The following is a 72,089-nucleotide window of genomic DNA, read 5'->3' as shown; positions in this document are numbered from 1 at the left end:
GTTCAATCCGAGCCTTGTTGAAGCCATTCGACTCGAATCAGTTCTCGATGCCCTTCTACGATGTCCATTGCCAGAGCAAGCACAAGAATTTTTCAGCCAAATGGGGAAAAATGGCCCGGGGGTGGGGGGTGGTGGGTGGGGGTGGTGTGGGTGGGGGGAGAGAAAGTGAGAAGAAAATGATGGCACTTCGGTCCATTTCGGTGCTTTTGGAACAATTGGGCTGAGGAAATAGACACAGCCTGACAGGATCTCTCAAGATCAAATGTCAAAACTGCAACTTAAAAAGGAATAATACCTTCTCTTTTGCCTTTGGGCCAAAGCTCATAAGCTTCTTAGGGTGCGTTTGGTTCAATTTTGAAAATATTACTCAGGAAAATACAAATACCTTTATATTAAAGTCACTTTGGGAAATGCAAATGGCGTTTGGTAAAAAATTCTTTCTAAAGCTACTTTGGCCTAAATAGTGTTTGATAAATTTTTTTGCAAAAGGGCTTTGGAAATAAAACAAAACCTAACTTACCTTTCCCCTGAGTCGGCGGCAGCCTACAGCCGCCAGCGAGCTAGATCTGGCGCTGACAGCCGTCGCCCGAGGCCGGGCGACCCTCAGCGAGGGTCGCGGGACCCAAGTGGCCTGGGCAACGGCCACTGGCCTCTCGCTGGCCCGATCCGGCGCCGGCCGCCCTCGCCAGCCTCCCTCGCCGGCCACCTCGCGAAGAAAATGAACAGTAACAAGAGGAGCAAAATCGGAATAAGTCAAAATAAGTTATGGTAGTTTAAGGACAAAAAATTTGAGTTTAGCATTCCAAATGCTAGCATTTGGGAAATGTTGACTCAAATACCGAACCAAACGGAGCTTTAATTCTTTTTCCCAGCACTTTTTACCCTTTTTATGCCATTGGTTTGGCATTGGTCCAATTCAAGTTGGGAAAGCAACGGTAAGGGTCCCAAAACTTGTGCAAGTTACTGCACTTTAGTCCTGAAACTCTTTTTCAGTGTGGTCCAATCCTAAAAACTTGTTCCGGTTGGCACTTTAGTCCTTCCGTTAGATCCCATTCGTTTTCTGTGGATGAAAAATCTACGCGGCCATTTTCTTATTAAGTTGCGATTAAAAAACACACTTTCCTAACAAATTTGATATTTCCGTCCAAATGCTGTCAGAAAATGCCCGATCATACACCTAAAAAATATGAAGGTGGCGCTGATGTGACAAATCAAGGAAAAACTAAGATAATGGTCCCCATACCATTGCCGATATCTAATCTTACTCCACGTACATTTATTGTGACAGATTTCGTCGGTAACCTGATTTTCGATCTCGATTTCATATATTTCTGTCTGAATGCAAGTAGGAATTGCTGAGTAAGTGCCGAAGATCAACATATCGCGCAGATGTAGAACAAACAATGGAAAATTGATGAAAACCATCTTTCTCTCATAAAGCCAAGGACCTCCCAAGACAAAATACAAGTAGTGAGAAGTGGAAATTTTCAATGGAAATTGGCTGGATCCAGGCTGGGATAATGGCGCCCATTACTAGCTAGTTCCGAAAAGATTTCGCTCATGCTGAAGGGAGCATCATCACTTAGTTGTAGGTTTGCCTAGTTCATGCAAACACGGAGAAATTATCACGGACCAGTCACACGTAGGGAAACTTGCACATACAATTCTAGTCAGTTTTTCTTTAGTTATCTAGTAACTTTGTTTCTACTCTATTGTTTAGTGCACCTATCGTTACTATTGACCGTGTATTATGGAATATATATTTTAGGAGGGACAATTTGGCCTGGAGTTGTATGCAAAATTCTCTGAAAGGACACTCAAGTGGTGACCATTTAGGGAGAATCGCGACTGAATCGACGCTCAATGGGTAAAGTACAAGAAGAGGGCGAGAATGACCAAATACAACATGAAAGATAAAAAACCAATGTCGATCCAACTAACTATTATGTGTGATTATAAAATCACATAACTTAATTGTAAATTGGTATATTTCATGATAAATTTTAATAGAGGCAGCAACGAAATTGTCACTTAAGAATGTAAGAAAGTTTATGTGCACTATGTAAAGGAAGATTGTTTGCTCCCAAAGTAAAGCTTGGAAAGCCATTAATTTCTCGCAGCGTTTTGTAAATGATGTTGACCATTCGAGCATCTTGGAGCAGACCCAAAAATATAAAAATTTCCTTGAGCTCACGCTCACACATGCACAGAGATCAATTTTATTTTTCTCATTTTTCATCCTGATCATGAAAGAAACAAGCACGAGCTCGAGTGAAAATACACAACACATCAAGAGAGTTCTAATAAGATTGACCTGTCCATGGGATTATTCTCTCTCTCTCTCTCTCTCTTTATTCATGCTCTTTCGCTAGAACTACCTCCTGATCAATCCTTCTTCCTCCGGAATGATGTCGCGGTCACAAACTTGCATGGAACTTCGACATTTGATTGAAGGGAGAGAGAGAGAGAGAGGGAGAGTTTTACGAGATTCACAAGAACACTCGCACGTTCTTCTTTTTCCATTAGACTCCATAGGAGGAGGAGAGAGTGGTGAGGAGGCTGACTTTGAGCTCCAAAAGGAGGATGTAAGTGGAGATTGTGCGGAACAAGTTCTGGGGGCGAGTTTGATGGCAGCCTGGGACTATGGAGAGCAGCTGGTGAAGCTTCCTTCTGGTGGACACCATGCCCTTCACTCTTATCTTCCTCCCTCTCACTTGTCTCCATGAAGAAGAAGAAGAAGATGCAGAAGAAGACTTCGATCTCATTATTGAGAGAGAGAGAGAGAGAGAGAGAGTTTCTTAATCTTTGTTGAGGGTAATAAGAGAGGCTTGAGCTTCCCTTTTTATAGGAAGATGGAATAGCTTTTGTGTTATTTTATGGATTTTTTGTTTTGTTTCGAGGAGAATAGCTTCCACCAGCAGTACTAGATGCAATATACTACTTTTCTCTTCACAAATAATGCCCAGTACCAGGAAATTTCAGACCAAAAAAATAGTACCAGGAAAAAAACAATCCCCACATTTTTTCTACCCTAAACTTCAAAATTTCCAAAACAATGCGCCTACACCATGGGCTAATTTTAGTCCTTACTTTTAGTGTCCTGAAAAGATCAAAGCAATGGGTGTGGTTTTTTTTTGGTCGAACAACGGGTGTGGTTGAGGTTAACAAAACGACGCCATTCTATGGGTTGGATCATTGATGAGCTACTAAAATATTTGACTCACTGAATATTTGCTTCTGACTAATGCTACTGACAAGTATAATTATAAGAACTTCGTTTTGTTCATTGTCGGTTCTCTGTCGACTGACAAATAAATAATTTAATGACATTTATGGACAATCCAGAAAAACACATGACAAAATTGTCTTACGAGCATACGTATGTGCCTTGTTGCGGGATCTTTAAAGTTCAAGCCAAAATTATTTGCATTCTTTATTCTTATTCGGTCTTCGGCCCTCTTTATGGTATCTACTTATCACCTAAAAAAAGTCATTAGGGTCGAACAAGAATAGCCAATCAAAGCAATTATTACATAAGAGAATATGGTCCACGTGCTACGGACTAAAAGAGAAATTGGAGCCGCACTATCGCTATAAACTAAGGTTGAATCTCGCACATGCAGCCGTGGGATGGAAAACATTTTTATAACCAGTATTTAAATTATTCTTTTGACTATGGTTATTAAAGCAATAACGGAAAATACGAATGAAATTTCTCAGTAAGGTTAATAAATTCATGAATCTATCGATCCACCATGAATTCAACATCGTGAGGAACAAAAAGAAAGAAGAGATGGCCATCGATCATAGGATAAGTGGGGTTAAGTTAAATTAATTTCGAATGAATTCAAATTACAAAACGTTGACAATTTGATACGTGGGACGGCTAAACAATGGAGATAAAATGTGCACCAGAAATATTTTTTTATTAAAGAAATAAGTATGGGAAAATAAATATTCAAAGAAAGAAAATGATTGAAAGGATTGATGCTTAGGGAATCAGCCCCACGTGGAAGTGCCTCTGACCACCAATTGAGTGGTCTTATTAAACCTTGGCCACTTGATTTAGTTTATGTCTTTGTTCTTTTGTCCACCGTTTATTGCAGCCGGATTAGAGATGAAGTGGAGAAGGTACTGAATAAATTTAGCTTAGTGATGCCGATGGGTGGACGGAATCAATTACAGTACGAAAACAACATAAAAATTGTCTGTTTTTCAGTGGGATCTAGTATAGATTCCGCAAACTTTTGAAATATATATGTCATTTAAGTGGCTCAAATTACGTTTAGAGTCGAAGTCTTTTGGGGTTAATTTGAAATCGTCGAAGCAGATATCAAGAGGATAGGAAAATTGAGTGCATAGTAAAACGGCAAAAATAGAGTGGTCTATAATATTTTTGTTAGGTCTTTTCAAAGTTTTACAAGTGAATACTTTCAACTTCGAGATAATTGTCCAAAAAATCGTAAACTTATTATACGTCAGCTAATTCAATCCAAAATTTTTCAAATTTACCAATTTAGTTCTAAATATTTTGATGATTTATCAATGTAGCAGTCCAATTTTAGTTAGAAATCAGTGACGTAGCGATCTAAGTCAGCGCTAACCATCTTATGTGACATGGTTGACACTAATAGAAAACCGATACTAATGTAGATAATTTTTGTAATTTTATAAAATTTTCAATTTTTTTTGTTCTTATCCTTTTTTTTCTTTTTTCTTGTTTCTCCACTGGTCGCCCACCACAAGCTAGGGTTGTGCCCCCGCGCCCCTACCCTAGCCCATATCTAAGTTGGGACATATTGGCAAGGGCATCACGGCCCTTGCATATGGCGGGTGACCGGTGATTGGTGGAGAAATAAGTAAAAAGAAAGAAAAAAAAAGACAAAAAAAAAGATACATTGAAATATTTAAAAATGATTGCATAATTGTACATGTTAGCGATTTTCAGCCAAACATAATCGAATGCATTATATTAGAAAATTATCAAAAGATTTAGAACTAAATTAGTAAAACTGAAAAGTTTTGGGTTAATTTGGTTACTGTACAATAGGTTTAAGAATTTTTCGACAAATTTTTCTTGCAACTTCCTTCACGATTTTTTCGTAAATAGAATCCACAAGTAGTCATTGCTCTCCCAAGAAGTCATTAAAGCAGCTTTAAAAATACAATCAATGTTAATATATATATTTGCCCAATTATTCCCAAACAATTCAACGTATTTGTTTGGACATTGTAGACTTCGCAAGTCTCCGTCCCCTAACGTAAGTTTCTTGCTGCCGGCTTGCATTAAGGGGGCGACCTCCTACCTTCTTCGGTTGTGCCAAAAAGGGGATGATACTTATCCAAATATAAAAGAAAATTGAATTCCAATTTTCAAAACATCAACATCCAGTCAGGACCAAATTTAGTGATTTAAAAGCATGGATAAAATCTATGTATTAATTTATGAGATCGAGAGGTTCTATCACGATCAATTGTGAGGTCCAAACACCTCGTGAGTTGTGTGAGTCACTAAGATATTAGGGGTGATTGGTTCTCAGTCTGATCCGGGTCCGGTTTCCAATTTTGAGAACTAAGGAATGGACCAGTTCGATTCCGATCCAATGGAACTGGTCATTTTTTTATTTTTTTCCCATCACAACGAGAGAAAGTGACAAATCCTAACATAATGACGAAAATGACGATGAGTTAAGAGTCATTATGGTGCGATGATAAAGGAAAAACATTGTACTTGAATTTAGTTCACATTTTACTAATTTTTTTGAAGGAATAAAAAATAAAAAAAGTATATATAGTCGGTCCGGTCTGGTCTGGTCCAATCTGGTCCAACGGATCCGCTTTGCACACTCCTAAAAGATATCATGCAAATTTGAAAAAAACTCAATCAAATATATAAGTCGATCGACCTGGTACAAAATTGTAAAAAGTACAATAAGAAGTTCAGAACTACAGAGTACTACTTTGTAGAGAAGATACATTCAACAGCATACCATTGAAAGTACAATGAATTTTACTATAAAACTGCTAGAGGAAGCTTGATGTCAAAATCGGGAAGTCTTCACGCTCTCCTTTCAACCATTTATGGAATTCTTCCCATTATACTTTTTAGAATAGACGATTTCGCATTCAATTGTATCTAGCTTTATAACTTCATTTGTAAATATATTTGTAAGATTCGATCCCGTAGGGTGTCTTAATAATCTAAAACCACTTTATAATAAGTTCAAAGACTATATTGTAGTTTCGCGCAAAGATTTAGAATTAAATTGATAACATTAAAAATTTTAGTACTGAATTACCATCCGTGCGATAGATTTTGAACTGATTGGATAATTTCTCCTAACGTACTTTCATATAAACTTATACGGTCCGTTTTCTTGGTAATAAAAATAGGGTTGTGAAATTCACGTTCGACTGTTCATAGGATGTGTTGGGCATTGAGAACGACTTCCTTGAGAAATTTGAGGAAATTGAGAAAAAGGGCCATTTTCATACATGCACCCACGTGATGTTGGCCACATCATTCACTCAAATTAATCGAACTCTGTCCGAATACATAAACAACATGACATCTTCGCTGGAAAATGCATGTACACACGTATACAGAACATGACAAATGAAACCTAATCATCCCACGATGTTAATGCTTCATTGCTCCTCTATTTTCTTATTTGTATAGATTATCCTTTCGTTAAGTCCTCTCTGTCCTTTATTCAATTCTTGGTGTTTGGTTAAGGAGGAACCTCACCACAAAAGAGGAGCCCTAGCTCTGACAGAGGCCTCTGCAGCCTGCCCGTTTTTTAATGCAGTGAGGGTGTGCTCCATGAATGCATTCATTATTTTAACATGCCGGTACTCGCACATCATACTCTCTCAATGTCCGCCATATATTTTTCCTCTTTGGTAAGAGGGAGTAGCCTCTAGTGTTTTACATATAAAGGATTGAGAAATCTGAATTAATCGTTAGATCAAGCAGTTTAAGGACATATTTAGGTCTTAAAGCATTACATTGACTGAGGGTTAGTTTACGGAGGCTGAGTTCTCATCCGTAGGTAGAAGTTGTGGAAAGGAATGTGAACTTGAATTGGGGCATGGCATGCATGTACTTGAACAGCGAATTTCAGTACCGAATAGCCCACCCACCGGATGCAACGGAAGTTGTTCCAGCAATTATGGTCGAAAGAGTGATGAGCCCAATGTCTGTTCGGACGCGGTGCAGATAAGACAGGGGAGAGTGCTCCTGTTCGAGAGGACGCATCGAGATGGTGACAAGAAATGAGGTAATGGGTACTGGGACAGGGTCAGCTGCAGCCGAGTAACAGTGTCTATGCTGTTGTTGTCTAAACACTTTATGTAACAGTTCATGGGTGCTCGTTGATGGGTGCTCGTTGCTGGGGACAAGCTCTGCAGGAGGTGCTTCCTTCGAATTTGGAGGGCGCCCTTCCTAGATTTGGGCAACGGGTAGAGTTCACGAGGCGAACATAAGGAGGGACTTGGAGGCACGGCCTTGATTTGGGTGGCCACGACGATGGCATCTTTGTTGGGGGAGCATCCGAGGAAGCTCCAAAGCTTGGAGGCCAAGATAATTATTACCTAAATCTCACGTATGCTTTTTACGCTTTTTAAGTTAGAGCGTCCGTGTTTGAGTGAAAGAATTTTCTGTATATTAATTTTTCGGACTTTCACGGGTTTGGTTTGCTGAAAATGGTTTAGTCAATGCATAATCGGTTATGGTAAGAATATTTATGCTTAAAATTAGGGAAATGAATTCGATAATCTGAAAACGAAAATACATTTTCCGAAACTTCTTAACAAATACTCTTATTTACTATCTTCACTTTTCTTTACCGAGGCTCGGTCACTTTTTCACCTTCTTCAAGGCGCGCTTTTCTTTCGCTCTTCTTTTCTTTCTTCAAGGTTTGCTCTTCTTCACCAACATGCAACATTTTTGCTCAAGGTTCAGCTCTTCTTTACTGACGCTCAACGGTTTTGTTCTAGGTTCTCTCTCTCCCTGCCAATTTGAAATAATCTTTGCAATTTTGATTAATCCTTTACATCAGGAATCTATTGTTAATTCTTTTGTGCTATGATCTTTTGATTCTCGTTTCCATTCATCTTCTGTGCTTGACAAAAGAAAAAGTGGATATTAAGATAGAAGTGGAAAAGGCTGACCATCTTTTGATCAAGCATTAGACTTTGCATGTTAGTTCTTAATACTATGTGAAAGATGCACTCGTTGTTCATTGATTACTTGTCGTCGTAGATAGCAGTTCTTTGTGGCACAATTTTATCCTAATGTTTCCAGTGAAGATAGAGTCATCTGTACTAGAATCAACAATGGAATGTTTAGTTCAGGTACCACTTGGGATATCGTGAAGAAAAATAGTGATAAGGTCGATTGTGGTTTCTTATCTATTTATTTTCTGAATTGAAAGCTACTCTTGGATTAAAAAGGTGAGAGGCACATTGTTGTCGTTTGTCAGGTCAAATGTTAATTGGTAAACAGAAACTTCAGAGTAATCCATAAGATTAAAATAATTTTCTAAGTGCGATGCAAACACTCGAAAACGTTTTTGGTCCCACTTTTCAGCATACCACCAAACAAATGAAATCTAACTATCTTCTTTGGAAATGATTTCCGTGGAAAGCATTTTCCTTTACGATTGAAGCTTTCCCTGGAATAAATACACTCTCACATTCAAATTTTCTTCTTCATAAATCAATCTAGATTCATTTTTTCAAAATAATTCACCTTTTCAAAAAGTTTCCCCTGCTTAGATCATAAGTTTGTAATAGATAAGAGTCATGTAAAGATATCATAAATACTCTTGTGACTAATTGTAGGAATCATTTCAATGCTTGTTATAAAAGCTCGGACTGGTAATCCATTCTAAGAGATAATCCAAGCTTGATTGAGTACATGGTTTAAGACCACAAAGGTAGTTGACCTAATTGATTAAGGATTAGAGCTGAAATGTCTTCTCTTCTTTAGGGATTGCAAGTTTGAACCTCTTTATAAAAGATATAGTTGAAAGGAGCCTTATCCAGCTAGTTTTTTAGTGTTTTTTTTTCTTTCTTTGAGATAGGCTCACCCGTCCCGGATTTGAGTTAGGCATTTAAGTAACATAACTTTGAGACGGTTGTTATGACTCAAAATAGACATTAAATTGCCAGTGCAGACTTTTCGAGGTTTTCCATGGAGGGTATTGGTATTGGTATTGATAGTTCCTTCCTATCGTCGGCACTAATCGAGCCGACCCGATCTGGCCGAACGACGCCGACAACGGTCATGGACGAGCATGCGTCGCTCACAAGCCGCTCGTCCAGATTTGGCCTCGCCCATCTAATTCTGCAAGCGCCGCTCCTTTATATTTGGATTCCCCTTTCCTTGCGTTCCTCTTTGCCAAAACGAATTCTGATCTCAAATTTTGTTCATGGGAGGAGCAATTACTCACCGGATTAGGGTTTTTAGAGGCCGATTCCTGTGATTTTGCGGACTTGGCGGCCGCATGGGAATCGGCCGCGTTGGGGATCTTGAAAATCTCTCTTTCTTCTTGGTGATCTCATGGTGGAAATGGACGTGCGTGCTGTGAAGAGGGCAAAGCGAAGCAAAATCTGTTAGCGTCGAGCCTCCGTCGCCGGCCACCACCAGTCCTTCGGATTGATTTCCATGAGAAGAAAGCACATTCAAGAACGTGAAAATTGAGGGTTCTCTTGACCAAGAAAAAGTCGATTTAGGGTTCCAAACAAAAAAAATTTATTTAGGGATTATATTTAGGGGAAAAATGACGACATTTAGGGTTATATACTGGTACGCCGGCGAGCCACGTCGGATATCCGGCAACCTTGATCGGAGTTGGCACTCAAGTGATCGTTTTTTTTTTTTAAATTGACACTTAAGTGATCCGAAAAAAACTTTTGGCACTAAAGTGAGTGCCATACATAACTTTTAGCACTTTTAGTGTCTTTCTCCCACTTTTTCAGCAACCGCACAACCGCAAAAGTCTTACTTGGGTTTGCTGTCAATACAAAGATATTCCAAATGAAATGATTTGAGTAAACAAATAAATTGCAGGCATTAAAACCTTAACGCTGTTCAGCGTTGACCTCTATTCAACGAAGAGAAATCGACGGTAAGGTTCCGCTATAATCAAGGTGAAAGGGATTACAATCGCTCTAATGCTTACACTCGAGCATTCCCCGATCATAAGTACATCCAAACCCCCAAGAATCAGACTAGAAGTTTTCCCACGCTCTCAACTTTCTTGGATGATGACTTCCATACTATACGGGCTATCGTTTCACATCTGCAGCTTTCCCCCTCGATCTCCGCAACCCAGCAAATGGTCCGAATGTCTCAAAAATCATGCATTCTTTGTTAGTTCCAAATCAAATGAGATTAACTTCGAGTCATAATTAACAGCCCGCTCTTATGGCGGCTTAATCATGTCAAATTAAGGTGGCGTTAGACTCATCTATTTATGCCATCGCAATAATGCATTCATGCCCGATGTGAAACGAGAGACGCATCCGACCCCAACAAATTAAAATTATGTGCGAGCCGCTCCCATCAGCAAACCGCAAAGTTTGACTTAGTTCATGCCCACCCACTTATGCGTCAATTATTGACGCACAGCGTGGGGACGTACATAAACATGGCCATGCACCGCTAAATAGTCCCGTTTGTCTAGAGTTCCGAAAGCGCCATGCACGCGTGCGTGCAACATCGACGCTTGAGGTCCATATCTTGAATCGCAGAACGTGGGCACGAGCTGCAGAAGAGGCCAAATGAGCAGCTGTGCTCACAGACGAAGATTGAAGTGATGATGCATCATTTGTCAACTTTTCCATTTGAGACAAGCATCGACAAAGCAATCGTCGTGCTATCCTTTCACAGCACTGTTATCCTGCACAAAACATGTTATCGGGTATATCTCACGGAGTTATCATATACTGTCATATCAATGAGGAAATTTTCAGATTTCAAGTACTAAGATTATCGATAGACATGCGGCCCTACCGGTAAAAGTAACAGGTGAGTTAGGCAAAAAGTACTAGATTTGGGTGAAAAGTACTAGATTTGGGATTCGATATCCGTGAGCATAGCAAATATATTTATGTAAAAGCTTAATAATTTTCTTATGTTTCAAAAATGGGGGGTGGGGGGGTTAACAATGTCAGCACTTCCTTCCTCGTCTTATAGCGCACACAGGGCCACCCCTAGCCCTCACGAGCTTCTTGTTACACGTATATACACAATAAAGAACATAGAAATCACATCACAAGTGTTTAGAAAAAAGAAAACTGATTTTTTCCTAAACTTAATTATACGTATCACGAGAATAATCACGTAATTTAAATTGTGAGGTCTTTTATTTAATATTTTTTTATTTGACAATCTTTCAAAAGCTGATATTAAATCATGTTTGTGTCAAATCTTGCTATTTCTTAACCCTTTTACTTCCTACCTAATTTAGAATATAAAGTAGGTTTTGCAGCAAAAGAATATGATCGATCTGTCTGATTTTGAGCGTTCTTGCGAAAACTGGTTTGGTTTCCGATTCTTAAAATTTAGAAATGGTGAAATTCGGTCTTGTTCCCGATTCTAGTTGTGGATCCATCCATCCGGACCAGACCGATTTTTTTTTAATTCTTATTATTCCAAACTTCCAAAACCCTAATTACCATTCTTTTCTCTCTCAGACTCAATCAAGCGCGCTCATCGCCAGGCAACATTCACGACTCCCTCGCGGCTCGACACCTCTCAGACTTGGTTCTTGATGATCAATATAGCGTTGTTTGTGGAGATGATCATCATGTTAGCTTATCATGAGCTTGTTCTATTTACATCACTTGTATAGTAGTTTAAACTCTGTAACAACACTTGCAGTCTTGCGGGAATAGAAAAAAAAAAAGAAAATACTGCCGGTTCCTAGACCCACCTAGGTCGGTCTGGTTCTCGAGTGGGTCCAAGACCAGGTGGGCCGGCTCTTGGTTCCACAAACTAGGAACCGGTCCTTCTGGTCTAGTTTCCGCTTCCAAGGTGGGAACCAATCACCCCTAATATGAAGCTCCAATTTCCTGAGGAAAAAATGCTTGGACGTGCAAGATTCATATGAATCCATTGAACCATAATTATTTACTTTAGTATATTTCATAGGGATTCACATGAATAGTTGATAAATTAAAGGCGTTTGTAATAAACATGAACAAAAGAGATTGCGAGACAAATGCGGCGTGCAGTCAAACGACACCGGTGATGCCCTTGGCCACCCATACACAAACTTATGCAGATTATAGGTTATATCACATTGATATCGATGATCCATGCACATATAATAGGTCATCCCTTAAAGATTGTGTTCTAGGGATTTCGATCAACGCAAATAATTCTGTTAGTTGTGATTAGACCGCACAACTGTACAAAACAGCAACAAACGCAATGTGATAGTAATCGATGTCACAAGCAGATAATTTATCATCTCATCTTGAGAGAGTCTCTCAAAGCCATATACACTAACCCGTTCACGAGCGCCTATCGTCGAGTCAAATCCATTCTTTTCATATAAAGTTTGTTGCTCAGTCGAATCACACGTCCCTCGTGATCAAAACTCGACTTCTCATCCCCAGCAAAAGGATATGATTCCCCCACGGGTGGCTGTCACTACGTATAATGAATTGATTGCAATAGATTACACTCTGATATTGACACACACCTTTGCGAGATCCTTGTTCGTTGAAACATCAATAGCGGTCAACTTTAGACAGTATCGACCGACGGATCCGGGATGACAAACTCTGGACAAGATCACATGGCTTCCCATACCGACGCGAGACGGCTACGATCGCAAGAGGAACAAGAGAACTCGGCTTAGGAATTCGATACGATATCAAACTAGAGCTGGTTGACGGAAGAAATTTCCAAATTTACGAGTACAAGGGTTTACTGAAAAATACTTTGACTGAAAGTACTGTACATAAAAAAAGAAGAAGGGTTAACAGGTGTTGCTTTATTTGGATGTACAAAAACATCTCTTGGTCATTCAATGGATTTAGGGTTGATTAGTGAGTATGTTTGATAAGTTGTGGGCTTTCTTGCACATCTAAACTTGAAAGCTTCCAATGGGCTCAAGACGGGTTTTGCAATTTTCAATTAGCATCAAAGACATAAAAATGGGCTCTTACGGGCTTTTTGAGTTTCTGTTACATAGAAGAGAAAAAGAAAATAGATAAAAAAAAAAAAACAAGGAAAAGATTCAGAAAATTTAAAAAAAATTGTAAAAATAGTCCGCCTTAACGATTTTCGGCTAAAATTGATCGAAAGAGCCACATTGGAAAATCATCTAAAGGTTTAGGACTAAATTGGCCAAATTAAAAAATTAGGATTAAATTAACTTCCGTACAATAGGTTTAGGACTTTGTGTATACAATTCTCCCCACTTGAAACCCATCGCCGCCACAAGCTCTGTCGCCACTAACACTAGCACCTGAGTTAGCACCACCACTATCCGCTTGTGGGGCCTCTTATCTGAGGGTACGCGGCTTCGACCTAAGGTCGCGCCTCAAATTGGAGGTCGTCATGACCTTAGACATAGGTCATCTTTTGTCATTGAGTTTCACATGATTTAACTAGAAGGGGACTTAGAAGGCCTTACTAGATCTTCATTTGAACTCAACAAGCAGGTTATACACAGTCAAGACTAATTTGATGTGTGGTGACTTTGTGAGATTGCTAAACGTGCTTGATTTGTATGAGGGAAAACAACTTTAGGATAGAAAAGTTCACCACCAAGGCATTGGATAAAGAACCAAAAAACTTTAAGTTTACCACTAACGAATTGGATAAAGAACCTGGAGGAGTCATCCCTTGAGAGGAATTCTTATATTCGTCAACTCAACTTTGCATGCTCACAATTGAGAATGCACCTCTTGCTCATAGGCGGACTGAAACTAGGAAATGTTAAACGGACTAAGACTAGGAAACACTAAATTAGAAAACCATTAAAACTAAGATATCAAATTGAATTAGGAATCTATCCACATTTAGAAACCAACGTAAATTAGGAAACCTACTCAAATTAGTTCATGTGTTATTTGCTACTATTCCCTTTCGGTCTTTGTGCTTTATCTTGTGACAAACTTGATCCCTAAATCTTTATCTAGTCATAGTTTCATAACAGATCCATATTTTGATCCAAATGCCGATGAAAAATGCCGATTAAACATCAAAAGATATAAATGTGGCGCTGACTTGAAAAATTAAGGAGAAACTGAAAAAAATGGTCCCCATACTACGCCGATATTCAATTTCGGTTCATGTACATTATTTTGTTATAGATTTGGTCACTAACTTGATTAATTTTCGATCCCAATTTCAGATATTTCTGTCCAAATGCAAATAGGAACTGCTGAAAAAGCGCCAAAGATCAACATATCGCGTCGATGTAGAATAAATGATGGAAAATTGATGAAAGCGATCTTTCTCTCGTACAGCCAAAGACTTCCCAAGTCAAAATACAACCGTTGAGAAGCATAAATTATCAATAGAACTGGCCGGATCCAGGCTGGGCTAACGGTGCCCATTCCTAACTAGTTCCGAAAAGATTCGCTCATGCTAGAGGGGGCATCGTCACTTGGTTATCGATCTGCTAGTTCATGCAAATGCGAAGAAGTTATCACACACTGGTCACGTGTAGGGAAACTTGCACGTCTAATTCTAGTCATACTTTTTTTTGAAAAATTATCCAATCAATCGTAAACTTATTGTACAGATGTCAATTTAGTTCAATAGACCAAATTAGCAAAATTGAAAAGTTTAAGACTGAATTGTCATCCATATGATAGGTTTATGACTGATTAGATAATTTCCCTGACTTTTTATAGTTATCTAATAACTTTGTTTCTACTCGTTGATTAGTGCACCCATCCTAACTATTGTCCATTTATTACCCAATATTCATTTTAGGAGGGGCAATTTTTCTTAGAGTTGTTACACTTCGAACAGTTCCCTTGGCCAAAATTCCCCAAAACAATACCCTAGCAATGACCATTTAGAGGGGACCGCCACTGAATCGACCCTTAATGGATGAAGTACAAGCAGAGGGGAGAATGACTGAATACACCATCAAATCTGAAGAAACCAATATCAATCCAACTAATCAATATGTATGATTATGACATCACATAACTTAACTATAGTATGATCATAAATTATGATAAATTTAAATACAAGAGCAACAAAATTGTTACTTAAGTATGTAAAAAGTATACATACACTATGTAAAGGAAGATTGTTTGCTCTTAAAGTGAAACTCGCAGTGACAACGTATGGTTTTGTTAATGATACTGACAGTTCGAGCATCTTAGAGCATACGACGAATATCATTAGGTCGCGACATCCCTTGAGCTCACACTCAAACAAGCACAGAGATCAACTTTATTGCTTATTTTTCATGCTGATCGTGAAAGAAATGAGCACGAGCTCGAGTGAAAATACACACCACATCAAGAGAGAGCTAACAAGATTGACCAGTACATGGAATTATTCTCTCTCTCTCTCTCTCTCTCTCTCTCTCTCTCTCTCTCTCTCTCTCTCTCTCTCTCTCTCTCTCTCTCTCTCTCTCTCTCTCTCTCTCTATATATATATATATATATATATATACACACAAGCTCTTTCGCTAGAACTGCCTCCTAATCAATATTTCTTCCTCCAGAGTAATGTCGCAGTCAAGAACTTGCGCAAAAGGTTAACACTCGCATGTTCTTCTTATTCGTTAGACTCCATAGGAGGAGGAGAGAGTGGAGAGAAGGCAGACTTTGAGCTCCAAAAGGAGGATATAAGTGGCGATTGTGCGGAACAAGTTCTGAGGGCGAGTTTGATGGCAGCCTGGGACTATGGAGAGGAGCTGGTGAAGCTTCCTTCTTGTGGACATCATGCTCTTCACTCTTATCTTCCTCCCTCTCACTTGTCTCCATGAAGAAGGAGAAGGGGAAGAAGACTTCGATCTCATTATTGAGAGAGAGAGATATGAAGATGTTCTCAGTCTTTGTGAGGGTAAGAAGAGAGGCTTAAGCTTCCATTTTATAGGAAGATGGAGTAGCTTTCATGTTACATTATAGGAAGATGCATGAGTGATTTTTCTCTTCTTCTTTTTTTCAAGGTATACCAAAGAAAAGAAAAGGCCACATATTTTTTACCCAAAACTTCAAAAGTTCCAAAAATAAAAAATAAAAAAATGAACCTATTCGACGAGAAATTTTGCCCTAACATTTTAATGTCCGGATTAAGAAAAGGCACGTACATGTTCAATGGGTGAGATTCAAGATGACAAAATGACGCCATTTTATGTATGGGTTCCTCTATGAGCAATTCAAACGAAACAAAACCACATTTTATAGTGTATATTGCTTTCAACTAATGCTATTGCCAAATATAATAAAAAGAACTTCATTTTATTCTCAAATCACATACCAAAATTATCTCATGACCATAATTATGTGTCTATTTTTTGGGGAGGCTTCAAAGTCTGAGCTAAAATAGTGCATTTCTTGGAATATTTGAGAGTTCGAGTAATATTATCTTGGTGGAAGAAGAATTATTTCTTTTTGTATATGGCCCTCTTTATAATATCTATGTAGTACCTAAAAGACAGTATTAGGGTCAAAAAATATTAGACAATTATGAGATTTTGTGGGATCACTACCAACTATTCTAAAATCTTAAAATGTTATACGAAAGCATGATTTACCATTTAAATATTCTAACAATAATAAAAAAATCATATAAAAGAATATGGTGGACGTGCTCTGAACTAAAAGTGAAATTGCAGCCTTACTTATCGATATAAACTAGGGTTAAATCTCGCACGTGCAGCCAGGGGATGGATGATATTGTTACAATTAAGTAACTCAGTTTTTCTTTTGACTTAGGTTATCAAAGCAGTAACAGAAAATCAATAGGCACAAGTTTTCTATATAAAGTCTCTCAGGAGGTTAAATGAATCTATCAACGCAAATGTATTCAATATCATGATGGATTTATACCAGTCTAAGTAATTAGAAAGAAACCAAAAAATAATTTTTTGATCAATTCTCTTCTATGGTTCTATGAATAATTCTCAAGTTTCCTCTTTGTGGCACAAACAAAGTGATTTTTACATTGGAATTTCAGCTTTGGCCTAGCTTGTTCGTTCGATTATATAATGAATTGCTTCATTAAGAGCTCTTCAAGCTTGATTTCGACAACCTGGCAATCTCACGTTTGCATTCAAATATAAAATGGAAATTAAAAAAGAAGAGAAAAGGATAGAAAGGAGGAATGCTCAGGGAATCATCCCCACGTGGAAGTGTATCTGACCGCTAATTGGGTAGTCGTGTAGCCAATTGTTGCACGACTTTAGCCACTTGGATCAATTCATGTCTTAAATTGTTTTGTCCACGATCTGTAGCAGCTGAATTAGAGAGGAAGCGAGAGAAAATATTGAATGGACTGAAAATCGCCGAGATGAACATCGACCGTCCTACTTGGCACGATCGCCCATTTAGCGATTTTCAAGGACTTCATTGATAAATCATCAAAAAATTTAGAACTAAATTGGTCAAACTAAAAAGTTTAGGATTGAATTGTTCGCTATATAACAGGTTTAGTATTTTTTAGATAATTTTTCCCGCTATTTGCTGTTGGACAGGAACTAATAAGAATAAACACTCCTATTAAACTTCAACCGCGAGTTGGACAAGAATGCACTAACATGTGAACACACAAGTGGCCATGGAAAAAATAGCATGGCCATCTTATCATTCAGTCAAACAAATGAAACCATGTCAGAATAAATAATACAAGGTGACAGCTACACCGGAAAATGACATGTGCACACGTATACACAACATGACAAATGAAACCCTAATTATCCCACGTTCTTCACGCTTCATTGTTCCTTTTTTTTTTATTGAATTAATAAATGGAGGAAAATCACATCTATATAAAAAAATTATTTCAAAAGTCCTAAATTTATTGTACGGCGACCATTTCAGTCATAAACATTTTAATTATCCTAATTTAGTCATAAATCTTTTGACGATTTGCCAATTTAGGCCTAAACTTTTTAATGACTTCGGCAATTTCCTACCGAAATTATCCGGATGGACTACATCGGCAAATTGTTAAAAGGTTTAAGACTAAAGTGGCAAATTGCAAAAAGATTTAGGACTAAACTGGCTACCATACGATAGATTTAGAATTAAATTAGCACAATTGAAAGGTTTATGATTGAATTAGCCGCCGCACAATAAGTTTATGACTTTTTGAATAATTATCCTATATGTATATAAAAAGTATATAAATTTCATTGTCAAGTGACAAGGGATGTTTCATCGGATTAATTTTCTTTTGTTAAGTCATCTCTGAAAGTATTTTGTTGATAGAGGGTAATCTCAAATTTGATATTGCTCATCTCACTTTTTTTTCCCCTTTTTGGAGGCTAATTTCTCATCTGTATGCAGAAGTTTTGGAAAGAAATTGCGTACTTGAATTGGGCCGCGTGTCTCCTTGAACAGTGAAACTGAGTACCAGATATCTGACGGACAGGGTACCACAGAAAATTGCTCGGCAATAATGGTCGAAAGAGATGTGAACTTAATGTTCGTTTGGACCATTTGTGCATGATCCATTTGGTGAATCTGACCCAGGGCAGATAGGACAGGGAGAGTGCTTCTGTTGGGGAGGACATATCACGGTGATGATAAGAAATAAGATGGTTGGAAATGGGACAGGTTTAGCTGCAGCCGAGCAGCAATGTTAATGCTGTTGTCCGAACACTTACTGTTCAAATTTGGAGGCACTCCTGGATCTGGGCATTGCATTGAGTTCACAAGACGATGTCCAAATTAGAGATAGATAGAGAGAGAGGACTACGCGGCCTAACCTTCAAGATGGGGGCGATTGTGGATAGCGTTGTAGCGGGGATGATCCATATGCAGCAGCGACGATGGCGGCTCCGTGGGATAAGCTCTGAAGTTTGAGCGTCAATATAATCATCACCTAAATCTCACTTGAACTTTTCACCCCTTTTAACTTAGATTCAAATCTTCTTCATCCTAAATCAGTCTAGATCCATTTCTCAAAATAACTCACTTTTTCAAAAGTTTTGTCTCCCTCAGATCTTAAGTTTGTTATAATAGTCATTTGGATATATCGTAGGGTTAATACCACAAACTATGCCCATTGTGACATAAATACCTCGAATTTTCTTTTATGTTACAAAAAACCCTAAACTTTCTCATGGTGACACAAACACCCAAACTTTTTTTGTCATAAAAAATCCCGAACTTATTGTGTGACAAATATAACCTGAATGGAACTATAATAAAAGGTATATATGTCACACATATATAAGTAATGGTTTTTTCGTGACACAAAAAAGTTGGAGGTATTTGTGTTACAGTGGGCAAGTTTAGGGTTTTTGGTGACATAAAAAAGAATTTTGGGATATTTGTGTCGCATGAGGCATAATTTACGGTTTTTTTGTGATATTAACCATGTATCATAAATACTATCGTGACTTATTGTGGGAGTTATTTCAATACTTGTTGACAACTTAGATTATCAATCGATTGAGATTTATTCCATACTTGATTTGAGTGTATGGTTTAAGTTACAACAGAGGGGGTTGACGCAATTGATTAGGCGCTAGAGCTTAAATATCTTCTCTTCTTCAGCGATTGCGAGTTAGAACCTCCTTGTAATAGCAGTCCCTACGAAAATGATGTTGCTAAAGGGGCCTTATCCAGCTTGTTTTTCAGTGGTTCTTTGGTGACAAGCTCAACCATCTCAGACTTGGGCTAGGCCCTTAGAGGACATAACTTTCTGGACAGTTGTTATGATGCCTAAAAATCAAGATTTATTGCAGTTATCTACAATTAAATTTGGCTGCCACACTCTTTTCCTCTCTCCCTAATTTTACTTCGGTGTTTTTCAGCAATGCACAAGCTCAAGCAGAAGTCCTGATGCAGGTGGTCTCGCTTGGGCTTAAATGTTGTCAAGACAATGATTTCAACTGGGTTCCAGATAACTTGAAAGCGTAACCAAACGAAACAATTTGACAAGGAAATAAATTGTAGAAATTAAACCTGAACACGGGTGATTTACGTGGTTCGGCGAAGTACTACTCCATAGAGAGAGATTGACGAGAAGATTTTAATATACTCAACGTCAAAGAGATTACAATCGCTCGAACGCCCATAGTTAAGTGTTTTGTGATCCTACATACACCCAAAACTCACAAGAATCAATCAATACCAAAGGAGTTTTCTTGTGCTCCAAACTCTCTTGGATGATGGCTCTCAAAACTCTCTATATTTTTCACATGTTCTTTTTAGATAAATTCATAAATAGGGTGTTAAGAATTTTTTTTAACGGGGTTGCATCAGGGACCGGGTGCCCAACTAATGGTAGCGGAAAGCACCGTAACTTTTGGACACTGTTCAGGTGCCCGGCCACTTGTTGGTGGGGGGCCGGCCTAGTGGCTTGGGTTATCCAGGCTAGGCAGGCCGTCATTTCTCACTTGTCCATCTCTATCTCCACACCCCCACAAGCACTCTAAATGTCTCAAAAATCACGAACTCTGTTAGGATTCACGGCACAATCACAAAGAAAATAGAGAATAAAAGCGAGAAATAGAATTTGAGACGCAGTGTTTTATCATGGTTCACCCTTAAACTAGGGCTTTCACTATAATTACTAATTAACACCCCGAACCTTTCTGTTACATCTCTCAAATTATAACAGAAAGAAAAAATATATATAGGCAATAGTTTGATTCAAAATAAGAAACCTCTTTCTAGGAAACATACTCTAATTATGACAGCGAGACCCCCGTGCTGTTCAGTCGCTTGGGAGTATAAACCACACCCCAACAAACTCTTGTTGGCTTCAAATCAAATGAGATTAACTTCAAGCCATAAACAACAGCGCCACTCTTATCTTGGCTCAACCACGTCGAATTATGGTGGCTTCGGACTTATCCATCTATGCTAACGCGATAATGTAATCATGCGCGATGTGAAATGAGAGACGTATCCAATGCCGATCTGTCGAAATTAAATGTGAGTCGCTCGCGCTGGTCACCCGCAAGGCCTGACCAGCACATGTCCACCTCTTCTGCGTCAATAATTGATGTGCAGTGTAGGGACGTACATGGACATGAAACGGCAAATATGAACGGCACGATGTTCCTGCTGACTTAGTTGCCCCATTTTATCGGAAGTTTTCTGAAAGCGCCACGCACGCGTGCATGCAATATCGACGCTTGAGGTCGGCATCTTGAATAGCAAAACGGGGGAACGAACTCGAAAAGAGGCCAAATGAGCAACTGCTCACAGACGAAGACTGAGGTGATGATGCATCATTCGTCAACTGTTCTCCATTCGAGACAAGCGTCGATAAAGTAATCGTCGTGCGATCATTTCGCAGCACAAATTATCCTGCGCAAAACATGTTATCAAGTGTCCTCAAAGAGAGAGTATCTCATGGAGTTGTCATATGTTATTATATCAGTTAAAAGTTGGCAACTCAATAAGACAAAATAGGTAGACGATTTGTTTATGAAAATAACTAAACGTAGGTGAGCAACTCAAATGATACTTAGTAGACCAAAACCAAATATTAATATACTGAGAACACGCCCGGCAAGTCACATATAATAAAAATCGGTAGATTCTTACAAGAGTTAATGAATTTTCGGTCTTCACAAGAAAAACAAACAAAAGAGATTACGAGAGAAATGTAGGTGTTTCGTCAAACGATACTAGTGATGCCCTTGGCTATACACAAACTTACGCACGTCGTAGATTATAAATCAATAATATCCGTCATTTGTGCACATATAATATGTCAGTCTTGAGATTGTTCTAAGGATTTCGATCGACACAAATAATTCTTTTAGTTGTGATTAGACCGCTCAACTGCACAAACAGGGAAACGAACATAATTCGACAGTAATTGATGTTACGAGCAGATGATTTCTCATATTCAGAGAGTCTCTCAAGCTCAATAAACAAAGCCGTTCACGAGGGTCTATCGTCGAGTCAAATCCATTCATTCATATCGAAAGTTTGCTGCTCAGTCCAATCACACATCCCTCACGATCAAAACTCTACTTCTCGCCCTCAACATAAGGATATGATTCCCCACATGAGTGGCTGTCAACACATAGGTATGATGAATCGATTGAGATGGAGTGCGTATGCATCCACTAGACTCGTGTTCATTGATAGATAGCGGTCGACTTTAGACACTATGGACAGACGGGTCGACGTACTTTGAACAGCACCACACGGTTTCTTTACATCGACAAGATGTTTATGACCGCGAGAGGAACAAGAGAGCTCAGCATGGTCATGATTTATGGAAAGCTTCTACAAATGGAGTTGTGGTATTATTAGTACTCCTTCAGGGACAAAGAAAGGTCTAACGTTACCCCTTGTGAGCCTCAAAGTTGTGGGCTCTCTTACACATCTAAACTTGAAGACTTCCAATGGGCTGAAGCGGGCTTTTGAAGTGGCATTTGAAGTGTCCAATTGGACGGTCCAAATGCAACATGTTCATCTTCGTTTTTCTTCTTCTTCTTCTTCTCCAGGGAACAAAATGAAGTATTCCAAGAAAAAAACTCTTTCAACCTTGAAAGAACTGCCCTTCATCGTCAACTTTCAATGTCACCACCACCATCAAACAATCGCCGCACTCGAAACCCATCACCACCACCAAGCTCGGTTGCCATCAACAAGTCGGCACCACCACCAGTAGTCCTTGACACCACCACCACCAAGCTCGGTTGTCAAGACTCGAAACTGCGTCCATTCACACCGTCGTCACCTCGCCAGCATAAATGCATTCCCCGCACTTTAATTTGGTACTAAAAATACTCTCTTATCCCCATGAATCGGATGTACTCAAAAGGCCCGTGCTTGGCACCTAATTGGACATTCCGTTGCGTCACTCGACCCACCTAATGTCCGCCGAAATAGTTGAATCCTTGCATGGAGAGGAGCTTTCCGCAGAGAATCTCAGAAATGATGAGCAGTAGTGAAGTTTTCCGATTTCGAATGAGTCTGCAAAACTTTGCCTTGCATACCCCTCCTTCTAAGCACCGAAACAAGAACAAGTTGAGGTCGATCTTTGCCGCGCCATGGACTGTGGCGCATAGCGCTCATGTGTTATTTGTCGGAGTGTTTCCGGCGAACAACACTACGTCATTTAGCAGATTGGACCATCTAATAATCTAACAACTGTCGGAGTGAAACAAAACGACGTCGTTTAGATGATCCGACATACTTGTTGTTTGTTTACACAACGCCATTGCAAAGTGTAATTGCGACTTTGTTTTGAACGATGTAGAAACTCTCCATTTATATGACGGCAATTTAACGCCAACAAATATGAACGACAACTGATGCCAGAATTTAGCCATGAGCATACTTTATGTGCCTTTGTTTATGGACGCTTGAAAGTTTGTGCAAAATTTGTCCCATCCACATAGGTATCCTTCTCACGAGACTATCAAAATTTGGGCCAAAATTGTCCTGAGGTTGAAAATATGCGCCATTATTAGTATTATTGGTGCATGAAAACCGCTAGACATGATCAATGGATCGGCTTTGGCTCGAGCATAAAACCTGGCTAAAAGTCCTTGTCCAAATTCACCCATAATCCCAAATTTCTCTTTAACAAATCAAGCCTGGGCAGGCCCAAGCGAACCTATTTGTCGTGCATGAGCCTAAGGAGAAAACTGAGGAAATTGTCTCAAAAGTCCTAAACCTATTACATTTTTGCCAATCCAATCAAAACCTTTCAATTTTGCCAATTTAGTCATAAACCGTTTCACGTTTTGCCAATTAAGTTCATCCGACCAATTTTAGTTGGAAATCACTGACATGGATGTCGACCGTCCTATATGGCACAGCCGGCGTTGATGTGAACAATTTTTAATAATACTTTAACATATTTTTAAATTTTTTTATTTTTTTATTTTTCTTTTTTTCCTTCCAAGCCCCGGTAGGGTCGCTGGCCAACCCTCGCTAGTATAGAAGAGGGCCGATTGACCCTCGCCACTCACAGGCGAGGGCACCCTCACCGGCCATTGGGCGACCCTCGCCGGATTTGATTAAAAAAAGGAGAACAAAGAAAAAGAAAAAGATTATAAAATTATAAAAATATTCAAACTTTTTATAAACAAAAAATTGTCTATATTAGCACCGGTCATCCTAAGTGGCACTACCGGCATCCACATCAGCAATTTATAGTTAAAATTGGCCGGATAAACTCAATTGACAAAACTTGAAAATGTTTACTGTTGACACCTATTTTTAATTTACCCAAAATTAATTGCACAAAATTTAGGAATTAATTTTCTTTAATTCCTAAAACAAAAATATTTCAATTTAAATGCATTGCATATAGAAATTAGGCACATTTTGCATTAATAGAGTCTATTATAGAGTTTAAAAAAAAAAAAATTCGAGTCGGGCCGGGTCGGAGCTGGGCCGACCCAGCCCATTCTTTTTTCTTTTTCTTTTTCTCTCGCGCGGGCCCGGCCCGCCTTCTTCTCTTTTTCTCCTTCTCCCCCCGCGGTTGGGCCCAGCCCGGCCCAGCTTCCTTTCCTTCTCTTCCCCCTGCGCCGGTCGCTCTCCTCGCCCCTGTTCTCCCCTGCTCGCGACGGAAGCGTGACGCACGGCGGCGCCGCTTCTCGCCGTCGTTGTCTGGCCAGAGGAGGGCCGGATGAGCACGCCGACGGGACTGGCATTAATGGCCAGTCCCGTCCTCCCCATTTCCCCTCTCCCTTATCCTCTCCTCCCTCTCGGTTCTCTGCACCCTCTCTGCACCGACCCCCCCTCTGCTCTGCACCGGCCTGCAATGGCCACGAAAGTCGTGGCGTGGCGTAGGCCGGTGCAGGCCGTCGTCACGCCGACGCAGAGAGGCAGAGAGACGCGTCGTCGCCGCCTATAAAAGCCAGAGAGAGAGAGAGAGAGAGTCCCTATCGGCCATTTTGGAGAAAAATACAGAGGGAGCGTGAGAGCGTGAACCGAGAAGAGAGAGGAGCCTCGGAGGGTCTTGCAGGTCCCAGCCGGCCTCGTCGTCACCAGCAAGCCGACCGGCAACCCCCGGAAGCAGCCCCGGTCGGCCATTTCCGGCGAAACACAGAGAGAGACTGAGAGAGACAAGAGAGAGAATAGAGAGAGAGAGGGAGCAAACCGAGGCCACGCCGGAGCAGGAAGGAGAACCAGCAGCGTCACCGTCGCCTACGGAGCAGCCGGAGACCCCCCAGAACGCGCCGTCGACCGGTGAGCCCCCCGGCCGAGAACCGCCTCTGTTTTCCCCTGTTTTCCGGCGTGGTTGGGCCGGGACTCGCGCCGGCCGTTTCGTGCGAATCCCGGCCCATACCGATGTCGTTCCCGGTCCCCACTCGCCGTCGGAAGTGAGCCACAGTCGCCGGAGCGGACCGAGTCGCCGGAGGAGGCCAAAATGCCTCTATTATTGTCATGCCCGCCAACCGTTTGTCAAAATGTCTCACAGAGCTCGGTTTGTGTTTGAGCTTCGTCGGAGAGTAGGGGGCCGAACGGTGACTCAACCGACTCAGGTAAGTGTTGAGGAGACCATCAGGGACCAGAGGGAACCCGAATCGTGGTCTGGGTACGTCGGCCAAGTTCCGATCGGCGTCCGGTTTGACGAGTTCCGATCGGGGCTTGGCCGGCGATCATTCAGGCCGGTTCTCCGGCGACCGGGCATCAAACACTCCTCAGCTCGATGAGCTGATGAGAACGATGCCACTGGCCGGACGAAACATCCGGCGAATCGCCGGATTTTCGTCCGGTCAGTGGCCCCCGGAGTTTGAGGCTTGGACACCGGCTGAACCGGTCCGGTCCTGTTCAAAAACCGGTTCAGGGCCGGTTCATCGATTCGGGTCAATCAGACCCGACCCGGATCCAATTATCCGACCCGAATTAATCAATTCGGGTCGGTTTCGTGGATCCGGGTCGGTTCCGATCGGACCCGGATCCGATCCGACCGACCCGGATCAGCAGATCCGACCCGGGTCAACGCCCGGGTCGGATCCGTTGACCCGGGTCGGATCCGACCCGGTTAATATTATATTATTATTTTTATTTTATTTAAAAAATAAAAAATTTAAAAATTTAAAAAAAAAATTTAAAAGAAAAAATTTTTAATTTTTAATTTTTTTTTCCTTCTTCTGTATTATTATTATTTTTTTTTTCTTTCGAAAAAAAAAAAATTTAATTAAAATTTTTTTATGTTATATCTAAGTGTTTTAATTTATTGTATTATTATGCATGTTTTTTTGTCTTGTTTAAATTAGACAAGCCTGAGGTTACGCGGTAGTATTTTGCATGTTAGTTTTTATTACCGTTGTATTGTTATGCATATTTTTAATACAATTGCATGAGTGTTGTATTTTTGAATGTCATCTGACTTAGTTAAGGTTAGAACCTTAGGCTGCATGAATTGTTGTGTTCTTGACTGCTGATCGTTTCTGATTATGCACTCGCTTGATCACCTCACATGTTAGGAGAAAGGTCCTAAAATTAATCCAAATTGCCTGACAAATGTTTTCAGAAATGAACAGGGTAAAAAGGTATCGAAAGGGCATTAGTTATCCAACTAGTGTAACCAAGTCCCCGAACTCATTTAATCTCTGGTTCGTAGGAATAGGGTGATTCTCCCATCACCCTATTTGGGTTTCTAATCGACCCACCCCAAATCGATTAGTGGCGACTCCTTGATATAAATCACTTGCATGTTAAGAAACTTAAACCCTAAGTCGCGATATGGTATGGGCTTGGGAGAGCCCGAGTTAAGTCCCGAACCTAGACTTAGCACGTACCAGGCAAGCCCCCCTTTTTTGCATGTTGTTTAAAAAGGGCTCGGGAGTTCGGTCGCGACAGACTGGCGACTCCGCTGGGGATTTGCATTTTTTTAAAGTGGACTTAAGCCAAAAATTTTTGTCTTGTTCAAAATAATTTTTGTTTGGCAGCAAGGACTCCAGGTATGATCCTGACATTAAGGTGTTATTTGTCTTGCAGGTTCGAATTGATTGTTTATAATTTGTTGTGCATGCTTTAATGATTTAGCACTACACCGTTGCACACACAACCACGCTGCCGGACCTGGGCCGCGATAGGGCATGTTAGGATGGTGTTAAGAAAGATACGACCTCGAACGCGAGCCCACGATGTAGAGGTTGCCTTTCTTTTCCCCGAAATTTATTTCTAAAAATCGTAAAGAAGTATCTTTAGCCGCTATTCGCGTGACTATAAGATATTCCTTTCGATTTGGCCGAGGTTAAAAGGACTTGACACCAACGCGAGACTGCGACGGTCAGGCACCCTTTTAACTTCATGTTGTTGAGCCAGTCTAGATAGAAATCGAACCTCACTCATCATGTGCATGTTGTTGCGATTGCCATGGTTCAAGGAAAGGTATATATTCTATCCCTTCTCATTTTTTTATATATACGGCCTACTTATTCAATTGATTTGTTACTGTTAGGCCACCCGTTGATTGCAGTCTATATACCAGGGATACGCTTATTGCGGAGCTTGTCCGTAAAAATAAGCGCCTCCGAGAGACCGTGATTTCCCCATCATTTATAAAATGAGTATCCGGGAATGACGCCCTTTTGTTAAAAGCCTCTGTCTTTTATATTTCCTAGTAATTATGTTCAGGGGTTTTGATTATCTCCTGTGAAAATGTTTTTGGGTTGTACTAATGTTAATATAACTCGGGCCATCTTTTATGCTTTAAATAAAATTTTTTGCCCCTTAATGACACCATCGCGGCCTTCGGCCCAGTGGTATCCGGGGATGTAGCGAAACGGTCCGAGGCGACCGGGGTTCGAACCCCGGGGACGCCGTTTGTAATGTTAATATTAATAAAAACCTTTTTTGCTTATTTTTTCTTTGCAAATAAAGAAAATATGCAATAATAATATGAATAAGTCATAGAATGATTCTTTATTGGGCATTATACTCATTCATATACGCGTTTTCGCAGGTAGCTACTAAAAATGGCCGAAGAAAACGTCCGTCTCAATAACATGGAAGATGAGATGAAAATGATCATCAATGCGATCCAAAATCTCACAAAGCAGGTGGAATCCATTCATGGCAAGCTCACACCTACGCCTGCAGCAGTTGAAGTGGTGTTACCACCACCGTCTACTAGAAAAGACGAAGCCTCTGCCAGTGACAGTAAAATGCCCCTGCTGGAGGACGATCCGCTTCCCCTTGCTGTCAGGAAGCCTGAACTTGAAACTGTACCAATGACAGAACAGGACAAACGCCTTGTAAAAGTCGAGGAGATGCTGAAACAGCTACAAGGCCCGCAGAATGCTGTCCCACTTGACCTGTCTATATACAAACGGGTCAAAGTACCAGAAAAGTTCAAGATGCCGGAATTCGAGAAATATGATGGCACCTCATGCCCCAGACATCATCTGCACATGTACCATGTGCGGATGACTCAGTACGTTGATAATGAACCCCTCATGATTCAGACCTTCCAAGCGAGTTTGACGGGGCCAGCCCTGACATGGTATATGTCGAAAGATGTGGATACTTTTAAGTCTTGGGATGATGCCGCTAATGCATTCCTCAAACATTACCAATTCAACCTTGACGTCACCTTTACTCGTGACGATCTGGAACGCGCTGAGAAGAAGAAGAGTGAGTCCTTCAAAGAGTATGCCACCAGATGGAGAAACTTGGCCGCCCAGGTTACCCCACAACTCACTGATCATGAACAAGTGAAGTTGTTCATAAAGTTTCTTCCATATGAATACAGACACCGCCTGGTTGGTGCCACTGCCGAATCCCTTAATCGTCTTGTTCCTGTGGGTGAACGAATCGAAATGGGATTGCGTAAGGGGTGGTTTACAGACCCCACTTCCACAAGCAAGAAACTCGGCATGAAGAAGGAGAAAGAACCCCTAACAGATGCGGATGTTGCATACACCCAAACCGTTCGTCCTTCCCCAATGATTCGGATGAGCGGTGAACAAAACCGGCCTCGGGCCGCAAACGCCCCAAAGGCGAAATAACAAAAAGCGCTTCACGCCACTCCCTTTGCCTATGTCTCAGATCCTGCCTATTCTCCTGGAAAAGAGGTTGCTTGCTAAAGAGCCAAAGCGTGAAAATCCTGAGCGTTTCCCCAACTACGATCCCTCCGAGGCATGTGACTATCATTTGGGTGAAACGGGACATTCCGTCAATGATCGTGTCTTGTCTTGAAAAATAAGGTCCGAGAAATTGCTTGGATGCAAAGATGTTTTCATTCCGCAACGCACCACCCAATCAAGCAGGAGGCACGGATGTCATCATTGAGTAAATTGAAGACTCAATTTTCCTCCTTTAGAATAGAGGCATATTTAATAGTTTGAATCCTCCTATGTAGGAGCTTTTCTTGCTTTCTAAAGTCTCAGTTGTTTTCTAAGATTCCCAGTTTTCTGAATTTGTAATTATGCTTGGAATTTTAGTATTGCGATTTTCATTCCAACAAATGTAATTCGCCTGAACTATTCAAAAGAATTACAAATGTTTTGTTTTGAGGGCCTGAGGAAGTATTCCAAATCGGCCCGTTGATGATATCCAGCCATGTAAAGGAAAGTGTTCTGAGGCCCGGGCTTCCTCATGCTTCCTCGTTTCTAAGCTTTTGAAAATAAAACAAACGTTTTATCATTTTTCAAAAGGGCAAAAAAAGAACGATGGTGGAAAAGCGTGCATGCTCTTAGCCCTGTTTGTTTTTCTAACTCGCTCACTTCGTGTGTCAGAGCATACTCCTTTTTTATTTGTTATTACGAAGGGACATTTGAAAATGGCACAAGCTGAAGAGCACATCAGCCCCTGGTAATGATCACGGACCAACTCATCTGATAGGAGCAGTCCAAGCGAAGATCATCCAACCTTCAAATGAAACATGGGGCAAATCTCATTACTACCAGTGGGTGATATCAGCCCCAGAAAGTCAAAGAGAATGCTAAGCATTCCTTGACTCCATGATGAGCGGAACATCATTTTGTACAAAAGTCGGGGGCAGATCAAGAAAAGATTACCCTTTTTGAAAGAAAAGGTATGTCTTATTCCTTAACAAATTTTGGAAATGACATTCCATCCCTTTTCTTTTGCAGATAATGAACTGGGGAACATGCTAGACTCTGACGTGCTAGCGAATCGGATAGAGCACCAATGTTGGGACCTCTCGAATGAAACATGACGAAGAAGTGCTTAATTGGAAGAGTAGACTAGGGGGCATGCGATCTCCCAGTCCATCAAAAAGGGTGTATTTCGTTCCTAAAGTCCATCCACTTTAGCATAGAAATGACATATCTTTTCCTTTTACATAGGACAAAATTGAGTAAAGAACACTCATGGTACAAGTAGCTGGAAAGGACTTTGCATATGACAAAATGGCGTCAAGGCAGATCCTGACAACCACAGAAGTCTCGATGGTAGTCATGCCCATGTTCGTCAAAGACCTTTAAAGTAGAGATTAGCTTTGCTGCGAAGATCCCCATGCAAGCAATTGCACATACCCTGTGCATGTCAGGAATCATATGATTCCCGAGAAACTCCCCGACGTACCGGAGCCGCATTGACACAGTATGCGCTGACAATAGAACCCTCTATTCGGGAGCACCCCTAATTATAGAGGATCTCATTCGAGCTTCATGACCAAGAATATGGAGGAGCAGACTGAGATAGAGAAGGCTGAACAAAGTAAAGAGGAGAAAAGACTCTGCTAGCTTTGAAGGAGGGAATTATCAACATCTGAGAAAACTCAAGGAGTTGTCAGTTTGATCTCAAATGAAGGGAATCACGAAGGGTAATGTTGTATCGTTCCCATTCCTGTCCCCCAAAGAGCCATTCATTAACATGGTCTTTTTTATTACCTTACAGGTTTACCTCGTTGATGCTGCAGCACAGGTAAGTATTTCTTTCCCTTAAAACTTTAAGAGTTGAAAGAATCAAAAGAAAGAGGAAATATGTTAAAGTAAATAAATGCTTAACCTTCCCCCAAGTGCATTGCATATCTTTTGGAAAGAATTTCGCATGGTAATTTTACCTGTTTAGTTCACCAATTTTGACAATTCGACGAATGGTGTCGAACTGCTCCGATGTATTGAACGAGGTATGTCAGGATGATGAGAGGCAATCCTTAATCTATACACATTCTCACATATCAAACCCTTGCAAGATGAGCGAAAAGGTTCCACTTCTACAAGGTAAAGGGGTTTCTCGCATAAGGTACGGTAGCCAAAATGACGAGAGGCAGTTCATTTCTCTGCCCCATACACTACCATTAATCCTTTGCTTGACCATTTGAGCCCATACACTTGGAGGTTCCTTTTAAATCACCCCTGTCAAGAACCACCCCACATTGGGGCAGCTTGAGATAAATTAGCATCACAGGGAGAATTCAAATTCAGAGGGAGCAAGAAGAGCGTCCCTCCCTTTCGATCACCGCCCCTGTGACTTCGGCCTCGTCGTTTTCACGGATCCGGTGGTCCTCGACAGGGTCCTCCAAGACAAGCACACCATCGACGGCTGAACAGTCGAGGCTAAGAGGGCTTTGTCAAGAGAGAAGCAGCAAACTAAAATCTGTCCAAAATGCCAATATCTTATTGATAACAGTGATGTTGTCATCGAGCAAGACAAGAAGGATGAGGAGTTTGTAATATCTAAAATTTTCTATGATCATCAGCTGCAGCAGCTCGCACAAAGTGAAAAGATGAATAGAAATTTTCTTGCTCTCATTTGCATTAATCTTTAAGTGTTATTATTGCAGGTGAACTCTCACGATAATTTGAGTGCCCTAGGATGACGAACAGCAGTTCTTCTTCTATCCCATACACTCATATCCCTTGCTAGCCTAATTGAGCCGGCGATTTCATTTCGTACCAACCCAGTTGGTGATCATCCCCTACACCGGGGCAAGGCAAAAGTCACCACAGCTCGAACATCAGGGTCCGAAGTACCGAATCAAGATGAAGACTCCAAGAGCCTAATAACATTATTCTGCTCAAGCTTGTTTAGGTTAGTCCTGACAATACCAAAAGAGCAGCAATAAAATGCTGAAAACTAGGGGCATGAAAAAGCAGTGTGCCTGGTAAAAGCAAGGCCAATGCCCATGAATAAAAAACAAAGAAAAAGAAAAAAGGAGAAGAAGAAAAACGATGAAAAAGATGACCCCAAAGGGTTAAACTTGAGTTCTTCTTCGATACAAATTCCTACTTTAGGAACTCTGTCTTGACAAAGATCTGTCACATGATAGAATGGTATCCAGGAAAATGCTTGACGCATAAGCTCCTCAAGAAAAAGTTGTCAAAGATGCTAAAACACGGGATTACCCGGGGAATTGTCCAAGAGGATCCTAATGATGAAGAAAAAGACAGGTGACAATGCCAAGATGATCACCAACTCTCACCCTTACACACATTTTTGAGCCTAACGATCCTTTCGTTTCTCAACCTGTGAACTGAGCCCACGTTACGTCCCTCATGAAGTCTCTTCTGACTAGGACACTTGAATTAACGTGGAATTTCAAATGTTTATAAACAACGCTCGAGGAAGTGCGAGCAAGACTATTTCTATCTCGTTTTGCGGGGTTCTTGACTTGTAAACCCGGAGATGATTACAGAATATTTTCTTTCATGGCCTTGACTTGGACAAGTCACCTTCATTAAGCCATTGACCAAGCCTACATTACGACCCCGAAGAAGACCTCTCGGATTGGCGTCGTGCGCTTGCGAGAAACTCGAGACCCTTGCGGATGTGATAACGGTCGATTGAGTGTTTTCGATGTTCCCGCATTAATGGACGGGACAAATAGCCCTTTTCAACGAGAGCGAGTGGAAAGTCCTTTCTGACTGAGAATCCCTCGTTCAACATCTTGAGAAGTCCACCTCCCGAGTGAATATTGTCTTGATTGACCCTCAGTGGATGTTTGGTGATGCAAACATGGCAAAATCATCATGCATGAACTTTCAAATACACATTCTGGGATAACCTAGCTTGTCTATCCTCGATGAATGCATGCATATTTGCGCTAACCCTCTTTGATAGGTAAAATATCCTCAAAGACTCAAAGAACATATGACCTTTGGAGCGTCTCCAAAGATGTCACAGAAAATTTCTTCCGCTCCCCAAGTGGAATTGACACAGCATGCTTTTGCTGCTCAGAGTTCTAATCCCCAGTGATAGAACACAAAAATTCGGGCGCTGGAGAAGCCCTCATTATCATCACAAAAGAAATGCCCTGAAAAAGGTCGGGTATTCAGCAGATGATACATCAAACCTCCGGGTAAGAAATCCCAGGAGACACGCCCTTAAGAGGCAGGAACGTGCCCAGGTGCTCATCGTTTGAGCCTTCTCAAGACCTGCTGGCGAGGACCCACCAGGCAAACCAACAAATACTCGGGCGAGGACCCCCAGGTGCTCATCGTTTGAGCCTTTTCAAGACCTGCTGGCGAGGACCCACCAGGCAAACCATCAAATCCTCGGGCGAGGACCCCCAGGTGCTCATCGTTTGAGCCTTTTCAAGACCTGCTGGCGAGGACCCACCAGGCAAACCATCAAATCCTCGGGCGAGGACCCCCAGGTACTTTGACAAACAAAATCCAGTCAGTCAAGGCGACCGAAGAAAGGTTCGGGTCCTAGACAGACAAAATCCAGTCAGTCAAGGCGACCGAAGAAAGGTTCGGGTCCTAGACAGACCAAATGAAATCCAGTCAAGGCTACCGAAGAAAGATTCGGGTCCTAGACAAGCGATTTCCCCAGTCGAGGCAACCGAAGGTAGATTCGGGTCCGAGACAAATGAAATCCAGTCAAGGCGACCGAAGATAGGTTCGGGTCCTAGGCAGACGATTTCCCCCAGTCAAGGCGACCGAAGAAAGGTTCGGGTCCTAGACAAAAACAATCCCCGTCAAGGCGACCGAAGAAAGGTTCGGGTCCTAGACAAACCATTTTTTTCGTCAAGGCGACCGAAGACAGGTTCAGGTCCTCGACACACAATATCAACTATCTGGAATTACTCTACCCTTCGGCAAGGTAAGTAGCCCCAGGTATGTTTTTATTTGCTTTAGCATGCATCATTTTATATCGCATCATAAAAATGGAACTCCGGTCTCGCCAAAAATAACATTCATTGAACATGCATGGGCCAAATTTAGGTGCCATTTTATCTTTGAACGTAACCTCTGCGAGCTCACCTTCAAAGAGGGGCAGCTGTTGACACCTATTTTTAATTTACCCAAAATTAATTGCACAAAATTTAGGAATTAATTTTCTTTAATTCCTAAAACAAAAATATTTCAATTTAAATGCATTGCATATAGAAATTAGGCACATTTTGCATTAATAGAGTCTATTATAGAGTTTAAATAAAAAAAAAAAAAATTTCGAGTCGGGCCGGGTCGGAGCTGGGCCGACCCAGCCCATTCTTTTTTCTTTTTCTTTTTCTCTCGCGCGGGCCCGGCCCGCCTTCTTCTCTTTTTCTCCTTCTCCCCTCGCGGTTGGGCCCAGCCCGGCCCAGCTTCCTTTCCTTCTCTTCCCCCTGCGCCGGTCGCTCTCCTCGCCCTGTTCTCCCTCGCTCGCGACGGAAGCGTGACGCACGGCGGCGCCGCTTCCGCCGTCGTTGTCCGGCCGAGGGAGGGCTGGATGAGCACGCCGACGGACCGGCATTAATGGCCGTCCCGTCCTCCCCATTTCCCCTCTCCCTTATCCTCTCCTCCCTCTCGGTTCTCTGCACCCTCTCTGCACCGACCCCCCCTCTGCTCTGCACCGGCCTGCAATGGCCACGAAAGTCGTGGCGTGGCGTAGGCCGGTGCAGGCCGTCGTCACGCCGACGCAGAGAGGCAGAGAGACGCGTCGTCGCCGCCTATAAAAGCTAGAGAGAGAGAGAGAGAGAGTCCCTGTCGGCCATTTTGGAAAAAAATACAGAGGGAGCGTGAGAGCGTGAACCGAGAAGAGAGAGGAGCCTCGGAGGGTCTTGCAGGTCCCAGCCGGCCTCGTCGTCACCAGCAAGCCGACCGGCAACCCCCGGAAGCAGCCCCGGTCGGCCATTTCCGGCGAAACACAGAGAGAGACTGAGAGAGACAAGAGAGAGAATAGAGAGAGAGAGGGAGCAAACCGAGGCCACGCCGGAGCAGGAAGGAGAACCAGCAGCGTCACCGTCGCCTACGGAGCAGCCGGAGACCCCCCAGAACGCGCCGTCGACCGGTGAGCCCCCCGGCCGAGAACCGCCTCTGTTTTCCCCTGTTTTCCGGCGTGGTTGGGCCGGGACTCGCGCCGGCCGTTTCGTGCGAATCCCGGCCCATACCGATGTCGTTCCCGGTCCCCACTCGCCGTCGGAAGTGAGCCACAGTCGCCGGAGCGGACCGAGTCGCCGGAGGAGGCCAAAATGCCTCTATTATTGTCATGCCCGCCAACCGTTTGTCAAAATGTCTCACAGAGCTCGGTTTGTGTTTGAGCTTCGTCGGAGAGTAGGGAGCCGAACGGTGACTCAACCGACTCAGGTAAGTGTTGAGGAGACCATCAGGGACCAGAGGGAACCCGAATCGTGGTCTGGGTACGTCGGCCAAGTTCCGATCGGCGTCCGATTTGACGAGTTCCGATCGGGGCTTGGCCGGCGATCATTCAGGCCGGTTCTCCGGCGATCGGGCATCAAACACTCCTCAGCTCGATGAGCTGATGAGAACGATGCCACTGGCCGGACGAAACATCCGGCGAATCGCCGGATTTTCGTCCGGTCAGTGGCCCCCGGAGTTTGAGGCTTGGACACCGGCTGAACCGGTCCGGTCCTGTTCAAAAACCGGTTCAGGGCGGTTCATCGATTCGGTCAATCGGACCCGACCCGGATCCAATTATCCGACCCAAATTAATCAATTCGGGTCGGTTTCGTGGATCCGGGTCGGTTCCGATCGGACCGGATCCGATCCGACCGACCGGATCAGCGATCCGACCCGGTCAACGCCGGGTCGGATCCGTGACCGGTCGGATCCGACCCGGTTAATATTATATTATTATTTTATTTTATTTAAAAAATAAAAAATTTTAAAATTTTAAAAAAATTTTAAAATTTTTTTTTAAAATTTTTAAATTTTTTTTTAAAATTTTTAAATTTTTTTTTTCCTTCTTCTGTATTATTATTATTTTTTTTTTTCTTTCGAAAAAAAAAAATTTAATTAAAATTTTTTTATGTTATATCTAAGTGTTTTAATTTATTGTATTATTATGCATGTTTTTTTGTCTTGTTTAAATTAGACAAGCCTGAGCTTACGCGGTAGTATTTTGCATGTTAGTTTTTATTACCGTTGTATTGTTATGCATATTTTTAATACAATTGCATGAGTGTTGTATTTTTGAATGTCATCTGACTTAGTTAAGGTTAGAACCTTAGGCTGCATGAATTGTTGTGTTCTTGACTGCTGATCGTTTCTGATTATGCACTCGCTTGATCACCTCACATGTTAGGAGAAAGGTCCTAAAATTAATCCAAATTGCCTGACAAATGTTTTCAGAAATGAACAGGGTAAAAAGGTACCGAAAGGGCATTAGTTATCCAACTAGTGTAACCAAGTCCCCGAACTCATTTAATCTCTGGTTCGTAGGAATAGGGTGATTCTCCCATCATCCTATTTGGGTTTCTAATCGACCCACCCCAAATCGATTAGTGGCGACTCCTTGATATAAACCACTTGCATGTTGAGAAACTTAAACCCTAAGTCGCGATATGGTATGGGCTTGGGAGAGCCCGAGTTAAGTCCCGAACCTAGACTTAGCACGTACCAGGCGAGCCCTCCTTTTTTGCATGTTGTTTAAAAAGGGCTCGGGAGTTTGGTCGCGACATTTACGACTCAATTAACGAAATTAAAAGATTTAGAATTAAATTGACAAAAGTGAATAAGTGCAAGACTTTTTAAACAATTTTTCTTAAAAAACTGTTTGCACAGGCGTGTTCAAATTGATCAATTCCATGATCAAGGATGCCTCCTGATATCGGTTGCCCACTTGTCCACTTGTCCTTGCCGACGTTGCCGTCGCACTCAATCACCACCAACATCGACTCATACACATGCACCACCCCTAACGTGAACATCATCCCAAATAAATATCCTGAGCTGCCACACTGGAAATGAAATCAAGCCAAGTTGAGTCGATATGGTGTCAAGCTCAAGCTCTGTTCGATTTGATTCTTGTACTCAGTGCTCGAAACTCGACTCGAGCTAAATCGAGTATTAAATTTTTTCTGCCCAAGCTCAACTCCGTTAGAAAATCAAGATACTTGAGCTCAACATAACTTGATTTAGGTAAATTCTAAACCTGAGCTCGAGTTTTATAAGCTCGAATATTACACAATTCTAAGTATTTTGTGTCTATCTTTGTGATTATTAAATATTTCCTAAAAAACATAAAAGTTCGATTTAGCTCGATTAGGCTCATAAGCTTATCAAGTTAAATATTGACAACTTTGAGCTCGACTCGACAAGATACTCAAGTAACTCGAACTCAAGTTCGACTTGAAATTAGGTGAGTCAATCGTTAGTAGTCATTGAGCTGAGCTCGAGTAACTCGCAAGTGGCTTGAATCGGTTTTACCCTAAACTAGACCGCCATCGCCGAGTTGCAAGACTAAGACACACACACTCCCTCCCTCCTTCCCTCCCTTTCTTTGGCGATTGCTACTGCACCATTAGCAAAGTCAAGTTCAGCGCTCGAAAGCGATAATTAGAACAAGGAAGAAGAAGACCGCATCACATAGGGCTCTCTGCCTAGCAAAAGACCACATCGAGTCGAATGACATTGAGCAATGAGTTAAAGTTTCATCCTCTGTATAACGAAAGGAAAAACCATAAATGGGTAAAGGGGCTTGAGAAATCAATATTGAGACTATGTACTCTCGTGACGTCAAAGTTGAGTGCACAATGTTTCTTCTAAAGTATGTTGGAAAATACATTTTACGGCTTAACAAATCGAAACATGTCTTTTAAATAAATCGAGAATATCCAAATTCAAAAGGGAAAATGATACCAATGGTTTATGAATTTTGGTCTAATGCACTATGTGGTCCTCCTTAGACTTTTAATTTATTCAATATTGTCCATAAACTTTCACCTAATGTGCAATATGGTCCTTGAACATTTAATTTGTTCAATGTGGTCCCTAAACTTTTGGTACATATTCAATTTAGTCCCTAAAATATCTGAAAATGTTAAATGTTGCCCCCCATCTTTGAATTAATAAAATGATAACATTGAATATTTTCATATAGTGTAGGGACTACATTGAACATGTATCAAAAGTTTAGAAACTACATTAAACAAATTAAAAATTCAAGAACCACATTGCAACTGAGTTAAAGTTTAGGGATCATGTTAAATAAATTAAAAATTTAGTAATCATATTACACGTTAAATCAAAACTTAGGAATTCAGAATACTGAAAATCCTTTTTTGAGGTGGATCCATCCATGTGAGCTTTACGATTCTATTGTGAGACAGGGCATACGGCGAAAGTCAACCTAAAATATCTAGTTTAAACTGGAAAGAAGAGGACAGGCACGAAAGTGGGGGTAAAGTAAAGATGCGATTGCCGATCCACTCTAGCCATATTTCCGAATCCGACAACACGTGGGACGTTCCACTGACGCTGCTACGGCATTATCGCAAAAGTTCCATGGAGCCATTATAGCCCAAGCCTCTCTCTCAAACATTAGTCACAAGAAACATGAGTGCAATTATCGGACAGCGATGCTGGTGTTGGTACCTGGATTTTCAACTAGTTTAATCGAAGACAACAAGGGACATCATCGTCCCCAAGAAAACTAGAAGACAGAGATCAAGAGGACGTCCATCACCCGTAGTATTCCATACTGCACAATTAGCACTCCAATCCTTGAAGATATAATACTGGAAGATGGGGAACGTGGGACCAATAAAACAATCGAGCACAATCCTATGGGCTATATATAAGCCAAAAGAGCCAAAAGGCATGGCCTAATTCCCTAAAAGAATCTCTAAAATTCTCGATTCCATCCGGACATATAAACATCAACTTTTGCTCTAGTACCCAAATTTGCATCGCATCAAAAAATCGCAACTGATTTTTTTAGAATTATCTGCATCGAGAGGCTGCTGTTGCTCCATACGAAAGTGAGAGTGCTGGCAAAGACGTAAATTAACCTCTGACTATCTCTAATACTGATAATTTTGACAAGACTAATGGTATTTTTGGACATAGGGACAGATTTGAGATTATAGTGAAAGTTTGTGAATTTTTCTAAACAAAAAAATAAATTTTGTGACACAATTGAGATTAGACATAAAGTCGATTTTTAGGGAATTAAGCCCTTATATTAAATGGTGTTGTAGCCCATTTGAAGGGATTTTGAGCTACTTGCTTTTTTTAACAGTTTTTCCTTTAAAAATTTAAGAGTAAGAAATATTAGTAATGTTTTGGAAATCATGTAAGTATCTTGTATGATTCCCACATGCCGACACACGGTTAATTTCGACAACCTGCAAGTTTTTCGAATTAATTAAAGTCAAACTTCGAATTCAGCAGCATTGAACAACACCAAATGTTAACGGAGGAAGTTATTCTGAACATGTTTTCCACGCTTCACTCTGCCCGAATCATTCAGCTGACTCGTGCCCGGAATAAGAAAATTTGCAATTTTTTGCTGGTACATTATTAACAACTAAGCTCCAAGCCCAAATTGTCTTTTTTCTAAAACATGGGGTATCATGACATCGCAACTCGATTAATTCCCACGGATACAAACCGTCTCGTTCACGTGAATCGGGTACGACTCTACCCATAGGTTAATGCCAATTGAACCCGAAAATTTCACAGTTCCACAGAGCTTTGCATAGTTGAATGAGAGTTGGAAAGACTTTGCAGAACAGTTGTGGACTTTGGATAAGAACTGTTAGACAGCTGCTTTTCCATAACACTTTTACCAAATCTCGGAGCCTTTTGAACCAGAGAGCTTTGAGTGCTTGAGAATCTACTCCGAGAGTTTTTCCAGACTCACCCAATTTTTCAAAGTTAAATCTTTTTCTAGTCACACGAAGAATGCCTGAACTGTGAACAAATCAGCAGGCGGTTTTACTCATGCTAAGGGTCTGTTCACCTTCTGACTTAGCACAGATTCTAAGGGAAATTCAAGCTGCGTAGGAAGAGGGAGACAGCCACCGAGGCCTAGAAGCAGATTCTGGGAGTAACTTGAATCTCAGATGGATAGGAGCATATAGAATGAACATCAAAAGAGAGAATAATACTAGATGAAACTAACATGATCAGATCCACATAATGCGATGCTATACAAGACCATACATACATCTAAACTCGAATTCAAGGACTACATGGACCCAAGTTAAAAATGCGGGTTCGGCTAATCTCTTTTAATACACTCTATTAAACATCTAAACCATCGCTACTCGTCGACGACTGCACGCTTCAGGGGTTCCGCCCCTTCCAGAAGGCGTTGTCCTCTCGGTCGTTCCGGAACGCACAGCACCCCACTGAGTACACTATGATGAGGACAACGAGGACGATGATGTTGACGATGGCGACCTTCTTCCAGTCTCTCTTGAGGTTGTCCAGCAGGCCAGCCTTGCAAGACTGGCAGTTGTAGCACAGCACATTCACGTCGTTGCTCCATGTACTGCAGTCCGAGTCGGTGTAGGTCGTGGTCGTCCCAGCATTCCAGACAATCGGGCTCACATAGGTGAAGTTGCAAGAATCCGGTGGCTTGCAACAACCGGACTGAGAAAAACGTGTCACATTGTTAGTTCCAAACTTCCAACTAGAGAATGACTAACAGAGGAAACCAACAAGCTGAAACACGTGATAGAATTAACTACAGAAACAAAACAGCAGCATAAGAATTAAGAACCAAGTCCATGACAGCATTGATTGATGTAAAAGTTTCGAAATTGAGATGACAACAACAGCTGTGCCAGACCAGTTTAGTGAAATCAAGAGGAAATTCATTGGAAGGGCATTCCACATGAAGAACACAGCAAGATGTTCTATTAATTTGCCTTAACAGCAATTTTGATTCGACATACATTATAATCATATCATTCATGACCAATAACAAAGTCACATCTTCCAATATGCTCACAGAATTCAGAATGAATTCCTAACTGAGCTGGCAGTGAGTCCCTATGCGGCTTCAAGCGTCGAAACAGAGACAATCTAAAAACCCTCGTCGCAATAAAACAGTTCATTCAAAAATATTCGGCCCATAAGGAAACCAGAGAGCACCATGCTCCATCACCCTATGCAGGGCAACCACGAACCACAGAACGAGCGATTTAACAGATCCATTAGCATTAGTCAACAAGCCCTCAAAGATCTCATCTCTAGCATAATGCAAGGAGCGAAAGCATGCCAAACTACACATGAAAAGCCGCAGATCCAACGAATTCCTCTCACAAAATCGCTTTAATTCAGCTATTAATTACTCACACTCAATCCAACACATGACAGAACAATCACCGAGAACAGAAACCCACAATAACTACTCGTATGCGTAATGAACTTCAGATTCAAACAGCAGAGGACAATGAAGAGAAAAACTGTAGCAATTACTTGAAGAGAGAGAGAAATTTACTTGAAGAGCCGACAGGTTCTCGTTGTACAAGTCGTTCACCACGGTATCTTTAGCATACTTGTCGGCGTAAGCCTGGCAGACCTTGCTGTCGATCAAGCAGCTCTTGATCTTGTTCCAGTTCTTGGTGCTGTTCACCCGCTTCTGCAGCCAGTTCGAGTAATCCCCGAGCTTGTACTCCTTGTACCCTTTACCGGACAGGGCCTCCCCGGCGCCCTTGTTGGTGACCACGAAGGCGAAGACGGTGAAGGCGAAGAGGAGGAGGATGAGGAGGAACATGACGAGGAGGTAGACCCAGAGGAGCCAGGAGACGCCGCAGCACGCGCCCACGAGGCCCGCGATGGACACCACCATGAGGAACACACCGAGCGCGATGACCGGCTTCTCGAGGAACTTCTCGCAGTCGGTGTCGGCACGCTTGGCGAGCCATATGCCGGCCCCGAGGATGGGGACCGAGACGAGGAACGTGACGAAGTTGAGGATGCCGACCAGGTTGTTGCTGAGGCGGAACATCTTCTCTCGGAATCAAGACTGGCTGGGCGAAAACCAGAACGACCCAACTGAGGAAAGGATGATCTTTTGGACAAGACAGAGGGAAGGAGGAGGTTGGATGGATGAGGAAAGAGATAACGGAGAATAAATAAGGAGAGACACACGGTGTGTTCCGAGATGGGGACGAAGATGCTGCAGGGAAGATTCAAATTCGGGGGTGTGCGAAAGCGAGAGAGTTGCAGAGTGCAGACGCAAACCGCACGCGCTGAGGTGGGAGATCGGAGTGCGTGCGCGTGTGAAAGTTGCGGCAACGGTTTGAATTTTTCCGCCGCACGCACGGCGGTTACTGCGGAAGCGAAGGCGAGGAAACCAACGAGGTCAAATACGATGATGTTTGATGATGATGATCCGGAGCGCGCCGACGCCAAACGTCGTTTCCGCCACGTAACGAGTTGGACGGCTATTCGTACGCGTGTGCGCTAGGTGCTCTTCTTGGGGATGAGGTGGAATACTTCTCATGCGTCATCCCCATAGTCATCGAGAAGACTGGCCCGCGTTCCGATGCCCGTTTGGTGATCTGGATAAGAGCCGGGACGTGATAGGATCTTATCGTGTCCAGTGTGTTGTGACCCGATTCGGACGTGATTTAACTTCGATTGGATCGAGTGAGATCGTCATGGATGATTTATCGATCTCGGACGAGGGTGGAGTAAGAATTTATCCCGACCCAGGTTGGACAAAAAAATAATGACGATGATCACACTGCGTCGGTAATGGCTCGGGCAACCACCACGCGACCGTCGCAGAGATATTGCCCTTGCCTTCGACATGGGCGGCGGCAAACGTCGAATCGACGGCAACAAGTCCAATTTGAAGAGGCTTCCCTCCTTCGCTATGGCTGCCATGGCTCATTCCCTCTCTTGATTTCCGTTTGTTTTTTTTGGCTTTTGGTTTTATTCTCTAACTTTTCATTAAAAAAAGTGTTGCTTTTCTTTTTCTTTTCTTTTTGACATTTTTCTAACGTGATACCCCATCGGCACCACACCAACGCCGCGTTAGTAAATTTAATTGATGCAGTGCCGAAAAGATTAAATTGCGCTAGCCCGAAAAATCTAGAATTTAACTATACTTCAAGTCAAAAGCTTGGGATTTTTTGTGTAGCTTTCCTATTAGGAACTAAGAAAAAATCAAGATGACTCCATAGACAGTAAAGATGCCAGTAATTCTCGGGAGAGTAACGCTGCGAATGACAACCATTCTATTTCAGAAATCAATTTCTGACCAGAAATTGATTTTTTCTATTTCTGTTCTTGGATGAGTTTCTAAGCAAAAAACATGTTCGATAACGACACAAAATTTCTGTTCCAGAAACAAAAATTTGTTTGATAATGGCACAAAATTTCTTCCTCTCGAGTGGCTAGCGAGTGGATAGCGAGCGACGAATTGTGGTAGCAAATGGTGGGCGGCGGGGGGAGGCGAAGGCGGGAGGAGGGCAGCCAGAGGCGGGAGCGTTGGCCGGTGGACGACGGGCGGCGGCCCACTACGGCCGGCGGTGGGAGGTGGGCGGCGACCAACGGTGAGCTGAAGACGGAGACGGTAGCTGGCAGTGGGAGGCAGGCGGCGGCGAGAGGAGAGCGGCTAGCGGCGGGAGACGGTGGCCGGGCGGCGGCCCACAGTGGCCGAAGGTGGGCGGGGGTAGCGGCCAACGATGGACGGCGGCGGCGGGAGCGGTGGCTGGTGGATGGCAGGCGGCGGCCCACGGTGGGTGGCGGTGGGAGGTAGGTGGGCGGTGGCAAGAGGAGGAAGGCCGGTAGTGGGAGACGGTGACCGGCGGTGAGAGGCAGGTGGCAGCGGGAGACGGTGGCCAGTGGACAGTGGGCGGCGGCCCACGGCAACAAGCGATGGGATGTGGGCGGCGAGAGAAGGGCGGGCGGCGGCGAGAGACGATGACCAGCGGTGGGAGGTAGGCAGCGAGAGGAGGGCGGCCAGCGAGGGGAGACGGTGGGCGATGGATTGTGGGCAACGGCCGATGGATGGCTGGCGGCGGCGGTGGCGAGAGGAGGGAAGCTGGCGGCGGGAGACGGTGGGAGGCGGTGGGAGGCGAGTGGCGGCGAGAAAAGGGCGGCCAGCGGCGGAGACAGTGGCCGATGGACGGCGGGCGGGGGAGGGAGCGGCAAGCCGGAGGCAAGCGGCGGCGGTGGGTGGCGGTGGGTGGCGACAAGCTGCCGGTGAGTGGGCAGCAAGTGGGCGACCGGCTAGTATAGAGGGCGAGCAATGAAAAGAATTTTTAACTTCTCATTTTTTGTTCCAGAAATAGAAATGCAAAAAAAAATTACTTTTGATTTCTATTACAAACCTATTTCTATTTCAAAAATTTGTTCTAGAAATAGAAAATAAAATTGCGTTACCAAACAGATTTCTATTCCAAACCTATTTCTGGAACAGAAATAGAGAAATAGAATTGTTATCATTCGCAACCTAAAAGTCCAAGACATTTCAAGAAAAATTAGGGCACTTCGATGATAGAAATCGTAAGTAATAGCAATTGAAAGTCGGGCAGCATTGGTGGCGTTAGCAAAGAATGGGCATAAACGTAAAGATGCTTCTATGCGATTTCATCAATGGTAGACATCATCCATTACAAGTGGATATAAATAAATAGGTCTAACACTATGAAAAATCTCAAACTAGTACATCCATGACATTTATCAAAAACTAATTTTTTAACTATCAAAAACCCCAAACCGGTACACCTGTGATAAATTTACCTTCCGATAAATTGATTTAATACCACGAAAAATCACAAATTGGTAAACTCGTGACAAACGGAGGGGTAAGACCTCAAACCGGTATATCCGTCAACTACCATGTGTTATTTGACTCAGTAATTCGACAGTAAAATTTAACGGAAACTAATGTAAGGTAAACTTGTCACAGTTGCACCAGTTTGGGGTTTTTAGAAGTCAAAAAACTAGTTTTTGATAAATTTATCATAGGTGTATTAGTTTAGAGTTTTTCGTGGTATTAACCCAAATAAATAAAAGGAAAACAAGCACAATGGCAAATCTCACATAAGCCGAAAGCCCTCAGCCCACTCCATCCTCGGCCAATATATAAAATTTCCTTTTCTTCATTGTGCATAACCCATCCGTGAAAGGAGAGAGAGAGAAATCAAAGAAAGAAAACAAATATATAACCACAGAAGTAGAACTAAATAAGATGATTTTTTAGAGATATAATGAATTAAATAAAAAAAAGGAGAAGGCCACAAAATCTGAAAACACATTGTGCGATCATAGAAGACAAACGATATTGTACACTCGGCCAAAGGTATTTTGCTTTTGAAGTGATTTCATATCGATGCTCTCCATTCATTTTCTCATGTAACATGTCGATTAGGATTTTTGCATACCAAAACATTGCACGATTGCACAGGAACATATGCGAGGATCGTCTCATGTACTTACTCTCGCGTAGTTAAGGAAGAGATGCAAGTGCACTCGCCACTTTAGCACATCAAGAAAAGTGGAGGGGGGCAAAAACAAAGGCATGTCAAGCGGCGAAACCGTGCCACGTGTCGTGTCGAGCGGCAATCGCGGAGGCAAAAAGAAGTGCCGCGTGATAAGCGCTAGGGGGGATATTTTCTCAGCTCCGGCTTTAGCTATGTATGATACATACAATACAAACATACGTACACACGTCGTGTGCGCATTCGTACTTAGAAATAGCAATTGATAGTGTCGAATATCTAATTCGATCCTATCAACGATGCAAGAAAAGTAATGGAAATTCGCACAACACAAGAATTTACGTGGTTCAGCAGGGGAGATGTTCCGCCTACCTACGTCCACGGGGAGATGAGATCTGTTTCACTAATAACGTAGAAAAGTGTACAGCCGCTCTTTTTCACTCCCTCCTTCTCTCTATAGAGACCTGTTTCGCCCTAAATATATAGCGAAACCCTACATAGCACAAATTATAAAATTGCCCACATAGCTTAAAACATTTAACTTTCCCATAGAGATCCTTCTATGATGAACATAAAACGCCTCTCGCGGCCGGGCGCCCCCCGGACCCCGCGGGCGGGACCCCGTCTTGTCGGTCGTCGGGGGGCCTTTCAGAACCGCCTCATAATCTCTTGGATAACAGAATACAAGACATCAACCTCAACAGATAGGGCAATTATACAATGCCCCCTCAGCTTTTAGGGTAGGACACATTTGCCCCCCAACTTTTAACCATTGCATGATATTCCTGAGATTATGTTTATAACCACCTTGAATACGCAATTATTCTTTTTCATTAGCATGACTTTTAAAGGGCAAAAGTGGAATTTCGACTCATTTTTAAAGGAAATCTCTCTTTTAATTTTAATTGTTGTAAAAATTAAAATATAGAAAATGGGAGCAATTTAAATTTAATAAAATACTAATAATAGAAAGAGTAAATATCAGTAAAAATATTCCAAGCGATAAAAATTTGTTAAAGTTTGTACAAACATAACCATTTTAATAGAACTAAATAAGATATTTTAAAAAAAGTAATAAGCAAATTAAATAAATAGGGAAAAGGCCTCAATCAGAAGGTGTATTGTACGATTATGGAAAAAAAAACAATATTGAACTCAGGCAAATGTAATTTTCTTTTGAAATGATTTCATATTTTCAGGAAAATATGCAACGAACGTCCAATGTTTTTGTTATGAAAGTGAGCGGTTGCGTTCCAAATGGTAAAGTTCAACCTTTGCGAACTTCATATTCTAGAGAAAACCAGTGTTTGCTGTCAAGGCTTTGGACTGATCGGCCGGTTAGCATTTTTGCGCTCGCAAGCTTTTGTCTCCGTAGTGGGATCAACCAGACCAACCTCCCAGGCTTCCCCGAGAGTGTAATGTCCTAGGATTGGAATGCTAAATGGTGCATCGTCATCTTGAAATCGAATTCGGAACCCGATTTGTGTTAGGACTTGGGGGCGTGTGTGGAGATCAGAACTCCGCTCCTATTTATTGATATTAATCGCATGTTACAAACGTAACAACGACCCCCCCTCTACTAAGGGAAAAATGCAAGGGGGGAGGGGTGGGTGGGAATGGCAATTGAATGCGGTTCCGGCATCACACAATCTAGGATTTGTTATAGTATTACATAGATGACAGAAAAAAGTGATCATCCGATTGAGAATAGCAGCTTCGAATTCAAATTTTGCTGTCAAAGCTTAACTAGTTCAAGAAAACAAGATGCAAACACAAGCAAGCTCTAGATAAGATTAGGACCCATGAATATATAACTAGCACTCTAAAGCTTTCTCATCTCCACCCATGTCACTCATCAGTTCCGCGACCTAAGATAGCCTTCTTGTGCAAAATGAGAGCTTCTCTCATGGCCTCTGCTAGCACGCAGCATTTAATTCTACTGGTCCTTGCTTCTCGTGTCGTGCTGGTGCCGCTCTAGGATTGTACCCCGCAGAAGCTATTGGCTGCAATCTGCTTCAACCTCCTCCCTACAGACAAAACGGTCAGGTACTTTGCGCAGTATAACCTTGACGAAAGGAAAACCGGCTTGTCAAGGCTTTTTGGAATCATAATTACCACCCAGAAAACATCCTATATAACTATCAAGTATAGTCAGGAAGCTACACTGATTTGAGTTTGATTGAGACACCATTGACGTAAGACCCGTCTCCAACCAATACTTACTCCGACGAATCGCAAGGACTTAGGGATCACTGAATGCTCTGCATAACAGCAGAGGAATCAAAGAAAAAGAGGAGAGAGGAATCTGCAATGTGATAAAGGCAGGCGAAAGGATGGCGAGCATTGAGCAGAACAATGCGATCACGAGATACAGCGGAAGCATTCTTGGTCTGGTTACAAGGCAATGATCCTGCATGATCATCTCCATTTCAGGATGCGTGATTGAACTGAAAAATCCAGTCCCGCGCCGCTGCTCAACCATTTGTATCCTGCCGATTACAAGGCAAAGATCCTGTACGAGCAGCTCTGCTTCACGGCTAGCCAAGGTATGCTCAACCTGATCAAGGTAGAAAAGGGAAAAAAAGCAAGAAGAAACAAGGCTCAGTTTCATCCTCAAAATTCAGCTGTACATGATCACATTCCGCCTCCATTGTATTGTTCTAGAATACAGACTACGGCGTAACCCGAGATGATCAGGTACTACCTCATGTGCAGTGACAGTTGCTGTTTCCGCATCCGTCTTGCAAAAGTGAAGTGATTCTGGGGACACAGCAATCTTCCCGCCGGTGTGGGAGCCTGCAGATAAATCGGGACAATCCAACACCGAGGCCCTCCAACCAGGGCCCTCCAGACGCAAGGTCCAAGAAGGTGAACCGTGATCTAAATTTTGCCAGACCCGCATCTTACACGACCGTCCATTGGAGATTCCAAAACAACAGAGACTGTACTGATCATGCTTCGGTTTCGACTTGTCACGAACTTGTTCACGGTTTATCGCCTCGACAACACGTTCAGCAATCGACCGGGTCCTCCCAGCCTCAAATGGTTCCGATAAAGATGATGGCAACAAGCGACTGACAAACGAGGATCCAAGAAGGAACGTAGATGTAGTAGTGATGAAGATGATGGCGGCACACGAGGAGACGCGCCGAGAAGGGATGGTCGGCTGCAGCGAGCGAAAAACGACGAACCCTGCCATAGTGAGCTTGGAGCAGCGGGAGTGGGACGTGACCTGGAGAAACGGGGAAGCCAATTGAGCGCGCTTTTGTTCCTATGGAGTTTGGAGAAGAAACCCATGAAGCAAATGATGCCTAGGATTCGTGTCTACCGGGTTTCGCTCAACAATCCTGCAGCTGCAACTGCAACTGCAAGAAGGAATCAAGAAGAAGCAGAAGATGATGATGATGGAGAGGATGAGGAGACTCCGTGTAGCGCAAGGTAGAAAGCGAGGTGAGAAAAAGGGGAAATTTGCACAGTTTTGTCGCGTCTGCGGTTTTGATTCTGTACGCGATAAATCTGACTCAGTCGGTGTGGTGACTCACCTAACTCTTTTATGCGATAAACACTACAAAAAAAAACAAGGGATTAGCGACGAAAAATTTGATAAAATCCGTCACAAATTAGCCACAAACACTATCCGTCGCAAAATTCATCGCAAATAATTCGTCACAAGTTAGCCACGAACTTTATTCGTCGCAAAATTCCACTACAAAAAAATGAGGTTTTAGCGACGAATTTTGCGACGAAAAATTTGGCAAAACGAATTTGCGACGAAAAAAATTCCGTCGCTAATTTGCGACGAAATATATTCGTCGCAAAATTCATCGCAAAAGTCATCGCTAATTATTCGTCGCAAAATTTATCGCTAATTATTCGTCACAAAATTCGTGACAAATTATTCGTCGCAAAATTCGTCACTAATTATTCGTCACAAAATTCGTCGCAAATTATTCATCGCAAAATTCGTCGCTAATTATTTATCGCTAATTATTCGTCGCAAAATTCGTCGCTAATTTCTACCAAAAAACAATTTCATCGCTAATTTGCCATGTTTTTTTTTTTGGGTCTGTAATTTTTTTTTTGGTCAATAATAGCAACGAATTTTTATTAATTCTTTAGCGACGAACTCTGCGATGAATATTGTTTAGGGACGACTTCGATTTTAAATCTAATTAACAGCAAAATTAATTCCTACAATTTATATTTAACATTGATTAAGCACTTAATAACATCAAAATATTATAATAATATGAAAATGAAATACATTCATCTGCATTTTCCACAAGAATGACATATATATTTTTCTTTATAGTACACATAATGAGAGAATAAATAATCTTGAGCACTTTAAAGCACTTGCTTAAGCAACCTCAGGATGGCAATTCTTTCCAAGGCAGGAACATATTGGGCCAACTGCACTTCTGGCACTGAAGATGCTGAAGCAAAGCTTATCCCCGATATGTATGAAAAGATACTTTCAATCTTGCGCCCCACTATGCTTTCTTCAATAAGGTTTGCATGAAGTGTTTCATCACCTCCTCCAAAGAAGTGACATTCACTTGTTGACATACAATGCGATACTCAAAGTCCCACAAGCCCAAAGAAGAAAGTGAAATACCTACAATTGCCAAAATTTCGCATCCAAAATTAAAAGGATTGCACTTAGAACATTTATATATCTTTAGGCCATGAAAGCAATTGCTAGAAATTTCTGGTGACACATTTTCAGTCTAATTGATCCTCTGAAAGAGCAAATTAAGAAGCCTAGATTAACGGACCTACCAATCAATATGCACACCGCACAAGGTTAGATTGGCTCTCATTGTACAATGATGTGTAATAATCCTCTTCTCTAATGTCCAGTGTATCCCGCCTCAAAGTAACCTGCAGGGAAAGAAAAGAGAGCAGGAAGCGGTGGATTTAAGTTAAAAATCTTCGACATGCCGAATTGCAATTGTACACATATGCAAGAGAACTCGCAATTCTAGGTGGAAGTGCAAGATCAGCAGCTCTTCCCTTTATTGTGCGTCTCAGCAAAATTTTTTTCAAAATTGTGTTTTAGTAATATCATTGCTCGCCTTCTGCCAACGGCATTTCCATGTGCTTGTATAGGATTCGCTATATACTAGATAGAATATATACTCCATATCAGAGTTCAAATGAAAACATTCCATATGATTTGCCCAAAAAAAAGAGAGAGAGAGGCCAAAGGAGGCCAAAGGACCAATGAAAATGCAACTCACTCGTTCCACCAACAAAAGTGCCGTACAGAACTGTGAGAGCATTCAGGACATTGTTTTGAGGAACTGCAAATGAACAACAGACTTACAAAATAGGTAACAAAGGAAAAATACATTCACTGAACTCAGTGCATGCAATCAGCAGGTGAAGCTCTAAGACCAATCGATAAAGTTAATGCAGAAAACAAAGAGTGAGATTGCATTAACTAAAATAATGAAAGTGAAGTCAACCCAGACAACAAACAAAATTGAAGAGGAATTCCTCACATATAATGGCAAAAGGAAATAAAAATTAGAAAGATCATCTGAGTAAAAGATGCATCCATCTATTGTGTACACCCTCAGTCTATAGTATTTGTGATGTTCTTCACAGTATACCTGTATCTTTACTCTGCCAAACATATCCCACATAGAACTCTTCTTTAAATTATACCTATTTGATGCTTCACTCTTAAAAGCAATAAGATGTCATTAGCAAATATAAACTAGATATAGGAGCTACAAGCTCCACAATGGCCCCACTATCCAAACTTTCAAGGTCTTTACATCAAGAAGGCGATATCTACTCTATCATCTAGGAGAAGAATCTAACATCCCAAAAAAAAAAATCTTTAACAGGCATGATGCTTGATAGTTCACCATTTTGGATATGTCATTGCCACTCAATCAAAGATAAAGAGATTCTTCAATTTCTCTTTTCTTTGCAGTTTTCCCCCTGGCAGGATGATCATCAATTTAGGGACATTCTCCACTACGGTACCCAAGAGGGTGCAACCCACCAAATCATGTCAAATACAACATACAAATCAATAGCATCCACATATCTACTACCAACTGTAGACCAAGATTTTGAAGGTTAGGGATATATTCAGAAACAAATTTTGTGCATGCTTCAATGAATAATGATATGAGATAACAGCCCTTAAACACGTATCTCACAGGGCAAGATACAAGTATGGACTTGTTCTCTAAATGGAACATCCACCATGGTGGGAGATATTCCAGCAATAGTTGCATCAAGATCAAGACGTCCTGTGAGAACTACGTAGCAACATGAGATCTGAATCATGTCACACTCTTAACCTAGAGTCTCGATAACTTATACACAGGCATATCACATTCAAACAAAGGAAAAATAATGTGCAGATGAAAGTATAAAGTCACATCCACATCAAAAAGCTATCATGAAGGCTTAGCCTCAGCACTGCAGATCTTAATGTGTCAGAAAGATGAGACCGAAGCCTGAGGTACAAATGTTTTGGCAGAAGACTGATGGAAACTGAAGCCTGAGGTACAAACACTTTAGCAGCAGGCTGAATTGAGACTTGAGATTAGGAGGTTGCAGCCTTCACTTGAGGATAAAATTAATAAAGATGTATTGCCTAGAAGAACATGGCTATGACACTTTAAACTCGTAATACCGAGCAGCAAAGATTAAATGGATGTAGCTAACTTGTACTTTACCATTCATAGAGACGCTAAGTATTCTTGCGAAGAATGCCACATGCACTGCTTCTTTAAATATCTATGCAAAGATTGCCACATTATTTGGTATACCAAGTCGCTAAACCGGTCTTTTTGCACGTGTAGTTGCCTCTAACCATTTCGTGTCAACATGAACGACTACGGTCCTACAGGCTGAGATTGCCTGTTATACCAGAAACCACCCATGGGAAAATATAACCCGATTATCTTGTGATTGAAACTTTACATACCTATAATCAAGTGTTCTGCAATCACAATCTTGACATAAGTAGAATGAATACGGCACAATTCGAAGAAAACGGACCCAAAAAGTTTATTGCAGGACAATGTGATTGACTACAGAAGGTGAATAACAATTAACCACTCGTATAAAATAGAAACTTACAAGAGAGTAGAGCTCCCCAACACGATTTTGAAGAGGTGTTCCACTTAAAGCCCATCTGTATGAAGACTCCAGTCCGAGAACTGCTTTTGCAGTATTACATCACCTATCTTTGACAAAGCGAGCCTACATTGAATAAAATTGCATAGGCATAAGTGGGAAATGTACATGCAAATGAATGTTCAAAGATCACGAAGCAAATCATACTAAGGCTGCGTTTGGTTCAGCATTGGGAAGGGGCTTTCAGCCCCGAAAGCCCCTTCCCAAAAATGCTGAACCAAACGGTTAGCATTGAGCATTGAAAATGCTCAAAACTAGCATTTTCAATGCTGATCAGGACTAGCTTTGGACTTTCAGCCTTGAACCAAATGCCAAAATCATTTTTATACTTCCCAAACTACCCTCACTCAAATTTCAATATTCCGGCTTTGCCCTCTCGTTACTGTTCATCTTCTTCACCAAAGGGACTCCGGCGAGGGCAAAGGGCCGGCGACGGCGAAGGTCCGGCGAGGTCGCCCGACCCAGGCGACGGCCGCCCGGGGTCAGGCGATCGCCCAGGCGCGGCCGCTCGGGGTCGGCGGCGCCCAGTGCGGCGCGCTGGGTCCCGCGACCTCGGGCGACCGTCGGCTGGGGTCGCGACCCAGGCGGCCGTCGGCTGGTCGCGCGACCCGGGCGGCCGTCGGCTGGGGTCGCGCGACCCAGGGCGGCCGCCGGCTGGGGTCGCGCGACCCGGCGGCCGCCGGCTGGGGTCGCGCGACCCAGGCGGCCGCCGCTGGGGTCGCGCGACCCAGCGGGCCGCCGGCCTGGGGTCGCGCGACCCGGGCGGCGCCGGCTGGGTCGCGCGACCCGGGCGGCCGCCGGCCTGGGTCGCGCGACCCGGGCGGCCGCCGGCCGGGTCGCGCGACCCGGGCGACGGTCGCTTGAGGTCGCGCGACCTCAGGCCTCGTCGCCCGAGGTCGGCGTCCCTCGCCGGGGGTCGCTCGGCGACGGGCGACGGCCGCCGGCGGCCGTAGCCCTTCGCCGGAGCCCCCGTCGCCGGAGCCGTAACCCTTCGCCGGAGCCGTAACCCTTCGCCGGAGCCGGCGAAGGGTATTTTTGCCTTTTTTTTAAAAAAACTCCCCCCCCCAAAGCCCATTTGTAAAAAAAATTAACCAAACACCACTTGGGTCAAAATAGCTTTGCAAATGAGTTTTTACCAAACGCCATTTGCATTTTTCCTAAAGGGCTTCCACCCAAAGGCATTTGCATTCCCAAAGTAGCATTCCAAATGCTGTACCAAACGCACCCTAAGAGATCCCGGATAGAAGTTTTTTTGATAAATTGTGGAAAAGAACATGCATATACGGTTCCCTAAAAGTAATCAAACCTTCAATCGAAAGGCCTAATCTTACAGAAATTTGTCTTGCCAAGAGCAAATTAACGCATTCATGCGTGGCTTCACCCAGCCAAACAAAATAACGAATCACGTGTTGCCAGCATGGACATATCGAAATCTTTATATCGGTTACAAAGCATTGAACTATGTTAGCACTCATATCACCGCAAGATACTCCCATTCACTCACCTCATCCAAAATAATGCGCTCCCACTTTACCGAGTGTAAAAGCGACTTGCCCACACGATGGCTTTGATCATCCTCCAAATCACTAACGTTCTCTACTGTAGATTCTATATCTCTTTGTTGCGTTGCCTGTCTGCCTTTCTTCTTTACTTGTGTTGCCTGTCGTGCCCAAATTATCCGCCTTCAACAAAATTCAAGAAACTCATCAAACCAAAACGCAACGTCAAACGAACCAAAAAAACATTCCTCCAAGCAACCTCAGACCCAGAAGTGCAAAATCTGCCTCTGGGTTTTCATCTCACGACCGTCGATTTCTTCTCTCAATTTACCCAAAATTCCAACGAAATCGACTCGGAAAACTCAGGGTGTTCACGGTGCTCTCGAGATTCTGAGCAGCACCGTAGGCCGAGAAGATGAGCAGGAACCCACAACTCAGGATATGGACATCACGGGCATGGCCTCTCGGAGGCGACGCAGCCGGCGGGGCCTCGGCGGCGACCAGCAGAGCCTCCTCGTCGGAAGCCTCGGCCTCCTCCTCAAGAACGGCGATCTCTCGGTCCTCTTGCTCCGCCTCCTCCGCCTCTAATTTCTCGGGGAGCTCCTCCTTGCCCTCGACGGGGGGAGGAACCGCCGCCCCTTCGGGCTCTGCGGCCTCTAGGGCTCCGGAGGCCATGGCGAGGAGTTGCCGGAGGAAGCGCAGGGGGGGAAGACGGAGAAGGAGAAGCGGAAGCAGGGGGTGAGGGGATCGGCAGAGAGAGACTGAGAGAGAAAATGGGGGTGAGGGCGGGCAAAGCAAAATTAGCGACGAAAAGCCGTGGCTCAATCTTATTTTGCAGTTTAATTTTGCGATGAAATTAGTAAAGAATTTTGCGACGAATTATTTTTCCATCGTAAATTTACGACGGATTTCGTTTAAAAATAATTAAAATAATAAAAAAAAATTGCGACAAACGAAATTCGTCGCAAATTAGCGACGAATTTAGTTTCCGTTGCAAATTAGCGACGGATTTAGCGACTACCTTTTAAAAAATAATTAAAAAATTCAATTTTTTTACAAAAAAATAAAATAAAAAATAATTAAGAAATTCGATTTTTTAAAAATAAAAATATTTAAAAATTCTTTTATTTTTTTGATCTAAAATAAAATCATGAGATTAAAATCATTTTCCAATAAAATCCAAACATCAGAAAACTATTTCCATCGTATATCATCAAACGAATGAAAACTAAACGTATTCATGGAAAATGATTTTCCGGAAAACACTTTCCTTTATCATTAAGTTTTCTGCAAAACAAACCCTTAGAGTGATTACCAACTTCTCCTCTATCAAGTTTACCATTTTGCATTACCAACTCCTAATTGAGTTACTTACCAATGTTTATTTTCATTGTTTTTCTACACCAACTTCTCTAATCTCTAACCAAACAAAGCTTCTGTCATTGTTTACGAACTTTTATTTACATTTCTTACCAATAATTTAAATTTACCGAGTATCATATGAAACTATCAGCCTAGCTTTCTTTGCGTGATTTGGGTAAATTTTCTCCAATCAAATCAATTAGTTTTGGATTACCAAATCTCATTTGAGTTATTAGCATTTATTTTTTATTTTCTCAAATTTACTAGCTTTTTATTAAGTTGCTACTTTTATTTGCATTGGTTTCCAACTTTTTAAATTTACTGGCTCTTTTAGAAATTACTAACTTTTATTAGAGTGATTACCAACTTTTTTCGATCAAGTTACTAACTAGTTTTATGTTACCTTCTTTTATTTGAGTTACTTACCAATGTTTATTTGGTTTTCTATTTTGAAATGACCGACTTTTCTTATCTCTAACAAAAATACATTTCTAATTTTCTACCAGCTTTGAATTTACCTTCTATTACATGAAATTATCAACTTTTTTGTGTGCCTCATTAACTTTTGCCCAATGAAGTTACCAATTAGTTTTGGATTGTCAACTCTAATTTGAGTTACTTACCCATTTGGTTTTTTAACTTACCAATTTTTATATTGAGTCATGCTTCTTTTTGCATGACTTATTAATCCCATTTTACGATTTAATACCAATTAATTTTCTATTACTAACTGTTATTTTACTTAATTACTAACATTTATTTGATTGTATCCCATAGTAATTAAGTAACCGTTTGTAATAGAAAATTAACACCTGCCGTTTTTTTAAGTAACTGTCGATAATTAGCGACGAATTTTGTTTCCGTGGCTAAATCCTTTTTTTTGACTGTTTTTCGTCGCAAATTAGTGACAAATTTTTTTTCCGTCGCAAATTAGCGATGAATTTTTTTCCGTCGCTAAATTTGTCGCATCGCTAAATTCGTCGCAAATTAGCGACGAATTTATTTTCCGTCCCTAAATTCGTCGCTAATTAGCGACAAATTTTTTTTCGTCACAAATTAGCGACGAATTTATTTTTCGTCGCAAATTCCGACGAATTTTTTTTTCGTCGCAAATTAGCGACGAAATTTTTTTTCCTCGCAAAATTCCGTCGCAAATCAGCGACGAATTCTTTTTCGTCGCTAAATCCTTGTTTTTTTTGTAGTGTTATGCAGCTACTTGTAAAATCTAAAAATAAGTGCCAATCTATTATTAGGTTTGTTGATGGTAAAATTGTTATTTCTTTCATAAGTTACAATCGGTAAGCTAGTCTAACAACTATTGTTCAAGTTTTACGACTTACCATCGATTTTTCAAACTTATTATCAACTTTACATATTTACTGACACGAAACAAAATTCCATTATGGCAAAAGGAACTTTTGAAATCTGCCTAGAATTCGACCAAAAAAAAAAAGTCTGCCTAGAATAAATGGAAGTAACCGTTTGTATCCCATAGTCAGGAAAGTACAAAAGAAATCTCCCAAAATCAACACCAATATTGTTACTACAAAATGGTAAGGCTCTATTGATGCAGAAATACTTTTCTCTGTACAGATAATCTAACATCTTCAAACATAAGTAATTGGTCCAAGGGAAAACTTCAAACAATCATTGATCACATTTAACTTTGCTTTGCGTAAGAAAGAAAAGTAAATACTGTTTGTGCTGCTGTGAGAAGGAGCGACACGATGGCTGCGAGAACGGACAAGAAAGCCCCAAGGACTATGGAAATATTCCCTCCTCAGTTTCGCCATCCAGACGTTCCTCTTCCTGTTACAATACGCATTCACACAGTTGCAGAGCTCGTTGTAATAGAAATTGTATAGAGTGACTCCGTCACCCGTCTTGTTGATCATCTGTACAACCACCTCGTCATCGCCCAAGTAGTTCTTAATAATCCCTGTGCGGCGAAGCACCTCAACGTCCTTTGAAGAGTTTATGAGGCAATCCATGAAGGTCACGTAATCTGTAAAGTAGTTGATGTCTATGCTTTGACGATGCTGCTCGTACGCGATCAGGTTTCGAAATTTTGATTCGGTGTGGTCCTGTACATTCAAGACCGGTATCTCGAGTGTCCCGTTCTCGAATTTGATGTCGCTCAGTTTGCCCCCTTGCGCAGCACTAAACCTGAGTCCTGACTTCCTGAGCTCTGTCGCCGAGGACATGACTGGCATGCATTTTAGCTGGGGCCTTTCTGGCAAGCCAGAAGTCCACCATGGGTGATATAGATACAGAAGATGTTCGCTCTTGCCAATCGTCCAATTTCGGCTCAGCCCTCCTAGTTCACAATTGAAGTACATGGTGGTGACATCGCTAAACTCATGATGCTCATCCGGACCTTTAGGCAGGTCATATAGCTTGCTCAAGACGAAAAGTGGGGTTGGTTCTCTAGCAGCAGTAAATCGCGCCAAAGGCTGGACTGAATCCGAAATTCATGTATAAGCGGGTCGTCTTTGTCTCTCAGTTTCTTCATAATGTACTTACGGAACAACTCAACGATGAAACAGCCATCAATGAGCATCATCGCGAGAAACTTTTCTTGGGAGAGATTGATGGTTTCTGCATAGCGATTACGCGCCGGCTGTTCCAGTTCCCTGAGAGTCGGCATATACCTGTCGACACTCCCCTCGTTTCTCCTCTCAAGCAACCGCTGCAAATATCGCAGTTTTTGCTCCTCCATGTGTAATATTTGGATTTTTTTTGGACAAAAAAGAAAAGAAAAGAAAAGAAAAGAAAAGCAAAAGGTTGAAAAGTCAAAGGAAGAGAAATAAAAGAGAAAAGAAGGGGGCACGTTCAGCTCCTTAAAAAGGAAGAGAGAGAAGACCGAGAGCTCTCACGGGAATAGAGGAAAAGAAGAAACGAGAGGAAAGGAAAGAATAAGAAGAAAAAAGGGAAAAGAGAAGATGATTTTGCCCCACGGTCCTCGCCAAATCGATTTGACTTCGTATTGCAATGCCCGGTAAGTATTCGCGCCCCTCGTTCGTTCAATTGGAGTATTTTTCAGAATTATAGCACAATTTTGAAGTTTTGTGAAAATAAAGCCGCGTAGTCCGATTTTTAAGTCGTTGAGCTGCATATATATATAAATGATAGTTTAGGGTGTTATGTGGCCATGGGATTTTACGGATCTCAATTTGGGCTTAAGATTTGCCCGAAACGAATTTTTGAAGTTGAGCGCGCATGATGAACAGTACGCGACAGCAGCTTTCCATGACAATTTTTGTCGCTTTTTGGCCCTATTTTTGGTCGGCCAAGTTGGAATAGTTATCTGAATAGGCTTTCTATTGACTATATGCTCGCTTGAAACGGGGTTCAGTGGAGGAAGTTATGGCGCGATCAAGTTTCGCGTTCAAGCTCCGCGTTGTGGATAGCTTTGAGTAATCGCTTTGGATGAGCGATTTGCAGCCGCCTTTTAGTCGTTATGTTAGCATCTAAGCCTAGTTTAGCTGAGTTGCAGTTGATGTAACTTTTTACTCGATTTTAACGTTGTTTCTTGCTTATTTGATAGGATTACGAGTTCAACGGTTCGAGTAATTTTTTTTGCTTGATCGTAGGTATTTCCAAGTAAGTGGTGCTATCTCTTCTTTGAGTTTATAAACTCATGTTTTGAAAGTGATAAGGATTTGAATATCGTATAAGTTATTAAAGCATGTTTGTTGCATAAAAGCCTAAATCGGGCATTTACTACTCCTTGGTCATTTGAGAATGGTTTTAAGAAATATATTGAGAACAGATATATACGGATTATGTTGCTAACTAGTTTATGGAATGGGTTCTAAATGATTTGAGAAACGTTTCATGAAAAACATTACGAAAAGTTATATATATCGATTTATGAAGAATTCTGAAATAATGTGAGAAATGTCTTGTGAAATGTATTCAATTTGACAAACGAAGTTGACAAAGATTATATGTTTTGTTTTGTGAAATCAATTGGTGATACTGATTGTGGATTTGATTGCTGGTATTGGAGAATGTGGATTTTGATGCTCAATGTTTCTGTGAACCCAATGAGGGATTATGGGTATGCGCATACTAGTCTATGATGTTCTTATGGGCCAAGTCACCAGCTTATAATAGGTGAATACCTTGCTAAGGGCATATGTTTTCGATGAGATTGACCAATGGAATGGATTATTAGCGTGCATTTTTTGATGCGATTGGCAAATATAATGGACCATTAGCGTATGTTTTTTGACGAGTTTGGCCAACGGATTGAACCATTGATTTTTGCTTTGATATTATTGATTTAAATGAGTACTTTCTGAATTGTATAAAGTCTTGTTAAAATGAAACAGCTCGTATTTGATTTGATATATATATTATATCTTTGAATTGAAGTATGAGCTTCCGGCATTGTTATAATAGTGACTGCTCGATCTGCTTAGAAGAGATACGCACTACTTACTGAGCTGTGATTGCTCACCCCTCTCTTTTCCCAATCTTTTCAGGTTCCTTGGTTAGTAACCAATAGAGCGAAAGCGATGTCATGGAGACTTTTGAAAATTTGTTCTTTGGTTGTGGGTTCAGGCTGCGTCCTTCGGGCGAAAGGACGGCTATGTCATTTCCTGTTCTGATAGGTTTCGGGGTGTGACACCATGAATTTGTACTTGTCATTTCCATAGTGATAAGGGCCGATGGCTAGAATCTCCGGTTCATAGGCTTTCTCCCACTTTTTCTTTTCCTTTTCAAGACATACTTCCTTCTTTTTCAGAACCAGTTACAGGTGGCACAGCTTGTAATGGAAAAGATGTATAAGCAAGCAGAAAATCTTTCTCAAAACGAAATACATTTTGTTTAAAGAATTTAAGCATCAGATCCTCAAACGCATTCCCCTTTTTGAACAGCTCATAAGCTTTCCATACAAATCTTGAATCTTTGAAGTGAAAATCAGTTTTACCGACAGGTGGAGGCGATTGAGGTGAACCGTTGTATCCCATACTTAGGTCAGTACAAAAGAAAGATCCCAAAATCAACGACAATGTTGCTATTATAAAATAGTAAAATTCTAATTGATGTAAAAATACTTTCACTGTATATGTAATCTAATATCTTCCTTTAAGCACATGTGGTGCGTCCTCATTGGAAAACCAAGATAACGGTATTGGCTTTACAACACAAGTAATTGGTCCAAAGGAAAAATTTAAACAATCATTGATCACATTTAACTTTGCTTTGCGTAAGAAAGAACACTAAATACTGTTTGTGCTGCTGTGAGAAGGAGCAACACGATGGCAGCGAGAACGGACAAGGAAGCCCAAGGACTATGGAAATATTCCCTCCGCAGTTTCGCCATCCAAACGTTCCTCTTCCTGTTACAATACGCATTCACAGATTTGCAGAGCGCGTTGTAATAGAAATTGGATAGAATGACTCCTTCACCCATCTTGTTGAACATCTGTACAACCACCTCGTCATTGCCCAAGTAGCTCTTAATAATCCCTGTGCGGCGAAGCACCTCGACATCCTTTGAAGAGTTTATGAGGCAATCCATGAAGGTCACGTAATCTGTAAAGTAGTTGATGTCTGTGCTTTGACGATGCTGCTCGTACGCGGTCAGGTTTCGAAATATTGATTCGGTGTGGTCCTGTACATTCAAGACCGGTATCTCGAGTGTCCCGTTCTCAAATTTGATGTCGCTCAGTTTGCCCCCTTGCGCAACCCTAAACCTGACTCCTGACTCGCTGAGTTCTGTCACCGGGGACATGAATATGGCAGATTTCACTTTCCCATGCGTGGTTATGCAGTTTGGTTGGGGGATATCAGGCATGCCAGTAGTTATACTCGCGTGAATTAGATGCAGAAGATGTTCCCTCTTGCCATGCGTATGATTTAGGCTCCGGGATCCTAGTAACGACAGAGAGAAGAATCTAATGGCGATATCGCTGAGCTCGAGATGCTCATCCGGACCTTTCGTCAGGTCATATAGCTTGCTCAAGACGAAAAGTGGGAGTTGGTTCTCTAGCAGCAATAAGTCGCGCCGAAGGCAGGATTGAATCCCTAGCTGCATAATCAGGTCGTTTTTGTCTGTCAGTTCCTCCTTGCTGTACTTACGGAACACCTCAAGGATGAAACAGCCATCAATGAGCATCATCTCGAGAAACATTTCTGTGGAGAGGTTGATGATTTCCGCATAGCAATTACGCGCCGGCTGTTCCAGTTCCCTGAGAGTTGGTATATACCTGTCGACGCTCCCTTCGTTTCTCCTCTCAAGCAACCGCCGCAGGAACAGCAATTTTTGCTCCTCCATGAATTTGAACTTGTTATTTTCATAGTGATAAGGGCCGATAGCTACAATCTCTGGTTCATAGGCTTTCTCGTTTACTTTGCGCAGGTGATGACGAACCCTGAATATGCTACGCTCTGGTGAAGTGAGAGCCACACTGCGAAGCATTTTCTCGATGTGGACTGAGACATTATCTTGCACCCCGGATCGCTCATAGTTCCCAGCATGCTGTATTGATTACAACATAGATAATGTGATAATAAGCACGTAGTAAAGCAACATGATGGTTTCGCATGTTCTTAAAATGGTTCTTCATGTGCTTCCCTTTCGTTAAAGGCTACATATAAAAAATGTCCTTGTATGTACTATTGCCAGTTTTCGATTTTGGTCATCTTACTATTTTTTGTGACATAAATGACCCATAAACTAATCTTCAAACATTGGCCAAAAAAAAAAGATAAACAAACTAATTTCCGAATAAAATTTCAGGACAAATTCTGTATTTCCGTGTGATTATTAATGGACAATGCCAACTAAGCACCGGATTTGAGCATGTGGGTTTGGCATCGAATATAAACAAGCAGGAAAATCTACAAAAATGATCTCAACAGTGGAGGATCAAAAAAGGGAAGGGAAATTCATGAGACTTACTTGATTGAATTGGTGGTTGCTCATTCTTCTCGCCAAGCTAGACCAATTCTTCTCTCTTTGTGGGATTGCGTTTTTAGTGATATGAGCCCAGATAATATGAGACTCCCCCAAACATCAACCTTTAAAACTAGATACAAACGCGTTTTACTAGGGCCCCCCAAAGAAAACACGCTTTCATTCATCTCTTTTTGACCTTGGTCGTCAATAATTGTGAAGATGATTCGACTGCCGAAGGCAGCCAGCCCAAATACGAACGCGTTTTACTGCCGAAGGCAGCCAGCATCTCAAGCTCGCGTGAATCAGATGCAGAAGATGTTCGCCCTTGCCATGCGTATGATTTAGGCTCCGGCATCTTAGTAACGACGAAGGGAAGAATCTAATGGCGATATCGCTGAGGTTGAGATGCTCATCCGGACCTTTCGTCAGGTCATATAGCTTGCTCAAGATGAAAAGTGGGAGTTGGTTCTCTAGCAGCAAAAAGTCGTGCCGAAGGCAGAATCGAATCCCTAGCTGCATAATCAGGTCGTTTTCGTCTCTCAGTTCCTTCTTGCTTTACTTACGGAACACCTCAAGGATGAAACAGCCATCAATGAGCATCATCGCGAGAAACTTTTCTGGGGAGAGGTTGATGATTTCTGTAACATCTTGAATTTTGACCCGTTACCGAGATCAATAAAGCGAGTATTAATTCTCGTTTGATTTTAGTAAGTCTCGCCCGGACTTGATCAATCACGGGATACTAACCAAATGGGAAAGGCTAAATAGGAACAGGTACGTGGATCGATGACCCGATCGCGATTGAGCGCCGATTTCGACGAACGTCAAGGGAATATTTTGAACCAATATGGGCCAATCTTAGGAGAATGACGGATTTATATAGTCAGTAAAGTACGATCGGATCGCGGGTGATTCCGCACGACCGAAAGTACGCCTGACCAGTGAATCCCGATTTTAATCCAAATGATCGCGACCCCCGGTACTAGCGATAATCCCTCTCGTTCTCTCGAAATTCGAGACCATCACGAATCGGACAATCTTAGGTCAATACGCGTAACACCTAAACAGCCACCCGTTAGTGAGAGACCCTAAGACTTCAAAACGAGCTATTTTGATCGCGATATTGAGCCCGAACTTCGATATCAAAATTTCAAGGGTAATTACGACTATTTTGTAGGCCGGACGTCATTTTATAGTGGCCAATTAAGTTTGGGACAAGAACGGCTGAAAATAGGAATTTCGACAAAAATTGGGGAAAATTACGGTTTTGCCCCTGTGGGCACCGGGGCTGGATTCGGAGGCCGTTTGAGGTTATTTTTTGCGGCCAATGTCATTTTGGAGTGGCCACGTACATTTAGAGTGGTTTTGGACAAAAACGGGAATTTCGACAAAAATTGAAAAAATAATATTATTTTATTCCTTGAACTTTGCAGTCGATTTTCGAGGGCTTAGAAAGTGAATTTCGTGATTCCGACGCCATATTATGTTGGCCACACACATATGGAACACGTATGTGTAAAAATTGGAATTTCGGTTCGGAATCGAAAAATTACGAAAATGCCCCTAGGCCATTTTTAATTAATTCCGAAAATTGAATTTAATTTTGGGGTTAACCAAGGTTAGTTAGGGCTAAACCAGGTCTGGTCAACCATGGTTAAGGATAAATGACCATTCTACCCTTGCTTATTTGGATTAGATCAAATATGGGCCCTTAGATCAAGGGCAAAATTGTCCAATAGCCTAAGATAATGACACTTGGAACCCACTAAATCAATTGTTGACCCTTATTTGACCAGATCACTCTCTCTCCAGCAGACCATTCGGCCAAATCCCCCGAGAATTTGCTTCTTCTTTCCCATTTTCTGTTCTGCAGTTCGCGTTCTGCTCAAACTGGTACTGTTCACGCCGGAACAGTACCAGCCGGAGCTGTCCCCGCCGAGCCAGCACCACCAACAGCCCTTTCCGCCCAAGAACAGCCACCCTCAGCCCATTTCCAGCACTGAACAGAAGCAAACAGCAGCAAATCGCCGTTTCCGTCGTCGCCGCGGACCGCCGGCTTGCATCGGAACGCCGCCGTCGATCCTTACCGTTCGTTGGTGATCGACCGTCCGTTCCCGTCGTCCGGAGTCGTTAATAGGCGAGTATAAACCCCTAAACCCCTAATTAGTTTAATTGTGCATTTTTAGGGGTTAATTAGGCTTATTTGAAGCTTAATTAAGTGTATTTGGTGGTTGGATGATTAGGGTATATGATTAGGCCTTAATGTGATTGTTTAAGGGTGATTTAGTGCTTAAGGCATAATCTGCCCTGGTACTGTTCACCAGTACCGAAAATGGTTAAATTGCCTAAGTGTTGCACTAATTGGATTCATAGATTAAAGGTTGGAAATTAGGCAATTTAAGGGCTTAATTAAGCTTATTTGAGGCTTAATTATGTATATTTGTTGGTGGGGTGATTAAAGTATGTGATCAAGGCTTAATGGAATTGTTTAGGGGTGGTTTAATGCATATGGGACATTCGGTTCTGGTACTGTTCACCAGAACCGAATTGCACTTTTTGGTTCAAATTGAGATTCATTTGGTTCATTGATTGTCGGCTTGAGTTTTGGGTATTATTAGGGGTTGGTTGGGACTTAAATAAACCTTATTGGATGACCCTTGATTGTGAGATCGACTATCGGAATTGATTTGTCCAAGTCGGGCCCGAGGCGCATGAAATTGAATTGTAACGAATGCGCGGAATGAACTTGAAATGTATTGGATTAGAATGGAAAATGCTTGGACATGCCAAGAATGAGTGGAATATGTTTAATTTGGGCTTAGTTATGCTTGGTAATTTGGCATCGGTAATTAACCTTAAATTCCCGGGCACGTGGTTTACAAAAGTGCATTATGGTGCGACCGAAATTGAGTGCTTAATGTACATGCCCGAGATTTATAAAATGTTGGCCTTCGGGTCGGGCCTACGGGTCGATATAATCATTTGTGACCTTTGGGTCGGGCCTACGGGTCGATTTATCCAACTTTTGGCCTTCGGGTCGGGCCTACGGGTCGTTTTATCAATTGTGGCCTTCGGGTCGGGCCTACGGGTCGTTATATTCAATCGTGGGCCTTCGGGTCGGTATAATTGCACACGAATTGCATTGATGTGGATGCCTAACCTGCAGGGATGTGAAATAGTTTATTGGGCTATGAGCTCGGAGTGAAAATTTATGTTGATTTACTGGTTCATTGTCTGATGTGTTTTATTTACCCTCTGGAGGTGCACATTAGCCTAGTTTAGGATTAGTGGTTTGTACTTGCTGAGATTTCTCACGGTTGTGGTAAAACCGAAACATTTCAGATCCCCAGCCATGAATTTTGAGGCTGAGCCCGAGACAGAGTCTGAGGCTGTGAGTTCAAAGGAGGAGCCAGAGCAGTCCGAGAGTTATCCCGAGATGTCTGAATCTGACCCCAACTAGATACCTAGGGCAGACCTCAGTTTTAGGAGCGAGGGCCGATACTTTTGGCTATAGCCCTCTAGTAATTAGCCGATCCCCCTAGGCCACCGATCCCTTTTTGTACTCGTGGCCCTTTTGTTGTATCTCTGGTTTTAATGGATATTGTATATATAAGCATTATAATATGTTGCTTTTAATCGTTTGTAATTTGTTGGATTGTGTTGCTCATGGTTGCTAATAATTTGTCTGGGTGTATATATATTATATATACGTCGTTTCCGCATGGGGCGTGTTTTCTCTGATTTGGGTTTTTGGGTCGGTGACGTAAACCTGGGAGCGTCGCACCTTACGTCGACCTATACGCGGATGTTCATGCTTCGTGGGGTACGGGGCGTGACATCCCCGTTTGAATTGATATCAGAGCAAGAACAGCTCGGTCCAATCTGGTCGAACCCTGGAGTGATAAGGAGTAGTGACCATGGGTAGCCATAGGGTGACTTAGTGTGCTAAGTGTACCTCCAGATAGCTTGTGTTTGAATATTTTGGTGATTGTTTGAACCAGTATTATGCAGGTGCAGCAGGACCCAAGGTAAGTATGCGAGTCTTTGGGTGAAAATTATGTGCCGTTGTGCTAGCCGCATGCTGAGTGTTTAATTGCTTTTGTGTTGATACCTGCCTAGGACTTAGACCGGATTGTTTGGTTTAGGTCTCTAATTCCTGGACGGAATAATATTAGGTAGTTGAGCACTCAGATTTGGAAGGATGAGCAGCGAAGGAGGAAGTGTGAGAAGAGTCCCAAGGAGGGGCACAGGAAGAGGAACTAGAGGTGGAGGTCGTGCTCGAGCTAGAGCTGTAGAAGACCTCGAGATGGGTGTTAGAGCGGTAGGAAACCCCGGAGTTAATGCTGGAGCTGTAGTAGACCCCAGAATGGAACAAGTGATCGAAACCCTAAGAGAAATAGGGAATGTCATGGGCAGACAGGCCCAAGATAGAGCAGCAGTCATTGCTGAGGCTGCAGCAGCCGCTGCCATCAATGGGAATCAAGCCCAAGCCCAGCAAGCTCAAGCTCAACCAATGGTAGCAGCTAGACCAATACACCAGTTGGTGGAACAGTTTCTTAAGTTGAAACCGCCCAAGTTCACGGGCAGAGGTGAGCCAGAAACCGCCCCACGTTGGGTGGAGGAGTTAGAGAAAGCATTCGACTTGTTAGGGTGTACTGAGGCAGAAAAGATTTCGTTGGCGACTTACCAGCTGCAAGATAATGCGCACGACTGGTGGAAGGCAGTTAAGGATAGAGTATTTCCATAAAATATGGAATAGACCTAGGCAGTTAAGGATAGAGTATTTCGTTGGCGACTCTCCATTTATCACTTCAAACGCGAGAGGCTACTATATCTTCTTTATCCGGAAGTAGCCAAGTAAACTCGACATGGGGTCTTCCTTTCCCACCCAAAGTCTCCCAAGTTCCCCATGTAATTTTGTCTTCCCCGTGAAGAGGGAATACGGGACGTTTAACGGAGATAAATCCCTGCACCCCTTGAAGCTTTTAAGGTCTTGTCCAGGACCAACTCTCCCAGACATCAACCGTTAAAACCAAATACAAACGCGTTTTACTAGGTCCCCCCAAAAGAAAACACGCTTTCATTCATCTCTTTTTGACCTTGGTCGTCAATAATTGTGAAGATGGCTCGTGGAAGTTGACGAAGAAGCAAAAGGCTAAGATTACTAGGAAACATTAGAAAATGACTTTACGAGAACGACGTATGAAGTCTTCCACAAGTTAAATTTTACTATCAGAAAACCGACCATTTTAAAAAACTTAATGGATTTTTTTTAACATTTGGAAAGAGCCCTACGTTATAGCTACTGGCTAGATATTATAATTGGCTTCACGACGTAGACAACTTGTTATATTTGTAGTATATGTATATGAAAAGATGCCGGCCCCATCTTTTGGAGAAAATTATCGAAAAAGTCATAAACCTATTGTAAACCTTTTGTATTTATGTCAATTCAATCCATCCAGCCAATTTTGGCCAATCGGCATTGACGTGATAATTTTTTAATATTTTTTTTCAAAATTTTAAACTTTTTCTTTTCTTCTTCTTTTTCCTTTGTTTTCTTCTTTTCTTTTTTTCCCCTTAGTGGCCGGAAATTCTCGCCAGCCACGGGCGAAGTCGGCCTCGCCTGCGGCCGTGCCTCGAGATGGAAGGTGGAGCCACGTTCGAACCCGGCATTGCCTTGATCCTTCCAGTTGCTCCACGAAATGCCTAACCCATCCCACTTGCTTTAGTTAGTAGTGCCACCAGAATTCAGTCTAACAGAAGATAATGGAGTCTTTCCAAAGCACCAATTAAGCTTATACGGGAGATTTCCAACGTACCAACGCACCAATTCAGTCCACTCACTTTTGACGATTTTCTGCAAAGAGAGAGAGAGAGAGAGAGAGAGAGAGAGAGAGAGAGAGAGAGAGAGAGAGAGGGGCCTTGAAAGGGAGATTTGCAAGTCACGTAGGTTCACAGTTGGTCGCCACCTTGCCCAGATCTAGGCGAGGGCAGCCACGCCAAGGCCTCGCCAACTACGAGCAAAGGCGGCCATGGCCTCACCAGCCACGGGCGAAGGACCTCGACATCCTTTGAAGAGTTTATGAGGCAATCCATGAGGGCCACATAATCTATAAAGTAGTTGTTAAATGGCACCGTTTCACCCATAATGGGATGTGTGTTTGAGAGGCATTGTCTGTTGAGAGAAGTTAATATAACTTCCTCGTGAGAGAGAAAACAGATAATAAAAAACATACGTACATCAAAGTAACGTACGTTCTCATCTCTCAATTTAGAAAACACACAAAAGGGTTCAACCATTACTTTGAGAAGACGATCGACATTAATGCCGTAGAAAAAGAATATTTCCTTGTGATTATATTCGAACCATCGTGAAGTTGTAGATTCGTCCAACATTCTCTGGTGATTTAATCTACATTCTTGGATAATTCTTCTATCGTGCGTCGAAAAGGTTAGTCGTATTCATCCTCGACTTTTTCCCAACATTGGTATCAGAGCCTGTGTTATGATCTCCGTCTTGTTTTTCTGTTGAGTTTTCACTTGTTGTTAAATAAGGAGATCATTCGTAAATCGATTTCCAAACTTTCTGCATGTTTAATGCGCTAAAATTGCTGTATTGATGGTCAACACGAACCGGGTGCGAAAGACGCTTCTCGAGGTTATAGGCGATTGTTCTGGTTGGCCATTTCCATAAACATTTTTTTTGGTGAAAATTGATTTTGATCACATATCCTAATAGATATCATCAAGACAAGCACAACGGTCGGTAGAACGCCACTGGGGGACGCCCACGTGCCCCCATGTGCGGCCATTCCAGCGCGTGCGCTGCAAGCGCGGATACTCCCGATCGACGTCCACCTGGACTGAGAACCCAACGGAGCGACCCGACCTGGTAACCTAACCCGAAAACCCGACCCAAAGACCCATTGACCGGTCAACGGACTACTGCTCGGACCAGCGTAAGAGCCGGTTTGAGCCCCTGGCGCATGCGCCACACACGCCACGCACTTAGGCAGCTCGTGGGAGCACGTAGGAGCTCCGATCGGAGTGTGATTGGTACCGAAATGTTCGTATCAAAATTCTATACATTGTGGAAAGTTATTTATATGTTTGAAGCTTTTAAAGATACAAAAATGCGTATGAAACCCCAACTACTCGTAATTTTTTTGGGGTATTGTTTTATTTTACTTGTATTTCCCTATAATTTTGGAAATACAGAAGCTAGCTTGTATGTAAATGACCACATACAAATAGTGTAGAGCATGGTTCCTTGATGGCATGTATAAAGCTTAACGTGCTTGCAATTTTAGTTCCAAGCAAACTCAAACAATGGCTGAAGATCCTTGTTGTATTTGCTTTTTGTATTCTGCATTTGATTATAGATGATGCATGAATTACTTGTGCTTTGGTTTACATCATGTTGTGGTCTATGATTATATGAGAGAATGTGATCATTGCATGATGTATTTTAATCGTCTTTTCCAGTGGGAGTTCATAGGTTGGTAAAATTCAAAGGAATCCTCACCTAGAACTTAAATTTTGTGCAAATTGAACAAAATTAATGATAGTAGACAGTCATTACACAGAAGCTGATTGAGAACATAGTGAACTTTCGTTTCAGTGTCTTTTGTTTAATTATCATTAATTTAGTTTGTCTTTGCTGCAAAATAAATATGTGTGTTAATGTGAAAAATGTGCTAGTATCATTCTGTGTTTATTGTGTCAATGTGTAGTTGTCATTGATTATGGCTTCGGCATCTAAGGCCATTGTGGCTGACCTCAACAAGGATGAGAAACTGAACGGTGGCAATTTCGATATATGGCATCGAAAGGTTTAGTACATCCTTGAAGAACAAGAGGTTTTGGAGACCCTCAACCACACTATGGTTGAACCTGAGCATGGAACTTCTGCTCAGCACAAAAGAGATCATGAAGTTTATTAAGCTTGAAAAAAGAAAAATAGCATTACTCGTAGCACGTTGCTGAGTTGTATGTAAGATGATCTCATGTGCGAGTTTGAAAGTTTTGAAAACGCTCAGGGAATTTGGGCTGTGCTAAAAGAAAATTTTGGGGCTATGTCTACTACTAAATTGAGGAGGCTCGCCATTAAGTTTGACACATTTCGAAAGTGCCAAAATCAAACTATGAGGTAGCATCTTCGAGAGATGTCAAGCATGATATGAGAGCTGAAGACAGCAAGCAGGTCATACCCTAATTAATGAATAGCAAGTTTAGGTTCTCATAAGGTCTCTTCCTGATAGTTGTGTGTATATGAAAATCAACATGATGCATGATGAGAATATCGTAACTTTTGATGATATAGCGTGTCATTTGGAATTAGATGATGAGTGCCTAGAGGCTGCGAGATCCTCTACACATGCTTATGTTGCTGGATCTGGTTCGCGCAAAGTTTTGGGCTTCAAGTGCAAGGAAAACTACAAATTCAACAACAAAGGGAAGGAGACTAGTCAGACGCCCAAGAGAGCTAAAACCTTCCATCACAAGAAGCGTGGTGGGAAGAAGAACAAGGCCAAGATAAAATACTACAATTGTGGCAAGCTGGGTTACTTCGCTCGTGAATGCACTGAGCCGAAAAAGGTACCAAATTACTCTATTACTTTGAGTAATGCTTTTGTTTCTAGCACTGTAATGCTTACTGAATCTCATCCTATGTAGACAGTAGACTTAGGAGCTACAGACCATGTAGCTAGAGACCGAGAAGCATTTATGGAGTATCGTCGGATACATACCGGAAATAGATAGATATATATTGGAAATAACTCAAAAATTAAAGTGAAGGGTATCGGCACATGTAAATTAAATTTACGTGGTGGTCAAAGTCTATTCCTACATGATGTCTTATATGCTCTTGATATTTTCATGGTGATTGTGTTGATATTAAATTTTAGACAGTTTATTATGGTTCTAGTCATGTACCGAATGGTTTTATGGTATTAGACATTGACTATGATGTGTTCAATGTTAAAGATGATGGTTGCTTTTCTGTGATTGCATCTTCTAGTAATGTGAAAGTTGATGCAAATAGTTGGCATGCTAGATTAGGTCACATTGGGTTACAAAGAATGAATATATTAGCTAGAGAAGGCCTTTTAGGGTCACTCGCTAAAATTGAACTGCCATATGTGAACATTGTCTCTTAGGAAAAGCAACTAGAAAACCATTTAGTAAATGAACCAGAGCTAAATTTCCATTGCAACTTGTACATTCTGACATTTGTGGTCCATTAAATGTGAGGGCGAGGCATAGAACCCCATATTTCATCACTTTTATAGATGACTTCACGCATTTCGGCTATATTTTTCTGATTTCTCATAAGTCAGTAGCATTAAATTGCTTTAGACGATATATGGTTTTAGTAGAGAATCAGTTAAACAAAACAATAAAGGCATTAAGAACTAATTGCGAACGTGAGTATCTATATAAACAATTCGAGTTTCTTTGTGATGAAAAGGGGATTGTAAGACATTTAACTATTCCTGGT

At 42.0% G+C, this 72,089-nt stretch overlaps 2 protein-coding genes, 1 long non-coding RNA gene and 2 pseudogenes across 4 annotated transcripts; all 5 read right to left on the bottom strand.

Annotated features, from left to right (window-relative positions):
- Positions 1–40,320: 40,320 nt before the first annotated feature.
- Positions 40,321–42,535, bottom strand: LOC115666260 (tetraspanin-8-like). The gene is made up of 2 exons (XM_030588019.2): positions 41,686–42,535; positions 40,321–40,832 (listed from the first exon to the last, which is right to left on the bottom strand). The coding sequence occupies exons 1-2, from the start codon at positions 42,193–42,195 to the stop codon at positions 40,524–40,526; spliced, it is 819 nt and encodes a 272-aa protein (XP_030443879.1). The 5' UTR covers positions 42,196–42,535; the 3' UTR covers positions 40,321–40,523.
- Positions 42,536–47,322: 4,787 nt separating this feature from the next.
- LOC130138060 (uncharacterized) lies at positions 47,323–48,720 on the bottom strand. Its single transcript, XM_056310991.1, has 2 exons — positions 48,348–48,720; positions 47,323–48,200 (listed from the first exon to the last, which is right to left on the bottom strand). The coding sequence occupies exons 1-2, from the start codon at positions 48,543–48,545 to the stop codon at positions 47,886–47,888; spliced, it is 513 nt and encodes a 170-aa protein (XP_056166966.1). The 5' UTR covers positions 48,546–48,720; the 3' UTR covers positions 47,323–47,885.
- A 1,137-nt stretch (positions 48,721–49,857) lies between these two features.
- Positions 49,858–52,850, bottom strand: LOC130137929 (uncharacterized). 2 transcript variants are annotated; one of them, XR_008816362.1, is made up of 4 exons: positions 52,754–52,850; positions 50,887–52,613; positions 50,426–50,768; positions 49,858–50,261 (listed from the first exon to the last, which is right to left on the bottom strand). It is a non-coding gene; the product is annotated as an uncharacterized LOC130137929 (long non-coding RNA). The 2 variants fall into 2 exon arrangements; XR_008816361.1 differs by lacking the exon at positions 52,754–52,850 and having other exon boundaries at positions 50,887–52,746.
- Positions 52,851–57,208: 4,358 nt separating this feature from the next.
- LOC115679522 (putative UPF0481 protein At3g02645) lies at positions 57,209–62,048 on the bottom strand (annotated as a pseudogene).
- Positions 62,049–68,539: 6,491 nt separating this feature from the next.
- Positions 68,540–72,089, bottom strand: part of LOC115679474 (uncharacterized) — a 14,909-nt pseudogene continuing 11,359 nt past the window's right edge.

The sequence above is a fragment of the Syzygium oleosum genome, unplaced genomic scaffold, assembly GCF_021117445.2.
Source record: "Syzygium oleosum isolate NSW1041296 unplaced genomic scaffold, Sole_v2.1 Sole_v2.04, whole genome shotgun sequence".
NCBI lineage: Eukaryota > Viridiplantae > Streptophyta > Magnoliopsida > Myrtales > Myrtaceae > Syzygium > Syzygium oleosum.
The sequence above is the reverse complement of the archived record's forward strand: the minus strand, read 5'-3'. Positions and strand labels throughout refer to the sequence as shown.

What these genes read in the sequence shown, in the direction of transcription:
- LOC130138060 (XM_056310991.1), bottom strand. Translation starts at nt 48,545, where the DNA reads ATGCGGGTCTGGCAAAATTTAGATCACGGTTCACCTTCTTGGACCTTG. An exon ending in CAACTGTCACTGCACATGAG is followed by an intron (nt 48,201 to 48,347) that starts GTAGTACCTGAT and finishes TACCTTGATCAG; the next exon opens with GTTGAGCATACCTTGGCTAG.
- LOC115666260 (XM_030588019.2), bottom strand. Translation starts at nt 42,195, where the DNA reads ATGTTCCGCCTCAGCAACAACCTGGTCGGCATCCTCAACTTCGTCACG. An exon ending in AGAACCTGTCGGCTCTTCAA is followed by an intron (nt 40,833 to 41,685) that starts GTAAATTTCTCT and finishes CGTTTTTCTCAG; the next exon opens with TCCGGTTGTTGCAAGCCACC.